The sequence below is a fragment of the Notamacropus eugenii genome, chromosome 1 (assembly GCF_028372415.1).
Source record: "Notamacropus eugenii isolate mMacEug1 chromosome 1, mMacEug1.pri_v2, whole genome shotgun sequence".
NCBI classification, from domain to species: domain Eukaryota; kingdom Metazoa; phylum Chordata; class Mammalia; order Diprotodontia; family Macropodidae; genus Notamacropus; species Notamacropus eugenii.
In genome coordinates this window covers 403,581,335-403,653,423 of record NC_092872.1, presented here as the reverse complement: position 1 = coordinate 403,653,423, position 72,089 = coordinate 403,581,335, and the positions used below count along the sequence as shown (strand labels likewise).

Below are 72,089 nucleotides of genomic sequence, written 5' to 3'. Positions count from 1 at the left end.
CTGATTCAGAATGAAGGGAACAGAACCAGGAACACAATTCATGTTACAACATCAATATTGTAAAAATGAATAATTCTGAAAGTGTTAACAACTCTGATCAAGTAAATGATCAACCCATATTCTAGAGGACTGATACAGAAGAACGATGCCCATCTTGGGACAGAGAGAAGATGAAGTTTTGGACTTTGCCAATATGGGAATTTTTTTGCTTGACTAAGCTTATATGATAGAGGATTTCTTTCTCCCTCCCTCTGTCCTCCTTTCTTCCCTCCCTCTTTCTTTCCCTCTTTTTTTCTTCCTTCTTTCCTATGTGTGAAAAGGAAGGGAAAGAAAAAAAAAACTTGATTATTTAAAAAATTATTTTAAGGAAAATTGAAATAATGTTTCATAATTAAAATAATCATGCTTATCCCTCATCCCACACCAAATGCAGAAAAAAGTACACCTTCCTCCTTTTTTCTGCATAGTGGGGAGAGATTTTGGATATAAAACATTGTGCACATCGCCAGATTTGGTTCATACATTGGTTAATTTTACTGAGTTGCTTTTTTCTCCTTCAATCTTTTAGTTGTTTTTTTTACAACAGGTAGTTCATTGGGTAGAGAAGGAGAGATACTTTCAGAAATAAGGGTGATAAAAAAACCAAATGATAATAATAGAAGTATAGAATAAAAAAAGACTTGCACATTAAGCTAAAAAGATGTGAATAGGTTATAATTACAATAAGAAAAGAGAAAGCAGAATCCAAGAACTTGAGAAGTCTGGTACAGTAACACTGGCTTAGAATCAGGACACTACAAGTTGAGTTGGCTCAATATGTATCAATAGTGTTATATGGCAGCCAGAAATGCTAATGCAATCTTGGCCTGCATTAAATAGAAACCATAGCTTCCAGGAAAAAGGAGGTGATAGTTTTAATACAATCTGCCCTGGTCAAACCATATTTGGAGAACTGTGTTCAGTTCTGGGCCCTCAGTTAAAGAGGGACTAAAAAACTAGAAATTGTCTGTAAGAGGGCAACCAGGAGAATGAATGGCTTTAAACTCATTCCATATGAGAAGTGGTTAAATAAACTGAGCATGGCTTGGCTAGAGAAGAGAAGATTCAGATGGGAGATAGTAACTGTCTTAAATATTTTAAAGGTTGTCATGTAGAAGAGAGAGTAGATTTATTATGGTTGGTCCCAGATGGTAGAACCAGGGGTAATGGGTGGAGGATGCAAAGAGGCAACTTTGGGCTTGATATCAGAAAAAAAAATCCTAACAATTAGAGTTACTGATATCCAGAATGCTCTTTCTTACGAGTGGGTGGATTTTCCCTCCTAGCAGGTCTTCAAGCAGAGGCTAGAGGACCATTTCTTTTGTTTCTTGCAGTACGATTCTTTTGGGATATCAGTTGAATGAGAGAACCATAAAGATTCCTTCAAATTCTGAAAATCCATGATTCTGTGATTCTGACCTGGGTTCTAGACTTGACCCTTCCATTTATTGTCTAGGTGACCTTGGATAAATCACTTAAATTCAGTGAAACTCTATTTCCTCATCAGCAAGACAGAGATAGTAAGAGAAGCTCCATAATACAGTGGAAGAGCCCTGGAGATCAAATGCTTTCAGTCTAATGGGCCAGAGGTGTTTTTTGATTTTAAGAGAAGAAATAAATAGGAGGGAAATGGGAATACACTAGGTAAAAACCAAAGAATATTTTTGTAATTGGATTGTGCCCAAATAAGAGTATACAAACATGAAGGTAGTGAGGATAGAAGATAGGAATCTAATGAGTCTTGGGTTGGTTGAACATTCACACACACATACACACACACACACACACACACACACTCACAAGGATTCTGGTGTAGAAATGTATAAAATTTAACAGGGAAATAGGTGGGGATAGGAAAGGAGAGAGGGGAGTTTTAGAAGGATGTTGGAGCTAGAGAAGGAATAATCCTTAGAAAAACTAAACTTCAAGCATATTTGCTTGTTATAAGTGAATACTTTTGTGGGGTGCTGGTGGGGTGGAAAATTGCTAAGTAGTGATTGTGATGCAAAAAAGAAGAAAAGCAAAAAAGAACATCAACAGATCATCTAAAAATATAGAGAACAGAGCAAAAAGAAGGGAACATAGATAAGTACAAGAAAGGTTTTTTTAAAAAATATTATTTTAAATTTAATATGCATTTAAAATGAGAAGTTCACAGTTTTATATACAATCATCTTTTTCTTTTCTTAGTACAGTGAAATGTTAATGCTATTAAGGTTATAATAAAAAATTGTTTTAAGAAAGACTGATGATTTTGGTATCTGAGGATCTAGATTTGAATCCTTGCTTTGCTACTGAGCTATGAGATTTCAGATAAGTCACTTAAGTTTCCTCAGCGTTAATTTTCTTTTGTGCAAAATGAAGAAACTGGACTCGATAATTTCTGTGATTCCTTCCAGCTCCAATCCTCTGTTCTTATAACTAATAATAATATGAGATATCATGTATACAGCACTTTAAATTCACAAAACAAGATTTACAAAGCAAAAAAAAAAAAGAGATATGTTATCTCATTAGATCCTCCTAACAATTCTTTGAAGTCAGTGCTGTTATGATCCCCAAACTGAGACAAAGAAGTTAAATGATTTGCTTGGGGTTATATAGCTAGCAAGTGTCTGAGACAGGATTCAAACTCACATCTTCCTGCTTGTAAGTCCAACACCTTATCTTCTACACCACCTAGCTACCTTACCTTATCACTCTTATTGTGAGGAGCAAAGAACGTAAAAGCACTTTGCCATATGCCACACACACACACACACACACACACACGTATAATGGAGCAGATCAGTATGAAATATACAGAAGCAAATTAGCACAATGCCCAGTGTTTCATAAACCTAAAGATTCCATCTTTTAAGAGGGTAAGGACTCAATATTCAATAATTTTTGTGGAGAAAATAGGAAGGCAATCTGGAAGAAAATAGGTATAGTCCAGCATCTTGCTCCATATGCCAAAATAAGCTGCTTATCTTCAAATGGAGACACAAAAGGTAACATTATAAAACAAATTAGAGGAACAAGGAAGAAATTACCTGTCTGATCTATGGCTTGAGAAGAGGTCATGATTAAGCAAGAAATAGAAAAGGTCACATGAGGCAAAATGGACAACTTGATTACATAGAATTAAAAAGTTTTCTCACAAGCAAAATCAATTCAGCTAAAAAGAAAAGAAAAGCAAGTTAAGAGAAAAAAAGTTTTTGCAGCAAGTTTCTCTGATAAATGTCTCATTTCTGAGATATGTGGGTGTTGGTTTAAATTTATAAAAATAAGAGCCATTTCTCAATTGATAAATGGTCAAAGGATATGAGCAGGCACTTTTCAGAGGAAGAAATTCAAGATATGCACAACCTCATGATAAAATCATCTAAATCACCAATAATTAGGGAAATACAAAGGAAAACAGTTCTGAGATTCCCTTTCATACCCATCAGTAGGTAAAGTTGACCAAAAATAAAAAATAAAAAAAGGAAAATGACAAATGCTGGAAGGTCTATAGAAAAGCAAGTATATAAAAGTACTATTGGTAGAACTATGATCTCAATTCATCATTCTGGAAGACAATTTGGTATTATGCCCCCAAAGTTATAAAAATGTACATCCCTTTAACTTTTTGATAATACTATAAATTCTACACTTCAAAGAGATAAAAAAGGAGGAAAAGTATCCCTATGAACAGGGCAGCTAGGTGGCAAGTAAATACAGTGCCAAGCTTAGAGGCAGGAAGACTTATTTCCCTGAGTTCAAATCTGACCTCAGACACTTACTAGAGCTGTGTAACCCTGGGCAAATCACTTAACTCTGTTTGCCTCAGTTTCCTCATCTGGAAAATGAGCTGGAGAAGGAAATGGAAAACTAGTCCAATATCTTTGCCAAGAAAACTCTAAATGGGATCATAAAGCGTCAGATGTGACTGAAATGACTGAACAAGAACAATGAAACAATATCTATAGCAGCTTTTGTGATGGCAAAGAACTAGAAATTGATGGGATGCCCATTAGTTGGGGAATGTCTAAACCAGTTATGGTATATGATTGTAATGAAATACTATTGTGGTATAAGAAACGATGAAGAGGATGGTTTCAGAAAAACCTGGGAACACTTTTTTGAACAGATACAGTGTAAAATGAGGAGAACCCAGAAAAACTTATACAATAACAATATTATTGTAAAGACAAATAACTTCAAAAGACATTTTAACGATGAAGATAATGACCAGCCATGATTCCAGACACCTAATGATTCAAAATGCAAATTAAGAGGCATTTCAAAAAGAAATGAGACATGGACAATGAGAGAGTTTGTGTTCCTTGGTTATATATGTTTGTAACGAGAGTTTTGATATTGTTGTTTTTTCTTTCTCATTGGGGAAGGAAAGTAGATTTTTTGTTGACTAAAAAACAAAAAGGCACCAGAAAACTCAAAAGTTACATTATAAACTATGAAGCAACACAAACCAGACTGGGATAAGAATAGGTCAACTAGTTCTCTTATAATTCAGAATGAATGACAATTTTCTTTTCTTTCTTTCTTTCTTTTTTGAGCATTGAAATTGACTGGTTAGTTTCTTCTCTCCTCATTTTCACTTTTCATGAACCATCTCTGTTCAGCCAAATGTAGCATTTCTGTCACCACTGAAACCTGGAAGAATGTGAAATGATGCCAGGGAGCTTGTTGGAGCATCTTGATGGAGCGAAGATTGGTTAGGTTTTTCTGTCACTGTACACACACTCACACAGATATACATACAGTACTGAGCCCTAGCAAAGGGTTGTTTTCAAGGACATAGAACTTACCTAAAGGGTGAGAAATGTTCTTTAAATTTGGCCAAAGTATTAAATTCAAGAGATTTTAGGCTAAGTGCATATCCAGAAACCAGTTTTTCAAAACCCCCATCAGTGCAGTCATAAGCCTTAAGAAAAACAAAGCCAACAAAACCAAAAGACACTTTTAAACTTATAATTTGTCTGTTGACGTACAACTTTCCTAGAAGACAACTGTCTCTTTTTCAAGTCCAACATAGGTCTGTTTGATTTACTATGAATGAATACTTTGTATACACAGTGTAGAAAGTCTCCAAGATATTAGGAAATGTTTTTTATCCTCAGGGAGCTTACTGTCAAGACTGGTATCAATACTTACATGTATGTGTAAACATGAGGCTTGGTAAGCCACAGAGGGACCTAAGAACCAGAAATATCTCCACTGATTCTGTGGCCAGGATTCCATCGTCCAAATGCCATTTGACTAGCCCATCTATATTTGTAATCCCTGAGTTTAGAAGGCCAGATCAAGTTTAACAAGTTGTTCTATCCACTCAAAAATCTGGAATCATTTTTTATCAAATCAGACAATCTTGAAGACTTTCCCTCATTGCCTTTTTCTTGGACCTTTTATTGTTTTTCACAGCATCCTCAGAAGGTTCTAGAATGCCTTCTTCCTATGTGCGCCCTCTTATTTGTGAAGTCTCATAGTTTGTGACAGCAAAACAGGCAGGTTTAGAGGTGCTTCGGTAGAACAGTCTGGTTTGATTTCCAACTTTTCTTCATAGCTTAGTGGGCAGTATAGACCTGACTACAAACTGTCAAGCTGTAGGCCTAGAATAATATAGTTGTACACCCTACACAAAGGTTTAAAATTATGCCTCATTATGTTTGAGAATGTTATCTCTTTGCTACTCTCTGGTGAAGGTTTTGAGCCCGTGTTGTGACACATGCCACATGAATCATTGCAAAATAAATGCTTATATATGCCAGGGAGAAAGGAATTTTCTGGTGTTAAATATATGTACATTTGTCAAAAAGAAGTATGTGAAAATGTCCTTTGTTGGTCCTCTCCCTCTATTTTGGGCATTAGGCGGCCCCTACCTTCCCTCCCCTAATTCCCAACTCTGGTAGTCATGCCAAACTGCATTTGGGAAAAGAAATGGATTCTGGCCAAACCATTTACATAATTCACAGTTGGTGTGAAGAATCTGAGAGAGAAGAGAAGGGTTGGGATGGCTGAAGCACTTGGAGCCAGGTGGAATATTTAGGGGCTCAAAGCATCATCATCTGCTTGTACTTCTTAGGCCCCATGATAATGGAGATAATAATCACATCACTGGGAATATAATAATTAATGGATTCTTATAAAATCAATTGAATTGATTCATCTAGGCCTTGTTAGTGTAATCTATTACCTATGCATCAAATTACAACAAATTGTTTTGGGGGCCAAATGGGGTTGTTTTGACTTTGAATAAGAACTTATTGGTCAGTATTACTAAGAGCGCAGCCCTACTTGCTTCTGATACAGGCTGGAAGGCTCCATATCTAAACTTCATACATATTGGGATGCTCAATTGCATGTGATTTCTTCTTTCTCACTTCCTTGGCTTGCATAAAAACCCAGTTAAGCTTATATGCTATCTTTTTTCTCTTTAAAAATAACAGTTTACTTGTAGAGCACTAATTTTAAAACTTGTGCAATGTTTTAAATGACATTTTTACCCTGCCATTCTCATTATACATGGGCTAATGCTTCTTACATAATACAACTCAGGGGCCTTTGAAAATAACTATTTCCAGCAAGAAGATGAAAACACACATTAACTTCTGGGATTCATTACATAATAAGGATAATGCACAACTTTAGTCTTTAATTTGATCTAGTCTCTTAAAAACTCAGGGAGATGGAGGACACATCTACACAGTACCAAAGTAATGGTTGGGTTGACCAACTCAGAGCATGTCAGTGGGGATGTTGTCACTGAATTGAATGGCTTAGCAAAGCCTAGCTAGATCAGTCCCCAAACTGATCCATTGATCCAGACAACTCAAAGGCTTATAGATTTAGAGTTGAAAACTACCTTAGATGTCATCTAGTCTAATCTTTCATTTTACAGATGAGGAAACTGAGGCTCAGACAGATTAAGTAATTTGCCTACTGTCCAAGCAGGTAGTTTGACTGCCATCATCCTTTGGTCCAAACTAAAATGACTGAATGATTGAATAGAATGCATTATTGACTTTTTTTTTGGTAACATATAGACATAGCTACAATCAGATTTTGTTTTTGTTGAAAAACAAAATCAGCCAAGTTGGTTATTCAGTTCAGGCAGCTGATCATGAAAACTCAAGGGAAATATAATATATGCACACACATACACACAAACACGATAGAGAGGCAGTGTGATATAATAGAACTCAAGTTCTGAATCAGGAAGAGCTAGGCTTAAGTTCTTTCCTTCAGCAGTGTCAAACTCAAATAGAAATGGGGCCATTAAACCTTACATAAAGAGTTCTGTGGGTAAGTATTGATTTAGAAAGGCATATTATATATGTTCCATTGTATTTTTGTTGATCTCATTCAATATTTCCCAATTACATTTTAATCTACTTTGGCTATACTCAGAAGGGCTGCCTTGGTCACCAAGTTGTGTGTTTGACGCCAGGAATTTCCTCTAACACATACTGGCCGTGGGCAAGTCACTTAACCTCTTGATGTCATAGCTAACTCTCTAAATTGCAGAGCAGATGCTGTCCTGTATTGGTAGAGGGAGTTTTCCTCTCCAGGGAATTCTTTATACCAATGAAATCACAAGTCTGATTTATGTGGTGTGTGTATGTGTATATGTGTGTGTGTGTGATAGTAATACAGACCCCAAGAGACCTGGTCATTAGACTGAATTTTTCACTTTTCACATGTCTGTGTTGGTCTTGTGTAAATACAGTCTAGGTAGCAGCTGTTTGGGGAAAATGTCCTGATCTTTACCTTGGTTCTGTAGCCAGAAAAGGTTATGAAGAAGCAACTTAAGAGGCCCTCAAGGGATAGCATAGTACTGCATGGTGTGATGACATCACTCCCACATAGCTCTTTGTGAAGCTACAGCTGCTTCAAGCAAAGATTTTGTCTGGAGCTGCCTTGGAGAGGTAAAAGCAAGGAATGACTGCTTAGCTGAATGAATGAATGAAGAATGACCAACTCTCACTATTGACTGATTGAGTGGCCCATGTGAGGACCAGCTGACATGGTGATCAAGCCTCCTCTAGCTGTCTACTACTAGAGATTGGAGACAAAGAGAGCCTTTTAAAAGAAGTTAATGTCCAAGAAGTTAAGACAACCAGTGTTCACATTTATTGCATGCTTTCATGTGCATCCATCATCTATTGGATACTCACAGCAACCCTATGAGACCCGCAGAGATCATGATTCTCAAATCTTTCTGAGGGATATTGAATGACAGCAAGTCTTCTTGCTTGAGAGAGGAATGATAATTTTCCCAACTGCCCGTTTTATAAACTTGAAGCAGAATCTGAAAACCCAGCTGTGTTTTTTCTATCTTACATCATCACTAGTCATAAAAATTCTGCAGTTGGGATTCTGCTGACAATTTGGTCAGTGATACTTGAGGCTGAATTAAATCTAATGGGAGGGATTCCAGAGCTTTATCTGCATCTGCTGAACTGATAGAAGCTCAAATTTCTGTTTGTCAATAAGATAAGCAGATAGACCTTGCCTCAGGCACCCAACATGTACACGTTTTGCCCCAGGAAAGAGAATTTTCAGTTAATCTCTTGATGATTTAGGTTTTTTTTGGGGGGGGGGGGAGTTTTATTGATTTTTTTTTTTTATACAGCAGTAATTTCCTATACGCACTCCTTCACTGAACATTCCCTAGTAACAAAGAAAAAACAATTTGGCAAAACTGACCAACAAAAGAACCATTTCTGACAAGTTTGGTCAATTTCTGCACCTGTCATCCCCTACCTCTCTACCAAGCAGAGGGAAGCATGTTTCAGCATCTGTTCATTGGGTTGGAGATTGTTGACCATGAAGTCTCTTACCCAATAATTTACTCGTTTTGAGCAAATACTCATTTTAAGCATCTGTGACCAGCTATGGGTTGGCATGGTGGAACATTGAAGAGAAGAGGAGTTGGTTAAGATTCCCTAAAAGAAAATGGTCTGAAAGCAGGTCGATATCAACTTAAACTACAATATGGGCACATCACCAAGTTTTAATTTTGGTAGAACCCAAACACCAGTTTTTGTTGAGACTTCAACAATTCTTGAAACCTCAAAGGGCCCGGCTTCCCTTGGTGTATGTCTGAAATATGTCAGGCAGGTGTTTCAAAAGTACTTAGGCTGCAGGGAAATAGACCCTGATGTAATCTGCCTAATTTGGCTCTTTGAATTACTTTCAAGAACACTTGCTGTTTGTAATGGAAACAGCTCTCGGACCACTTCAGACAGGACTTTGTAATGTGAGCTGGTAAAACTCTGCAGGTGCAGTGGGCAACTTTTTCATTTTTCATCTCACATTTGTTTACTTTAATGTGTGACTGAAAAAGTGACACAGAAGTGGTTTAACAAGTCATTTTTCATTTGAAAAATGTTTTCTTATTAAGAAAGTTAACATCTAGTACGCTGCAAAAGAACTACCAACTACAGGAAACCACATGTTGCCCGAGAGAATATGTTTCCTGAGACTTCAACTCCCCAAAGACAGTTGTTCAGGATTCTGCATACCTGAGGCCCTTTGGCGTAGGCATCAATTAGAAAATGGGAAACAGTGTTTTCCTTGCTAATTCTTGGCTACCGAATCAGGGTTACTGAAAGCTTTCTGTTTTTACCAGCATTAGGCAGCTTGAAAAATGTAAAATTGTGAATTAAACTTTGTTCAGCTTGGGGAAAAAAAATGTTCCCAGGATGCTATACCTGTCTTGGGGAATGACAGGGAGCCACGTCTCACCCTGTGTTTGTGTTTACATAGCACCCATCACTAGAGCCACGGGGAACTTTAGGGAGGGTAGGAGAAGCAAGATATTGGAGTGTTTGAGATAGAGGACAGGAGGAAAAAAGGAGAAAAATAAAGTGTCAAATGCTGAAGGAAAAGAAGAAATCCTAGAAGAAGGATTTCCTCTTCTTCTTACTGTGGAAATGGGGAGAATATTTGGTTGGGCTCATTCCTTCTCTCTGAATCTTTTACATACTCAGTGTGTATACCATAAGCATTCTTTGAAAGGTAATAATAGTAATAATAGTTAACACACAGGTAGTACTTGAAGCTTTGCAAAGTACTTTTCCCATATTATCTCATTTGATCCTTAGAGCAACCCTGGGAAGTAGGTGCTATGATTATCTCCGTTTTACAGATGAGGATACTGAGGCAAGCGGGGTTAAGTGACTTGCCCAGGGTCACACAGCTAGTCAGCAAAGATTGGATTGGAATTCAAATCTTCCTAATTTCAAGCCCACCATGCTATTCACTGTGCTACCTGACTGTCTGAAATAATGCTACTGATTTTCTATACATAGGACATTTGAGTTATTTCTTCAGTTTAGTCATAAAATGCTCTGACTGTAAAGGGATCTTAGACATTATCTAGTTCACTCCCCTTGTTTTGTGGATGAGAAAATGGGAGATCTGGCCCAAGGTCACAGAGCTAAGAGCAGGAATAATGATCAAATAGAAGGTATTATTTTCAAATCCATATGTAGATATGGAGACAAGCCATATATGGATGTGGTTACAAGCAAGCTGCAGCATATCTAGCATTCTAGCTTCCCCTCCTATAATTCCAAGTGGCTTTAAAGATGTCATCAAGGACATGTACAGATTAAAAATGAGATGGATCACTTTATCAATTAAGAACAATGACATAACTAATCAAAATACTGAGTACAGGGTATAGGGGATAGACTGCTGTGCTTACCATCAAGAAGGCCTGAAAGGATACTGAATAGTCAAGGTACTGTGGATAGGTGACAACTCCTCAGTTTCTTCCTGTGTATTTCATAGGTTCACTTTGTAGGATTTGTGGAAAGATATTGGACAAGAATCACACAAGATGAAAATCCATAGATGGCTTGAGATCTGTATTGATAGCAGCAGTGTCCAGGTTGAAGATATAATGTATATATATATACATATATATATATAATGCATAAATATATAATATAATGAAGATTCATATAATGTCAGCACTGGTATATAGCCTAAAAGTAAATCGGTTTTCTTAATCTATAAAATGAAACAGAAGAAAGGACTTGAGGGTCCTTTCTACCTCTGACAGTACATGATCTATGATCTATCATGAATTAAGAAGCAACGAGCTAATGGAAAGATCCTTGGGCTATTAGAAAAGAGAAACATGTTTGAATGGAAGCTCTATTAGGTCTGCCTTGCCTTTAATGACAGGAATGGGGGAAGAGGAGTGCAGCCCTAGATTATAGATTAAAACCCTCCCTTTCTCCTGGTGTCTTCCTCTCCTTTGCCTCAGGCACAGGATACACATTATTAGTGGTGACAGTCACAGAGGCAGATATTTAGATGCCTGGGGGAAAAATGTCAATTTTGGCTCCATCCATCCCTACCCTCAATTGTTCTTGTGACACTGAGATTTGAGCCAAATTAAATTCAGTGCATTTCACAATTTTGTTTAGCAAATTAATGGATAAAAGGGACAAACCAAACACAGATTTTAATTTGACACCATCCCAAATAATGGCTTGACATGAACCTTCCTGGCCTACAGGAAGAATACTTCCTGTGATATTCTTATTGTCCAGTTGGGCAGGAAAGGTTACCTGACTTCATCAAGGTTGGTCCTTATGAGGCCCCTTCCAAATCAGACCTGGGACTGGGGGGTTTACATTACAAGGTAGAAAGTCAGCCTCTAACAAAGCATTTCAGTAACACAATTGCAGCATTTACTTCACTCAAATAGAATGTTCAAGTAGTCATAAGCCATAGAATATAGAACTGGAAGGATCCCTTGGGGATCCTTCAATGCTTTCATTTTACAGCTAAGGAAACTGAGGTACAGAGAAGGAGAGCCCCAAATGGCACACTTTCCAACACAGGTGTTTGGACTCTGAGTTCAGTATTCTTTCTAGTTAACCATGCTGTTGGTGGTTAAATACCATTGCATTTAGACTATGAAATCTTTGTTAACTCATGATGTTTTCACCAGCCCAGACCCCATCTAACAACAACTAGAGTAAAATAGCAGAAGTGGCAAGACACTCAATGGCAAGGGTCTTCTTTTAAAATTTTATTCATATGAAGAACTTACTTTATATAACACTTGAAGGTTTACAGAATGATTTACTTAAACTATAGTCAGGCCCTTATTAGGGCAAATAAAGAATCCCTAAAGTAGTCTCATTATTTGAGTTTGCACTGCATATTTCCATTGGGCTGGAACCAAAAATCATATTTTACACAATTGAAACTTTGAATAGGGTGAATATGAATGCATTTGAGCACTTCAGTGAATTTACACAAATCAGGACCAAACTATATTTCATTTGATGGTCACAACAGTAACACCTGAAAGGTAGGTGCTATTATTATCCCTCCCCATTTTGCAGATGAGGAAACTGGGGCTCTGAGAAACTAAATGATTCAATTAGGCCATATATAGCTAGTTAGTGTGTGTGAGGTAGGGTTCCAATTCAGGTGTTTCTGACTAAGTTTTTCATTCTAAGTGCTCACTCTCCTATTAAAATGATCACTGGTTCACAATCTGATTTCTTCCTAAACCTAACCATCTTCAAATCCATTCTATCCCTAACCTAAGGGGCCCAGGATGAGAGAAGTCATTCTTACTTTTTGATCATTTATATGAAAATGAATGGTTCCATTCAATCCAATATTGAACTATTCGGGTGTTAGGCTTGGAACTGAAGGGATAAAGAGATAGATAACCCTGCCATCCTATTTTCAAGGCGTTATATAATTTAGTAAGGAAGGCCTACAAATAAGTCTTTTTAAAATTACTTAATACTTGACCTTAGGGGTTATTGGAGGTCTACTGGGAAATAAATACAGTGTGAAAGTAGAATGAATCAATATATTAAAAATACAACATTTTACAAGTTAAAAAATGCTTGGGAGGAACTTTCTTGAAATAAAGTGAGTTACAAATAGTTTTGCCGTTTAGAAAAGTTTACACATACCTTTTTTCATTTAATCCTTATGGAAAGACGGTGTTCACAGAAACTTTCCTGACTTGCTATATACTTCCAATGGAGTTGTGCCTGAACCTTGACCTTTTCTGTTCTGTTTGTTTAGTCCCATGCAAACTGAAGGTCCTGGTTAGTTCCTTAGTCCTCAACTCTTCAGTTGTTTTGAGGATGATTATTGACAGAGCTGAAAGAGAGCTTCTCAGTAGGCTTTAAAAGGAGAAAGAACTCCTGCTTTTGCTCTTTCTTTCCTTCTTTCAAGCTTGTCAAGATTCTGTGAGTTCTTCCTTAGTTTTCTGGTGGAGAGAGAAAGGGAATTTTCCTCATCCTCCCTCTCATCCTCCTCCCTCAATAGCTGCTATGTTGTTGTTCAGTCATTTCAGTTGTGTCCAGCTCTTGGTGACCCCATTTGGGGTTTTCTTGGCAGAGATACTGGAGTGATTTACTATTTCCTTCTCCAGCTCATTTTATATCTGAGGAAACTGAGGCAAAAGGGTTAAGTGACTTGCCCAGGGTCACACAGTTCGTAAGTATTTGAGGTCAGATTTGAACTCAGGAAGATAAATTTTCCTTACTCCAGCCTTAGTGCTCTATCCACTGTACCACCTAGCAGCTATATAAGCTACATTAACATGATACATGAGAACATTAACATGAGAAAATGGACTTGTCTATGTGATCCTAACACTATCTCAAGTCTGTAGCTGCGGCTTCTGCTTTGTATTTCTTTCTCTTAGTATAGATGACTAGACAATAATTTTAACATAGATGTTTCTGGCTTTGAGGCCACTTTGTGGGTTCAAGAGGTCCAGAGTCATTGAGCAGTTCAGAGGCTAGTTTCATAGCAGGAAGTATTTCCTTGGAGTTCTACTCTGGGGTGAAGAGGGGAAGAACTTGATGAATCAGAGATTATGAGAAAAACACATTACCTGTTGTCTTTTGGAGTCAGGCTCCCCCAAGACTGAACTTCTTGAGTTAAGAATTAGGGGTCTCTGTAGGAGAGGGAAACCTCTGGACTGCAGATGATACAAAACAGTCATATAAGGTAAGTAGGGCAGGCACCTCATTTTGTAGATAAGGAAACTGTGACTCAGAGGGGTGAAGTATCTTTCAGGTGGCAGAGAACAGTATTCTCTCCATGATACCAGGATGATTAATATATGGGCAACTAATTAGAAAGAGTTACATGAAAAGAGATGAATGTTTAAAAGATATACAACAATAATAATGCTCATATTTGTATAGCACTTAATGACAGCTATAATCAATAGATTACAGAATAATTGCTATGTACTTAGTCTCCCATATCACCCATTGGAGAGGGCATAGAAATATAATAAAAAACAGCTACTTTTTTTTCTAGGGTGAGTTAAGGAGGGTTGGACCTTGAATTTCACTTGTATAATGAACTACCTATTTAGAAACTCCTTAAACCAATGCAGATCAATAGCTGTTTGTTGGCTTAACTTGCTCTTCATTTTAAAGTCTTAGAGAATTATCTGAGGACACTGAGAAGATAAGTGACTTGTCCAAGATCAATCCAGCTCCTAGCATCAAAACTTTCCTCCAATCGGATCAGCTCTCTGTATGTGTGTCTATACAAAATATCTAAGAGGCTGGATTTGAATTCACCTCTTCCTGACTTCAAGACTTTATCTACTCTGGCTACTTTTATTTTATGAATGAGGAAACTGAGCCTCAGAGAAGTGGTAAGTTGCTAAGGGTCACACAACAAACAAATGGTAGAACCAGTCTTCGAATATAGTTATTCTGATGCCCAGTCCAGCAATCCTCCCACTATACTAAACCACACCACACCACACCACACCAAACTATATTTTACCAGCTCTAGGCATGACACTATCTCTACTCTCAAGGAGACAATAATTTAGTTGACAAATTAAGAATTAGATAAACAATAAGGAACAATGTAAAATAGCATATATACACACATTTATACATGTGAATATATGTTATGTATATGTATATAATATTGGCAAATTTTCTGGTACCAACTACTACTACTACTAAAGAAATTAGATGAATCACTCGTATTTAAGCAATTTGAAGCCATTAAATGTTGAGTATGAATTTGGAGTTGATATTAGAGAGGAAAGGATATGATTCTTCTTCTTTTTTTTTTTGCTTGTTCCATGATCTTGTAAGTGAAAAGATTTTGGAGATAGAAGGAACCTTAGAGACCATCTAGTCCAACACCCTACTTTTATGGATAAGGAAAATGGAATCTAGAGACTTCCCCAAAATCATACAGACAACGATAGAGTCAAGATTAAAATTATGTCTTCTGACTCCAAATCTAGAGTTAATCTTCACTACCCCACACTTTGTCTAGGTAGAGAGATACCAGGTTATACCCAGGGGATATGTGTATTTGGTTGGGTCCTGCAACATTTCATGCTTTCCAGAATCTTGTTGTTTAGAACATAGAAGACAGATAGAGCTGAGGAGCTGACAGGAGATAAGCATAGTGAATTGTAACTGATTAAAGAGAATCAGTTTCCACAGCTGATTTGAGTAGTCAGTCTGATTGGAGGGGAGCAGTTCCATTTAATCCTGTGATCTGCAAAACTATTCAGGTCTACTTTCAATAGATATTGAGGGTTTCTTTCCTTTAGAGCCAGAGAAAGTTGTAAAGGGCAACTGAGGCAAACATCTAAGGAATTTCCTCTCTCTTAAGCTGTAGATAGTATTAGAGGCTAAGGCAGCCCTTCCCCATCCAACTCACTAGCATAGGATGTAGGATGCTGATTCCCCAGTCAGCTCCCAGCCTCAAAGCTCTCCTCCAATCAGATCAGCTCCCTGCTAGAACTGTCCAGCCTGCCTGTCTGTAGTTAGCTAATCTCAGGTGTATTCAACTTCTATCATCTCTGCTGACATGTTTCACCTTCCTTAAGGTTTTCTTCTGGCTTATCTATCAGCTTCTCTGTTTCGTCTTCTATAAGCATCATCTCTTACTCATTTCTCTCATCAGCTTCTCAAGTGGCTTCTCAGGCTGAGGCTTCTCATTCATTCTCTTGCCCCAAATCAAGGTCTCTTCATGTGTAGTGATCCACCTGTATCTTAGGTGGAGAGATCCCTAAATCCACATTTCTGTCAGAATAATTTTTTTCCACTGTTCTCAAACAATTCTATGATTCAGAGTTTTTAAGCAATAAACTCCAAAGTTCTGAGCAACAGCAATAGTTGACATTTATACGGTGCTTTTTTTGAAGAGCAATTATAATATCACATTTGACCCTCACAACAATCCTCGGAAGTAGGCGCTATTATTGCTCCCATTTCACAGATGAAGAGACTAAGGCTAACAGAGGTTAAGTGATTTGCCCATGGTCATAGAACTAAGTGTCTGAGGCTAGACTTGAACCCGTCTTTCTAACTCCAATACTCTTCTCCCACCATCTGGTCACCATCTAGTCATAATCGAATTAGCTTCTCAGAAACAATGCCCCACAGCGATCTCTAACACCAGGTAGTACTTTGGCTTCTGTGTTGCTTTTTGACTCAGGTACTTCTATATGATCTTCAATACAATATTTGTCTTCAAGCTGAATTTTTTCTGCATGTCTCCAATAAATATCTTTCTTTTATCCCTTTTAGTAAATAAATATTTGCATAATAAGGGATCAGTATCTTACATGAGGAAAAATTAGTCTAGTCTGAATGGTATATATTGCTCTTCTCACATATGACTGCATAACTTATTTATTATTTTAAGTGCTTACTTAAATTCCCTGACAAATTTATATCATCATCTCTACTACAATCCCCTATGCCTCACTGTTGTGTAGGAGTAATCCTAGGTTGTACCAGTGGACCATAAACTCTGCTAGGGCCTAGCAAGCTGGAAAGGCTTTGAGTATAGGCCAACAACAGCCTTTGTTTGTATGAATCCAGGCAGCTTAGTTAAATACAGAGAGGGTCATCAGGGAGTATATTGTTTTGGCCATAGCAAGTCAAGGAGGAGAGGAATTATAATCTGCATGGCCAGAGGCTGGACTCATGTGATGGAATCACAGGTCTTTTGAAGCTTTGAAGAGTTATGCCTTTTTTCTCATACTAAATTATAAGCTCCTTGAAGGCAGGGGCTAGATATTATTCTTCTCTCTGGCCTCCACTTGTTTAACCTAGCAGCTTACATGCCACACACTCAAATAAATGTTAGTTCATTTGATAAATAATATAATTAGCATGCTAATTGTTTGGAGTTGAATGGGTATTTTCTAAAGTGTTTGAAAAGTCTCTGAGCAGAATGAACTCACTTGGGTTGGTCAAAGCCTTAGGTTGCCAGCTTCCATGGTATCCTGACCTTAACACCTATTTCTCTTCTGTTTCCACTGTAGGATAGACTGACCCTGGTGCCCTGGGGATCCTGGGAACCTGGTATATCTTGGTATACCTTGGACTGACAAGGCACCAGCCAGAGATGGATGGCAGCTGCTAGATTTTCCAACTGGACTATTTTTACTGATGAGGGTTTTTTTTCCTTGTTAAATAGTTGTTTATTGGAAAAAGTGGGCTGAGGAGAGGTCACTAGATTCACCAGAGAGCAACAATACCACACAGATTAGGACTGATGGGAGAGGTCAGCATAAAGCTCTGGGATCTCAGCTTCTTCCTGGACTGTGAAGGATGGCTTGGAGTGTTAAAGCATACCCAGGTGGAAGGCCTTGACTTAAGTTAGTAGGCATGGTTAGAGATAAAGTGAGACTCGCTAGCTGCATCTCCTGACTTTCCACTTGGAGTATACTTGCCTTGAGCAGCTTGGCTGTTAGCTGTGACCCGCTTAATATATTCCACTTGAGCAGCCTGGACGTTTTATTTCCACTTCTGGTCTTAAGGGCAGGTGCCTGCAAGGCTTGGCTGTAAGAAAAGATCAGAGCCATGGCTTATGCTAGGGGCAGGTGTTGATGGCATTGAGGTTAATGGAGGCATCCTCTTCACTCTGACCCCCAGAGAGGAAGGTGATACCAGCGACTTCAGGAGGCACAGTCCAGCAAAGGGCAGTTACAGTTGCCATTACGATCTCTTCATGTGACTACTTCTGGGTACAGGAATGGCCAAGTATGACCATGTTAAGCTTCAGCAAGATCCCTTCCAGATAGACGTGGTGGTCACTCAGAGCTTTGTAGACAGCAGCCAGGATGTCTCAGTGACATACTGACAACACTTCAGATCACGTTCTCTATCAGCGAGGATCTCTGACTCCATGATGGGGACAAAGCCATTCTGCTGGCAAATGCTATCATATTGGGCTAGCACACTGGCATTTTCCCTGATGGCAAGTGGGGAAGGTATATTATCCCCAATCTTTAGTACATAACACTGCTTGGCAAAGTCAGTTCCATCCTTCTTATACTGGGCACAGTGCTTACTTAGCCCATCCAGACCTTGGGTGGGAGTCTCACCATTGGTCCTTGCAGTACACCTTTGTCTACCTTGATGCCCACAATGCCACCCTTAGACTTTATGACTTTGGGGAAGGGATGACCATCATCAGTTTTCTGGTAGAGTGTCTCGTGGAAAAGTATAACACCTCCAATACAAGAGTTCACTCAATCATCTGCTGTCAAAAACAACTGCCTATAGAGGCGCCGATTTTCCTCTGTGTTCTCAGTTTCAATGGACTGCAGCCGCTTTGCAGTGCTACCGGTGGACTCATCTGCTGCCAAGATTCCCTTGCCTGGAGCAACAATTCAGTGAGCTATATCAGACAGTTCTTTCTTTTGCTTTGGTGTCAATGCTGGGTATTGGCAAGGCATGTTTTCTTTGGCTGTGCTGGTAGTTTCTGGCAGAAAGCAGACCGCTTATGGTTGAGAACCAAACTTCTGCCTACTGATGAGTTTTAAAAGATGATGTTGATACTGAATGTTCTATCCTTCCAGGGCTCTATCCTCCTGTTCTCCTTTTCCACTGTGCCTTCTGGAAGAATAATGATATATTAATAGCTAGCATTTATATAGCACCTTAAGGTTTGATCACATCTGATCCTCATCACAACCCTAGGAGGTAGATGCTATTTTTATCCCCATTTTACAAATGAGGAAACTGAGGCAGAAAGATGCTAAATGACTGAGGCTGGATTTGAACTCAGGTCTTCCTGATTCCAGGTCCACTGCTCTGTCCATTGTTTTTTACCTTCCTTCCATCACGGTTTGGTTTTTTTTTTTTTTAACCAAAACCAGCTTTTGACATCTTTCCCAAGACTAGCTGCTCTTCCCTTGCTCTCCTAGACACACAAGGCCAGAAGGAGGAGCTGCCCTTGCCCTCACTGGGGAATTGAACCCCAGGGCTGTTTTCAGACCTTTTCTGCCACCATAGCTCAGCAACCACTTCTCTGGCTTTAAAATTCAGTCCATTCTGCCCAAATCCTAGCAATTGTTATCAATGGACCTTTAGATCATTCATCTATCTATCTATCTATCTATCTATCTATCTATCTATCTATCTATCTATCTATCTATCTTCCTGCCTCACCATCTTCACCTCTGCCTACTTCGAACACTATGGCACCCCTGTCCCCAGTTCCCAACAAGAGTGAATTTCTCCCAGGGCCAAATTTTTAGTTATGGTTCATCCCAGGAAGATATATTCGATAGGCTAAGATTACATGGAGGTTGACTAGTACTGAAGATAGGTCTTTTTGAGTTACTCTATTGTCCTTAGCCTTGGGGTGAATCTTCTCAGCATCTATGTTTTCTTCAGGTAATTGCCTGGGGAGTGGGGTGGGGCTAGATAGTTCTTGGGCTGGGTGGAATCTCTGTATTATCTACATCACTCACAGTAAGCCCCTCATCAGTACTTAAGGTGGGTGGGAACCTCTGGGGCCTTTCGTGTGTGTTGGAGATTGGGAAGTGTATTGGAAAGGACTTTAGGAAAAGGAATTGCCTTTGTTCTTACATTAGTTACTTTTACTGTTCAAGTCATCTCTAGGAGGTATAAGCATCTTAAACATTCTTCAGTCAAGAATTTATTATTTACTCTGTCAGGCGCTGTACTAGGTGCTAATGATGCAAACAATAAAAAGAAAACAGTCCCCTGACTTCACAAGAAGCGAACAGCAGCTTTCTCCATATCTACACTTTTATTAATTTGGCCTCTCTGTTCCTCAATCTTCTCAAACCCCACAACCTTTGTCTCTTTAGTCTACTTCATCCAGACCCAGAAATAGGCATCTCTTAGACCTCTCTCCCAGCCCCTCCCCCTCCTCTAATGCCCCCTAAAACAACAACCTGATAGTCTGACCCAGGGGCCAGATTTCCTTCTCCTGGGTAGTTTAGGCATTGTCCCTGTGTTTTTACACTCTTAATTTGTTGATCATAGGTTGTGTAAAGGGCAGCCCCTGGCCCTAATATCACAGATTCTGACACAGTGGGATCTCACTGAATGCATGAGATGAAGGCAGGAAAACACCCAACAAAACAACCAGGTTCAGAACCAAAAACCAGAAAACAAACTCAGGATGGAGTTAAGGTTAGTAAAAAAGAGACTAAGACAACAAGAATAATAGCAAAATCCTCAAATATATTGGTTAAAAAGAAGAAAATAGAGAAAAACATCTATTAACATTAAAGACAGAGCATGACATGTCTTAATTGACTGCGATGCTGAGCTTATTTCTTAAATGCCTGAAACAAAGAAGGTTTTTTGACAATTAGAAGCCATGAGAGCCTCCAAATCCAGATGATTGTTCTTTCCTCACCACAGGGTTTAACAAGACAGAAGCCAAGTACTATCCTTCCCTCCAGGGCTTGTGTGTGACAGAAGCAGAAATCAACTCCCTTCTCTTTTGTCCCCTTCATCTCTGTGGATGTTTTCACTAGAAAAGATTTCATTAATGGAAAAAAAACCCAAACTCAAAATATACTGTTCCAGTTGCTGTAATGTTTGAAATGATCTTTTTTAGCAAATAACAATAGACTTCCACCACTAAAGGGAAATCTTCCTTGTAAACTAGTACCATTATCCCCCAAAAGCCTCAGTGGAAGAGATCATTTCTCCAGGATGCATGCCTAGAAGGATAACTCACATCTCAAAGCACTGTACTCAAAACCAGCCTCATAAATTAATAATAGCCAGAATTTACATATCACTTTGTGACTTGCAAAGTGCTTTATAAATATTATCTCTTGATACTCAATGACAACCCTGGAAAATAGGTTCTATTAATATTTTCATTTTTATAGATGAGAAAACTGAGCCATATAGAGGTTAAATGGCTTACTCATGGGTTGCACAGATACTAAGTGTTTGACACTGGATTTGAACTAATATCTTCCTGACACCAGGTTCAGTGCTCTATCTACTGCACCAACCAGATTGTAAATCCATCCGTCCATCCATCCATCCATCCATCCATCCATCCATCCATCCATCCATCCATCCATCCATCCATCCAGCTATCCAGCTATTCATCCATCTGTCCATCTGTCCATTTATGCGTCTATGTATCCATCTAGCTACAAAAACTTAAGGGTCTACTAAGTACCCGATGCTGCAGATACAAATACAATGAATAAGATCAAGGAGTTTACATTCTAACAGTTACTGTGATACCATTTTAAAGACGGGGGAACCAAGACTCAGAGGAGTGAGGTGACAAATTCAAGGTTAGGTGACTGGTAAATGTTGTAGCAGGGTTTCGAATGGAGTCTCCTGAATTCATGTTTAGGTCTCTTTTCTGACATACTATATCTGCAGGACTTTACCACTGAAACTCAGCCTTAGAGATGTACATTGCCAGGTACCAGGACTGTTTCACTCCCAAGCCCATCTCATATTTTAAAATGCTGATCAAAAGTAAGTATTTTTTACCACCTCTCGTTCTTGAGGCAACGTGGTGAGAACATTGGCCTTAGTATCAAGGCATCTGATTCTAGTCCTGGTAATGCAGCTGATTTGCTGTGTGACTTCAAGCTCATCACTTTATTTATTTGGCCTCATCTATAAAATGAAGGAGTTGAATAAGCTGGTGCCTTTCATGCTCGTAGGTAGAGAGATTCTTCATTTCAGGCAGTTGATTTTGTGTCTCAGAGTCCCATCTGTTTGAAAGAGATTGTCTCACTCTTTTCAAGGAGGAGGGACCACATGTGGAGGTGTGTTCCTCAGCACCCACATACCTATTCCAGCATCACTGAGAAGTTCAGATTAGACTGAACAAGGATCCAAGAAATCCAATGAGCAACTCTGTCAAGTGATTTCTGCAATTCCAGAACTGCAAAAACTCATCACCCCCATCCCCAACAAGTGCCAGGGCAGGGTAACCTCACAACTTGACCAGATTAAATCCAGGGACATATGTACCATGTGAGGCTTTGTAACTGGAGGCAACAAGAGTGGAAAACTCCTCTGACCTTGGAGGCTGCAGGGTTGCTAACCAGACCAACATGATGCCTTAGTGCTCAGACAGAGCTAGCTCAGGCCAAAGTGCTTTCAGGTCCCTCATACTCCATGCTGAGATATATGAGAGGCCTCTGAAAATCCTGCATATTGAACCATTTAAGATCCAAGGAGGAGATCAATTCAAGAACACAGTGGTACCAGAGTGAGATAAAGCATGTTCATCTATCCCACTCACAAATATAGCAGGGGCAGAGGCTGATTGTGGTGTAAAATCTCAATTAAGAAATGAGTCAGTCAAAGAAAACACCATCCAGCATAAAAAAAATATTGCAACTTCAAGCAGAGACTGAAAGAAAAAAATTCCCGCAAAGACGACATGAATACTTAGAAGAAATGAAATGAGATGAAACAAAGAAATAAAATCTGAGGAAAAATTGGAAGAATAAGTAGCTTGAAGAAACAATGGTAAATCTCACCCAAGAAATGGACACTGAAGATTATAATAGACCCAAAGGAAATCAATGACTGCATGAGACAGCAAGTCAAAAGAATGAAAAAAAAAATGAAAGAAAATATAGGATATCTGACATTAAAAAAAAAAAACCTGGAAAAAAGTCAAGAAGAGATAATTTAAGAATCATTGGATTACCTGAAAATCTTGATTGGAAAAAAAAAGTCTGGGTACTATATTTCAAGAAATTGTAAATGAAAACTGCCCAGATCCATTATGATCAGAGGGCAGTATAATGCTAGAAAGAATCCACTGATCACCTTCTGAAAGAAATCCCCAAAAGAAAAGTTCCAGGAATGTTATAGCCAAAATCCAGAGTTCCTACATTAAAGAAAAAAATGTAGAAACAAGCAGAATGAAGCAATTCAAATATCAAGGAACTACAGTCAAGGTAACATATAGACCTGGCAGTTTTTACTAAAAACTGGAGCTCTTGGAGATCTTAGAATTACAAAAGACAAAAGATATTGCTTTACAATGAAGAATAATTTGCCCTGCAAAGTTGAGTATGATCCAATAGGGGGAAAGATGGGATTTTAATGGAATAGAGGACTTTCAAGCATTTCTGATAAAAAAAGACCAGAACTGAGTAAGGACTTTGAAATAAAAATGTGAATCCTAAACAATTTATTTATTTACTTTTAAGATTTATTTAGACATTTGTAATATTTAACATTTATTTTTGTTATAATATTTATTAAACATTTATTTAAGCAGTTGGAAGGATCTATAGGACAATATAGTGTTAACATGTTATACCTAGGTGATATATAGATGTATAAATATGTGTGTGCATATATATACTTATATATACATTAATCTATAGTTAGCTATCTAATCCATCCATCTATCTCTTCTAAAGGTGAGAAAAAGAGGAGAAAAAAAGCATTCATATAGCACCTACTATAATCCAGGTACTGTGCTAAGTGCTTTTTGCAAATATTATCTCATTTAATGCTAGCAAGAACTTTGTGAGGTAGGTGCTATTATTATCTCCACTTTACAGTTGAGGAAACTGAGGTTAGGTTACTTGTCCAGGATCACACAGCTAGTAAGTATCTAAGAGTGGCATTGAACTTAAGTTTTCCTGACTCCAAGCCTAGCATTCTGTTCACTACCTTTATTTCTAATTTGATGTTCTATAGACAACTTGAACTCAATATGTCCTGATTAAAATTCATTATTTTTCTCTTCCCAAATGTTTACCGTTTCTCCTATATTCTTGTCAAAGTACCACTTCTAGTCATTCAAATTTGCAACATCAGTCATCAGCTCTTTCATCTCCCATGTCTAACAAGCTGTTCTTTGAGGTCAGGAAATGGTGCTTGTGTGTGTGTGTGTGTGTGTGTGTGTGTGTGTGTCTGTGTGTGTGTGTGTTTGCATCTCTGCCACCCAATACAATGCCCAATACAATAAATGCTGGTTGAATTGCTTTCTCATTCCCTCCTGTTTAGCCTATACTGAGCCTATACTTATAAATAAAGAAATAATATCTCTTCTTCTTGATACATGCTGGGGGTGGGAATTGCGGAGGGGAGAGCTCTATATTTAAACTGGAAATGACTTTTTCTCTTCCAGTGTTCCATGGTTGGAGTTCTGCCCTGATCTGCATTTCCTATAAGTTAGAAGGCAATCAAGGTTAACGAATCACCCATGGAGACAAGTGTTGTGCTTGGTTTTCAAATTATTTTATTTTTTGTTTTACTGCATAGCTCAAGTAACCAAGCTCCATCTTGTCCACCATGTCATATTGCATTACAGTCAGAAGTGTTTTCATCAGCTGTCCCTCCACATACTCCATTACAGCCTTATCCCCAGAACACTTAAAAGTGATTTGTGAGGGTTACACACTTTTCTTCTGACCCCAGATCCTTTAAGTGATAATCTAACCATTCTTCCAGGTCTTTCACCTGTTGTTCCAGGGCCCTTAATTCTTGCTCCAGTCTCTCCTGAAGGACGTCTAGACTCTCTCTCAACCACAGTCCCATAGGCTTGACTGGTTCCTTGAGTTGATTATCAAGTTTCTGAAAGACAGAATGTTAAAGGGTTTCCCAATCTCATTAATCTACAAATATCTTTGAGCCTCCCCCCATCCTTATCCAGTCATGGTACAATGATTGGTCTTGTCAACCTCAAATCTAATATACTTAAACACATATGGCAACCTCTCATCTTCCTCCCCAATCTAAATTTAGCAAAAGAGAGTGAGGAAACCCAGAGGAACCCACTACATTACCCAAATATTCTAGGAAGCTTTCTTGCGTTGGCTATGTAATGTGGTGCTCAAGACATTACCCAGAAGGACATTTTCTTTCAGCAATCTCATTTCAAAAACTTTCTTCACACAGAAAAGTGTGGGTAAGGGGGATAACGGTGTCTCCTAATGCCTATCTGGGACCTAAATACATGGTGTACTTTGTATGTTTAATCCATCTCTCAAACAAGATGAGGGGGGAGGGGAAGGGCAGCCTTGATACAAACTCTCTGTGAATTGTGATTCTGGATTGGTGGAAGAATACTAATGCCACCCTGCATAAAGGGATAAAGTTGTTTTGAGATCTTTGGGGAAGAAAAATTTTCTCCATTGATTCTTTGACAGAGGGCACTCATAGTTCTTGACTCTCCTGGGAACTGACTCAAGACATATAGAGAAGACAGAGGCTTTGGAAGGCAGCCATGTAGGCAAAACTGGCTCCATAATATGTCCCTTATTTCCTGTTTGCATCCCTAGGGAATTTCCCCTTGAGTGAGATCAGGGCCCCTCTCTTGGTTGATCCTAGATCTCATCTCAATCTTCTGTAAAGATATGTAAAGGGCTCCTTCAATCTTGGTGAATTTCTCGTATAGTATAATCTGTATAACTTCTGATTTTTGCTCACTATTTTTTTGGATAAACAGATTCACTCACTATTCTGTATTTGTGATGATCTTTTGTTTAACTAGAAGTTGGTGAGAAGGGACCAAGCTGTCAGTATAAGCTTGAAATATATTTCCTCTTTTTAAGGGAAAGCAACCAGGAAAGCTAATGGGTTTTTTTTTTGTTTTTTGAATTTTTTTTGCTTTTGAACCTAAAAATTGTGCCTGTAGACCAGAAATATTTTGCGACAGAAGGAAATAGATATCATTTTAGTCCTGTCCTCTCTTTCTCAGGGCAGCTGGGTGTCACAGTGGATAGAGTGCTGGGCCTAGAGTCAGGAAGATTCATCTTCATGAGTTCAAATCCCAGTTTCAGAAACTTGTGTCTGTGTGACCCTGGGCAAGTCACTTAATGCTCTTTGCTTCAGTTTCCTTATCTGTAAAAGGAGCTGGAGAAAGAAATGGCAAACCACTCTAGGATGTTTGCTCAGAAAATTCCAAATGAGATTACAAGAAATCAGATATAACAGAAACCCTTTCTCGCAGTGACGGACAGACTAGGTAACGTGTCTATAACCTACCTACCATTTTCATATTGAAAATTTAACAATTGGCTTTTGTGAGATGTTCTAACTGGCTCCAGCATACACGTTTGGAAATCTCAGATTATTCAAGCATAATAAATATTTTTCACTCTTTCATGTGTTTATTTTGTCTTTAAAAGGAGATTACAAATTCTTTAGAGGCAGGGACTATTTCTGTACTTCTTCATGTCACTATAGCAGTTAGCACAGGACCTTCCATATAGTTAATGCTCAATAAATACTTCATTCCATAGCAAAGACATGAAAGAGTGAGCAAGAAAGAGGTCTTAGAAAGGACAAAATTATTGGTAAAAATAGTTAGGCACTATATGATAGAGTGCTGCATGTGATGTGGATAATAAATAAGGAGGACATGAGTTGGAAAAGATAGAGATCATTTCATACTAAGGTTCACAGGGAAGGGTTTACGAAGGAGGTCATTTCTGAACGACTCTGAGCAAGTCATTTCATCTTTATATGCCTCAACACCTCCTCAGGCATTATCTTTTAAGTGTCATGATGGACCAGTAGGATCTGGATGGTGACAAAGGGAGAGGATAGATCAGTGGGGAAAATTGGAATGAATATGACATGTATGCGAATCCTTAAGGGTACAACTGCCAGGTCAGGGGAGACCTGTGTGAATGGTTTACTTCAAACGTAGTTTCTGGTTCTGTACCTGGGAAATGCCATGATTCTGATGGTAATGACATTCTTTGATCCCTTCTGAGGTCTCCCAGCTTTTTCCTGAAACCAAGATACAAACATAGAAATTCAATTTTACAAGAACGGGGCAATAAATGGTACATATGGTTCATATTTCTAAGGCCTCTCCCTCATCCCAGCCCCAAATCTGGAGGATAGAAAGGGGACAGAGAAGGAATGGTGACTGTGGCTTCTTCCCCAAATACATCTCCGGTTACCTGCTCCCTTGACTCCTCCGTAGGGATATTCAGGGAGCTCAAGCTATCTTACCTGATAACCACATGGCCACGTACAGGAACAAAACCAGCGCTATCAGTATGCTCTGCAGGTCAAGATAGAGAAAAGGGAAAAGGAAGGAGAGACAAGAGAAGTTAGAGTTTCCTGAGGATAGAGACCCATCTATTACTGCGGCATTACATATAAAACATAGTTAAGCATGGTACTTTCTAAGAGAATTTAAGAAGTGCCAAATTCATTAGTTCAAATTTATATAAAAGCAATAAATTTGAACAACTTAGTAAGTTTGATCAATATAATGACCCACCACAGGACTTAGGATGAAACCAACTTTCTGTCTCGACAGAGAACTGATGGACTCAGTACAAAGTTGAAGCAGATATTTTTTCTTTCCTTATTATTATGACTTTGGAACATGGCTAATGCAGAAGTTTGCTTTGCAAATGTATACATATTTGTAAAGGGTTTTGTTTTTCTTGCCTTTTCAATGGGTGAGGGAGGGGAAGAAGAGAGGGAGAGAATGTGGAGTTGAAAATAAAATAAAACTGAATAAAACAACTAATTCAAATCCACAAATATTTGTTGAACATTTATATATACAGGACTCTTTGCTAGGTTCTATAGTCTTCAAGGAATTTGTAATATCATTTTAAACATAAGATGAATTCATGAAATGGTGAAGAATACATTTTATGCTTAAATAATCTGAGATGTCCTTAAGTGTGTGCTGGAGCCAGCTTGAGACTCTCACAAAGAGCAGGTTGTTAAATTTTCAGCATGAGGATTTCAATCTTGGAAACTGACAAAAGCTAAAAATCAGGCATCCATTTGTGGTTTTGTTGATTGTTTCTAGACTTAAAAAGTGATGAGGAAATGTGGATCATGGGCATACATACATACATGCATATTTACATATATATATTTATATGTATATATCTTTATAGACACAATTATTAAGCATTTATCAGTAAACCCCAGGTAAGGGCTGGCAGACTCAATCTGTCACCTATGACACTTAAAAGATAATGCTTGAGGAGGTGTTGAGGCATATAAAGATTAAGTGACTTGCCTAGTCATTGAGCAAACAAGTCTCAGAGCCAGAATTTGAATCTAATTTGAACTGAGGTCTTCCTGACTCCAGGATTTCCTGCACTTTGTTCACCATACCATAAGGCCCTTCCTTCTTTGACAGATTTCCACCAATCAGCTGATCTATCAACAAATATTTTATTAATTGCCTCCTATTGGCAGACACTATGCTAGACCCTTGAAGATATAAATACAAAGAATGAAATAATCCTGACTCACAAGGAATTTATGTTCTAATGAGACACCAGATACAAATATCTATCTATCTATCTATCTATCTATCTATCTATCTATCTATCTATCTATCTATCTACACATACATATATAGCATGCATATATGTATGTGTATATGTATGTATACATACACACCTGCAAACACAGAACATAAATATAAAGCGAATAAATGCAAATATCTTTGTTGTGTCATTTTAATCATGTCTGACTCTTTGTGACTATATTTGGGGTTTTCTTGGTAAAGACACTGGAGTGTTTGCCATTTCCTTCTCCAGCTCATTTTACAGATGAGGAAACTGAGGCCAACAGGGTTAAGTGACTTGTTCAGGGTCACACAGCTAGTAAGTGTCCAAGGCAAGAATTCAACACATGAAGATAAGTCTTCCTGATTCCAAGCCCAGCATTCTATCCACTGTGTCACCTATATTTACAGAGCAGTTAAATAAAAGGTGGATTTTCAGGGAGACCGTTGGTATTTGGGAAAATTGAGAAAGGTTTCATGTAGAAGATGGTACCTTAGTTACATCATAAAGGAAGGGAGGATCTTTAGGAGGTAGATGTAAGAATGCAGTGAATTGTAGGCATGTGGAATGGTCAGTGCAAAGGCAAGGAGACAGGAGATGGAAAGGGGAAATGTGAGGAAGAGAGAGAAGACCAGTCTGTCCATTTGTCTGGATCACAGAGTATAGGAGGGACAGTAATGTCCATGATGCTGGAAAGAGAAATTGGAATCAGCTTGCATAGAGCTTTAAAAGCAGGAACTTATATATTATCTTACAAGCAACAGGCAGCCACTAGAGTTGATTGAGCAGAAGAGTCATTTGGTCAGCTTTATGCTTAAGAAAAATTACATTGACAACAGTGTGTGGGATGGACTGGAGTGGTAACAGATTTGAAACAGAGAGGCCAATTAGAAAGATGTTGTAATAATCTAGGCGTGAGGTCATGAGGGCCTGAAATGAGAGTGGTGGCTGTGTAAGTGGAGAGAAGGGATTGGACTCAAATGCTGTGAAGGTAGAAATGGCAAGATTGGGCAACTGATTAGACATTGGGATGAAGGAGAGTATAGAGTCAAGGTTAATGGTCAAGGCTTATGAGAGACTAGAAGGGTATTTTGAAAAGAAAGAGAGAAGTTTGGAATAAGAGAGTTCAGTTTTGGACATGTTGAGTTTGAGATGGCTCTGGGGTTTGAAATGTCCAGTAGATAGCTAGTGATGTGAGTCTAAATTTCAGGGGAGACAATAGGGCTGGGTACATAGATCTATGAGTCATCTACATATCCACAGGCGATGATGAAGTCACAGAGAATATAGAGAAAGAAGAGAAAAGGATCCAGGATGGAACTGTGGGGAACACTTACAATTAGGGGACATGACATGGATAGTGATTCAATAAAGAAGACTGAGGAGTGGTCAGACATGGAGGCAGCAATCTAGGAGAGAGTGAAAAAGAGGAAAGCATGTCTGTGAAGGAGAGGAGAGTCAAAACTGTCAAATGCAGCAGATAGATTGAGAAGGATAAGGCTATGAAAAGACCATCAGATTAATCAATTAAGAGACAACTGTTAGTAAATTTGGAGAGAGTAGTTTCAGTTGAGTGATGAAGTTCTAATGGAATGAGAAGTGGGTAAGGCATCAGTGTTATATACTAGAAAGAGTATTGGAACTAATTGTTAGATCATGTTAACATAATAAAATTGTGCTTCTTAGTTTATAGACTTAGTGCTATGTTAATTGAACAATGACATACAAAAACTTTAAAGTACTAGACAATATGGTAATAAAATTCATTTAGAGGAACAAAAGGTCCAGAATTTTAAGAGAAATGATTTTTTAAAAGTAGTAATGAAGGTAGTATAATGCTACAAAATCTCAAAGTGCATTATAAAGCAGTAATCATAAAAAACCCTTTTGAGCACGGATTTAAAAATAAAAATATTTATCAGTGGAATACACAGAAAGAGGCATTCAAAGGTAAAAGTCCAATATTTGATTATATTTCCAATATTTGATTAACTAAAGAACGTAGAATAGTGAAGCAAAGACTCTATATTTGGTAGCATGTCTGGGAAACTTGAAAGCAGCTTGGAAGAAATTAGGTTTAGACCAAGCATTTTGCAACATATATGCTCTAAATAGATAAGAAACCTGAATATAAAAGGTCACATTAAAAAACAATTGGAGGAAGACAGAAGGAGGTATTTCTTTAACTTATGACTACCAAACATGGTAAAGGGGTGATCAAAAAGATAGATCTTTTGATTACTGTATACAAAATTAAAAAAAAAAACTTTTTGTATGAACAAAATGCATATAGAGTAATGAGAAACTGCAGTGGAAAAATTGTTTCATGACATGTCTTTAATAAAGGTCTGCTACCAATAAACTCAGGAAATAACAAATATATAACAAGAGCCATTTCCCAACAGATAATTGGTCAAAGGATTAATCAATTGACAGAAATTTATTAAACCCCTGCTACGAGCCAGGCACTGGGAATAGAAAGGTCAAAAACAAAATAATCCCTACTCTCATCAAAGAGTTTTACATTCTATTTGAACAATTTTCAAAAGCTGAAAAATAAATTGTCAGTGACCACATGAAAAAAGGCTCCAAATCACTAATAAGAGAAATGTGTATTAAAACAATGAGGTTTTATATCATTCTCAGAAAATTGGTGAAGATGACAAAAATCTGAAAAATTCATTGTTTCAGAGGCTATGGGAAAACATACATACACCAATGCACTGTAGGTAGAGCTATGAATAGATAGCAACCACTAGTAAAATAATTTGGAACGATGCAAGGGAAACACTGAATTATTCATGCCCTTTAATCCTACTACTGGGTGTGTATCCTAAGGTGATTAAATACAGGAAGAAATATTCAAAATCATCTATCTATCTATTTATCTATCTATCTATCTATCTATCTATCTATCTATCTATCTATCATCTATGTGTCTGTCTATCATCTATCTGTCTTAGCAGCAAAGAACTAGAAACAAATTAGATACCTGTCAATTGAAGAATGAATGAAAAAACTGTGGTATTTGAAGGTAATGGAATACTATTGTGCAGTAAGGAAGAACACATTCAGAGAATTCAGAGAAGCATAGGAGGATTTGCATCAACTGATACAAAACTGATATAAATACATTTTTTTCACAAAGTGAAAAAATTAGAACCAAGAAGATATTTGCAATGATAATAATGTAAATGAAAAAAGATTCTTTTAAAAGAAAGACAAAACATAATAAATTTAAAACTAATGATTCATGATCATGGAGAACAAATTATGAAGCATATCTCCTTCCCTTTGATGGGGAATTAGTAGATTCTGGGGCAGAAAGTGGCATATATAGGTTATGTGGTCTCTGCATTGACATTATTTTTGCTTAATTGTTTTTCTTTGTCAAAAAAGAGGCAATTTGGGGGGATTAGGACTGGGGTAGAGAGCAGAGTATGACTGATATAAAAACAAAAGACATTAATAAAATTTTATTTTTAAAAATAATGCTGAAATCAGAATCAGAGGACTGAGTTTAGACTCCTGGACCTGCTACTTATTAGCTCTAGAGTCTATACTCAATACGTGTTAGGTTAGTCACTCCCCATTTTCTGGGCCTCAGTTTCTCCATCTGTAAAATGAAGTGATTTGACCGAAAGACCTTTCAGGTCCCTCCCAGCTCTGAATCCTAGTGTTCCATATTACCACAATTCTAGTCTTGGTTCTTCCACTTACAACATGTGTAATAATTGCCACCAACTACTCTGCTTGAGTTTCAACCTGTCCAACATTAATTATCTCCCAGGAGAAATTCATTACCGTAATTTTATCATCATGTAGATTGATTTAAGCTTTGATGCTCAATGTCTCATCACCTGCCTCTTCCCTTGTATTGGACAGTTGGAGGGCAGAACAATACATTCTTCCCAAAGCTTCATTTTATAGAGGGCTCAGAATTGTCCAGCTAACTTATCATCATGTCCCACCTCTTCCCACAGCAAACTGAGGCAAACAGAGTGAAGTGACTTGTCTGGGGTCACATAGCCAGTAAGGCTCTGAGGCCAGATTTGAACTCAAGAAGATGAATCTCCCTGATTCCAGGCTGAGCTCTGTACCACCTCAGAGACTAGTTAAACACAATAAATGATCAAGAACTGAACAGAATAAATATATAAGTATCAAAACATGGCACAGATATGGGCTAATCCATATGGGCTAATCTCACCTGTTTTTTGTCTCTAAAAGCATTGACAATTCTTCCAGATGAGTCTGCGTTTCTTCTCCAGACAATGCCTTCATGTCCAACCTGCATAGTCTAGATGAAGATACTGAGAAGTCAAATGAGTTCAACTAGACTTCCTGCCAGCTCCATCTCACTGACTATGTTCCCTCTCAAGACTGCTTTAAAGCATCCCTTTATTCAGGAATCTCACACCATCACACTGATGTCATAAAAGGTGATGACTTTAGGCTAGGCTATAACCAAGTGGGCAGAGCAAATGAGGCCTCTAGAAAACCCAGTCTTGTCTATGTGACTACAGAAGTCAGAAATAAGGAGAGCCTTAGATACGACTAGGAAGTAGGAACATTTGGTTCGTGAGGGTTCCTTTCCCAATTCCCTGCTCATGAATTCCTCCCCTAACTCCCTTCCCCACACTGCTGCAACCTTGTCAGAATATGCTTTCAATGACAGTGTCTCATACTCATCTAATCACCTCCCTCCCTCCCAATACAGTTTACTTTTTCATTATTTCTTTAAATCAGTTCTTGCTAGGTGAGTAATAGCTAATTACTGTTAATATGTTTGTCATCTGAAGGGCTATAACATTTATTTTTATCATGGCAGAATAAGGATCTCTTAGGTTGTTGTGTGAACAAAAACTAGTTTAAGATTTGATAAATCTGATTTTCTTGTTGCCCTTTAAACATGTTGATTCATTTTGTTCTTATATCATAGTCATTTATTCTGATTGTATCCCTTGGAGTATACCCCTCACTCTCTCCTTTCTTCCACTTGGCATATTTTGTCCCCAGCCAGTGAGCTTTTCATTGTAAGAAATAAAAATGGGCAAAGCCAATCCACAGAGCTAATGACAGGGAATACAAATTAAAAAAATCTGACAGTATTTGCAAACCACAGTCCCGTATTTCTTTAACAAAAAGGGGAAGTAGATTTTCTTATCATTTCTCTGAGGCTACGATAAGTCATCACAATTATACAGTGGTTGTTCAATTGTTTTCAGTTGAGTCTGACTCTTCATAACCCCAGTTAGCAAAGATACTGGAGTGGTTTGTCATTTCCTTCTCTAGCTCACTTACCAGATGAGGAAACTGAGACAAATCAGGTGATTTGACTTGCCCAGGATCACACAGGTAGTAAGTGTCTGAGGCTGACTTTGAGCTCATGTAGATGAGTCTTCCCACCTCCAGACCCAGCCCTATGGTGCTGCCCTAATTATAAAGTATTTGCCCTCATTTTTCTTTTGCTTTACATTATTAGACATGATGCATATTGTTTTACTGGTTTCCCTTATTTCACTCTATTTCAGTTCATGAGAGTCTTTCTATGTTTCTCTGAATTCTTCCTACTTGTTGCTTCTTGTGCCATAATACAATTCTATTACGTTAATCATTTTGAGTATCCATTTCTTTTTCCTGGTTCTTTGCTAACATGAAAATGCTGCCATGAATATTTTGGAATATGGGGAGGCTTTCTGTCAATATTTGGTATTCTTGAGGGGGATCTCTGAATCAAAAGATATGAATAACTTAGTTAAGTTTTCTTGCATAATTATAAATTATTTCCCAAAGTGGTTAGATTGCTTTACTGTTCCACTGCTATTTTATTTTAAAGTATTTATTTAATGTTTAATTTAATATATTTTAAAATTTAATTTCTAATTTAATATATTGGCATAATTAATATAGTAATTTAATTAAATATATGATTTAATATTAATATAAATGGAATATTTATAGTATTCCACTAGCGATTTTATCTTCTCATAACCCCTGAAACATTTACTATTTAAATTTTTTTTTATCTTTGTCAATTTTCTGAATGAGGTAAAACTTCATTTTTTGAATAGAAAATGGGTGCTTATCTTAGTAGTGATTTGGAACAATCTTTCATATCCTTTGAGAACTGTTTGATCATATCCTTTGAACATTTGTCTTTTGGGGAATAGTTTTAGTCATATGTATTTTGTTAGGTTTTTTGTATATCTAAGAAATTAGACTATTTTCAGATTTCCTTGATCTCAAGACTTTTTTACTCAATTGACAGTTTCTTTTCTTAATTCTAGCTACATTGGTTAATCTCTAACCATTTGCATTCATTTTATGAAACAAAAAAATGTATTTAAAATATATGAACTTGGAGAAGATAAATAGGAATCAGTATGCTCATAAACTCAGATTGTGCCTGTGTCCTCTGAAGAACTCTCTGATCATAATGGTTGGACTGAAGAGATCTTTGTTCATAAGTCATCATTAATGTCCTTCACCAAGAGATCTCTGATAATAAGTCATCATATACATACCTTACCACACACATCTTTTAGCCATTTGACATCAGGGATGGGGTGAGTCACCTTTACCAGTAGATAGGAAAAATACATATATTTGTGGATGCTTTCTCTTTTATTTCTCTATGAACTAGCTATTTAATTCTCCAACTTGATAAACTTCTTCACACTAAAGTAGAAACAACTGATAGCTACTAAGGAACCTGGGAGATGAAGATCTACCATTTCAGAGCCCTGACCTAAGGCTTGTCACTATTTTCCTACATGCCCTGGGCAGGTCTTTAATGATGAGCATAGACAGGGTCAAAAGATGGATGGGTTTTCATGAGGTCCCACTCCACGTAAACACTATGATTAAGAAGGCTAGCTCATGTTCAAGCCTGGGGCATCAGAAAACAGTCCCTTATAACAGTTTAATCAGCAGTAAAGTAAGCCTGCCCTGCCTGCCCTGTCTTCTCAAGTTTGCTGGGCTTATTGCAATGTACATCCTATGTATTTGCTTTGGGAGTAAACATGAACTATGCCAATGACTCAAGCTATTCAGCACCAATTTATCCTCTTAATGGCTGGGACTCGTAGTGGTTTAGTACATCATCAGTTCTATGCTATGATAAGATCTGACTCTGCCCTTTCTCTCTAGGTATTTCTGGAACTTTCAAGTTGAGATAGTCAGCAGCTCCATCCAGGCCCCCAATGAAACTCATTTTCAGCTACCTAGAAGCTACGTTGATTTTGCTCAAGTGAAGACATTTCAGTTTTATGTAATTAAAATTGTCTGTTTTGACTTTCAGAGTCTCTATCTGGTTTGGTTAAAAATTGTGCATAGCTACAAAAAAATTACCTCCAGGAAGGTCTTTTCACAAGAGTCATTTGAAGATGTAATGAATAAAATGTTCTAGAAACACTTTTAATAATCAATTTTTCTTAATTATGGCTAGCAGATAATTAACAAAATAATGGTCATTGGCTTTCTTTTATAATCAATGACAAATCATGGAGGCCTCTCAATGCTTAACAGTTAATGACAGAATGAATATTCTAATGAGAGGTGGGTCTATTCTCATCAGAGGCTGTGTACCTGACTCTGATCATGTCACTCATGGACAAAGAGAGACTTATCTCAAGCTACCACTCCCACCTCTGTGCAACTTATATAAAAGGATCTATCCTCCACCCAGTCAATGAACAATGAACATTAGTGGGGTAAGAATTATACCTAGATAAATGGTCTGGGTGGAGTGACTTCTTTGACCTGGGTCAGAAATACCTGTGAGAGGCTGGACTTTGAATGAAGAAATTGAAAGAAAAAAAAACACCTGGCTTCTCTCTGCCCCCCTCCCTTATTGTTTATTAATAAGAGAAATAATAATTTCTCTCGAAGAGGAAATCTGTATATAGGGACTTCTATGAGAGATAACAATATGGTAAATATTTATTAAGCACCTAGTATGTGCCACACGTGGTACTAGGTACTATGAATACAGAGACAAGAATGAACCAGTCCTTGAAGAACTTACATTCTACTAGAATCATAAAATGTTCAATGTGGAAGCCACGTTGAAGATGATTTAGGCTAACCTCATTTTGCAGAGCAGTAACCAGAAGGCCAGAGAGACCCAAAGACTTGCCCAAGGTTCTAGTGATAGAGCTAAGATTGGGTTGAAGCACTCTCAGGACAATGCTCTTCCACTTCTCTGAAATTAAGGAACAACTTCTCATCAGCTCAAAGACACTCCCAAAAGCCGTTTGCGACCATAGATAAAGGCCTTTCCCATGTTCAAAGCACTGAGCTGATTAGATGGACTTTTTCCTAGTGGAAACATTTCAAATGTCAATTACATTTGCATGGTGATTGCAATTAAGGTAATTGTAGCGCATCAATTGTAATGAATTACAGTCATGGAAAAGAATATGACTAAAAACATTTTCTGGGAAGCCAAATGGATTCCTTCAGGAAACTTTTCTGAATAATAGCAGACAGCTATGTGACCCTCTGTCATTCGCTTTGATACAAGTTTCCTCGAGACTCAGCAACAAGGAGTCAGAAGAGAAAAAAGATTGAGGGTCTTCGCAGGGTAGAAGGCATTAGAGGCTAAAGACAGGGCACCACTAGTGGGCCAGTGGGGTAACTTTGTTTTTCAGGCATTTAATCATGTTTGACCCTATGATTCTGAATAAGGTTTTCTTGGCAAAAATTGTGTAGTGGTTTGCCATTTCCTTCTCCACTGGTAAGCAGAGGTTAAGTGACTTGCACAGGGTCTCACAACTAGTGAATGTCTGAGGCTGGATTTGAACTCTGGGCCCAGCACTCTATCCGCTAAGCCACCTAGTTAGTTGTCTCCAGGGGCAACTTAATAGCACAGCTCTACACTAGAGATCCCAATCATAGATTTGGAGCTGGACAGGATGTTATAGGTCATCTAGTTAAATCTTTTTATTTTATAGATGAGAAAACTGTATTTTAGAAATGTCAGTTGACACATCCAAAGTCTCAGATTTAGTGAGTGACAGAGCGAAGGCCAGGGTCAGGACTGGAACACAAGTCCTCTGTCTGATTTTACATTTGGAATTCTTTTCATCTATCCACACTGGCTATGTTCCCATGTTTCACACCACAGTGGCAACATATACTGTTGAATCTGTTTTGCATCCCCAGCTCCCCTCCTCTTGAGATCTATCATTGAAAAATACCCAGAGATAACTTAAGCCTTGTCCAGAGGAAATGAGAAGTAGTGATGATGCTTATGCCAGACTTATGTTAGGTCTCTTATCTCTCAGGTTCCTGAGTTGACATTAGTTGTTTACATTATAGTGTGACTAAATTTCATTGATCATAGAATTATTTTGTCTTTGTTTTGTTGTTCAGTCATTTCAGTTGGGTCCTACTCTTTGTGACCCCATTTAGGGTTTTCTTGGCAAAGATATTGGGGTGGTTTGTCATTTCCTTCTCCAGCTCATTTTACAGATGAGGAAATTGAGGCAAATGGGGTTAAGTGACTTGCCCAGAGTCACACAGCTTGTACTTATCTCAGGTTGGATTTGAATTCAGGCAGATGAGGCTTCCTGGTTTCAGGCCTGGCACTCTATCCACTGCACCTCCTAGCTGCCCCTCATTTCAAAAGTCATAGAATTATAAGAATCTTACAATTGTAAAGATTTTAGAGGCCATCTAAATGCATTACCCAATACAGAAATTTCCTCTACTACATTCCCAAGAAAAGGTCCTTCAGTCTCCATTTCAACACCTTAAGTGACAAGGAGCTTACTACCTCATAAGTCAGCCCTTTCATTGATGAGTAGCTTCAATTATTATGATATTAAAAAATAAGTTTTTGTGTTCAGATAACAATTATTTCTGGAAATTCTTCCTCCCTCTTCCTCCATTAAACTCTTTTTGGGACCACCACCACCACCAGCACCACCAGCATCACCACCACCACCACTACCACCACCACCACCACCACCATCACCACCATCACCACCATCACCACCACCAGCACCACCATCATCATCATCATAATTTGGAAAGCTTTGATTATCTTAAAAGCACTGCCTAATTGTACAATCATGGAATCTTAGAGTTGAGAGAGACCTCAGAGGTCATCTAATTTAACCCTTTCTCTGAAGTATGATTCTTCTATATAGCATCCTTTTTAAAAAAAAATATTTATTTTAACATTCATTTAAAAACATTAAATTCCCTCCCTCTCACTCCTCCCCAATCCATTGAGAAGGCAAGAAATATGATATCAATTATAAATGTGAAATCATGTAAAACATATTTCCATATTAGCCATATTGCAAAAAGGAAAAATAAAGTGAAAAAGTTATGCTTTAATCTGCAGACTCCATCAGTTCTTTTTTATTTTAAAATATTTTAAATATTTTTTCCTAAAATTTTTTTTTAATTTTGAGTCCCAAATTCCCTCCCTCCTCTACCCTCTCATTGAGAAGGCAAGCAATTTGATATAGATTATACATATGCATTCACGCAAAACATTTTCACATTAGTGATGTGAAAGAAAACACAGACCAAAAAAACCCCAAGACCCAAGAAAATTAAAGAATATTAAAAAAAGTTTTGATCTACATTCAGATTCTAACTCTAGAGGTGGATACCATTTTTTCATGATTTTTAGAATTGTCTTGGATCATTGCATTGATCAGAATAGCTAAGAATTCACAATTATAGTATAAAATTGCTGTAGTGTGTATAGTATTCTCTTGTTCTGCTCACTTCGCTTTGCATCAGGTCATTTAAGTCTTGCCAGGTTTTTCTGAAAGCATCCTGTGGTCATATATAACACAATAATGTTCCATCACAATCGTACCACAGCTTGTTCAATCATTTCCCGGTTGATGGTCATCCTCTCAATTTCCAAATCTTTGCTACAAAAAGAGCTGCTATAAACATTTTTGTATATATAGGTCCTTTTCTTTCTTTCTTTCCTTTTTTTAATCTCTTCAGGATGCAGACATAATAGTGCTATTGCTGGATCAAAGGGTCATAGTCTTCTAGCCATTTGGATATAGTTCCAAATTACTCTTCAGAATGGTTGCATTAGTTCACATCACCACCAACAGTGCTTTAGTGTCCGAATTTTTCCATATCCCCACCAACATTTGTCAATTTCCTTGTGTGTTATATTAACCAATCTGAAACATGTGATGTGGTACCTCAGAGTTGTTGTACTTCGCATTTAACCAATAATGATTTAGATTAATAGTGATTTAGAGCATCTTTTCATTTGACTATAAATAGCTTTGATTTCTTCATCTGAAAACTGTTCATATCCTTTGACCATTTATCAATCGGGGAATGACTCATATTCTTATCAGTTTGATTCATTCTCTATATATTTGAGAAATGAGGCCTTTATGTGAGAAACTTAGGTAAAAATTTCCCCCTAAGTTTCCTGTTTTCCTTCTGATCTTGGCTGCATTGGTTTTATTTGTGCAAAACCTTTTAAATTTAATTGTAATCAAAATTACCAGTTTTATGTGCCATACTGTTCTCTATCTCTTGCTCAGTCATAACTTTTTCCCTTATTCATAAGTCTGACAGGTAAAATATTCTATGCTACCCTAATTTGCTTATAATATCCACACCACATACCCATTTTGGTTTATACTTAGTTTATGCCAAACTGCTTTCTAGTTTTTTTTAGAAATTTTTGTCAAATAATGATTCCTTGTCCCAAAATCTTGGATCTTCGGGTATGTCAGACACTAGATTACTATGGTCATTTACTATGTATTGTGTACTTAATCTATTCTACTGATCCATCCCTCTATTTCTTAGCCAGTTCCAAATTGTTTTGATGATTACTGCTTTGTAATACAATTTGAGATCTGATATTGCTAAGACACCTTCACATTTTTTAAAAATTAATTCCCTTGATATTCTCAATCTTTTGTTTTTCCAAATGAATTTTGTTATGATTTTTTCTACCTTTATAAAATAAAATTTTGGTAACTTGATTGGAATGGCACTGGATAAATAAATTAATTTAGGTATAATCATCATTTTTATTATACTGTTTTGGCCTATCCATGAGCAATTAATATTTCTCTAATTGTTTAGTTATATATTTGCATGAAAAGTGTTTTGTAATTGTATTCATATAGTTCCTGGGTTTGTCTTGGCAGGTAGGATCCCAATTATTTTATACTGTCTACAGTTACTTTAAATGGAATTTCTCTTTCTATCTCTTGCTGCTGGGTTTTGTTAGTAATACATAGAAATACCGATGATTTATGTGGGTTTATTTTATATCCTGCAATTTTGCTAAAGTTGTTAATTATTTCAGGTAGTTTTTTAGTTGATCCTCTGGGATTCTGTAAGTATAACATCATATCTTCTGCAAAGAGTGATAGCCTCTTATTGCCTACCCTAATTTCTTCAATTTCTTTTTCTGTTTTTGTTGTTATAGCTAACTTTTTTTAGCACAATATTGAATAATATTGGTGATAATGGGCACCCCTGACCTTATTAATGGGAAGGCTTCTAGGTTATCCCCATTACACATAATGTTTGTTAATGATAGTTTTAGATAGATACTGTTTATTATTTTAGGGAAAGCTCCACTGATTTCTGTGCTTTCTAGTGTTTTTAATAGAAATGAGTGTTGTATTTTGTAGGAAGTTTTTTTGTATTTATTGAGATATGATTTTCATTGTTTTTAAAAAGTTGACATAGTCAATTATGCTCATGATTTCCTTGATATTGAACCAGCCCATGCATACATTCCTGATATAATTCCCATCTGATTATAGTGCATGATCTTTGTGTTATATTATTGTGTTCTCCTTGATAGTATTTTAATTTTTTTTTGCATCAATATTCATTAGGAATATTGGTCTGTAGTTTCCTTTCTCAGTTTTTCCTCTTTCCTTTGATTTTCAGGATTTCTAATTTAATGTTTAATTGAACATTTAAAATTTTTTTCCTCTTCTAGGTTTTAAAATTTGTATTTGCACAATCAAATCTTATTTTTTTATTTTACACACTCAGTTCATTAATATATTCTTTCTCTATTTTATTGACTTAGAAGTATAAAATTTCCCCTAAGTGTTTCTTTGGCTGAATCCCACAAATTTGGTATGTTTTCTCATTGTTGTCATTCCTCTTAATGAAATTCTTTATTGTTTCTCTAATTTATTCTTTGACGCACTCATTCTTTAGGATTTGATTATTTAGTTTTCAATTAATTTTTAACCTATCTTTTCACAGCTTTTTATTGAATGTAATTTTTTATTGTATTATGCCAGGCCTAGAGGCCTGTGGGCTACCCGAGTCTTCTTACCTCACCTCCCGAGGTCTTCGGCTGGCCAAGCCGGATGCTCGTATGAGAGAAAGGACGTTCCAGAGTCGAACAAGGGTTGAGCTTTATTCAGGGTTCTGGTTACAAGTGCAGGGAATTCTTCCTTAGGAGGGAGAGAGAAAGATCTCCCAAGGAGGCAAAGATCTTACAATAAGAGACTGGAAGTAGAAGTATAAGTGGGGAGAGAGGGGGAGGGGAGAGAGGAGAGAGGAAAAGCGGAGCCTTGTGTCCTCACACGTGGCCCCTCCACCCAAGAGAGCTTTCAGGCTTTCCTGATCCTACTTAAGCTCTCCAGCCACATAGTTTGCATCTAAATACCGTGCTGTTAGGTGTGCCCAGATCCGGGACAATCTCGAGGGCGGGGAGAGCTCTCTCCCATCACGTTTCTCACGGGAAGAGGCGGAAATACACGAGATAGCTCGGTTCACCTCAATTCCCAGTCGTTTCCTGGGGGGTCTTGTGAGAACTCTAAGATTTAGAAGTTCCCACCTTTACCCGCCCAAGACTGTCCACATGGAATTGAGCTTCCATCCCCAGCAGTATTATGGTCTAAAAAAAGATGCATTTAATATTTCTGCTTTTCTGTGTTCACTTGTGAGGTTTTTATACCCAATACACAGTGGATTTTTTTTTACAGGTTTACAGGTTTTATTCTGGAGGCCCAGACAGGATTGGGGGCAGCTGCCCTTGGCCAGGACTGGGTGCAAAGGGGGTGGACTGAGCTCTGACCTCACCAGTATAAGAAGTTGACCTGGATGTTGGTGACAATCTCAGCCTCCTACTTGTCCCCATTATTCAGAAGCTTATTTTTGTTGTAAAGCAACTCCTCATGGGTGTCTATGGAGAATTAAAAATTGGGGCCCTTCATGATGGCATCCATGGGGCAGGCTGCCTGCAGAAGTCACAGTAGATGCACTTGGTCTTGTCGATCGTAGCAGGTTGTCCTGTGGCTGCCATCTGCCCTGGGCTTAGCCTCGATGGTGATGGCCTGGGCTGGGCAGTTGGCCTCACAGGTGATATACCACTCCTCCTCTGAAGGGTAGCGCCTCAAGGCATGCTCTCCATGGAAGCAAGGGCTCAGAAGGCTCTTCTCAGAGGGATAATTGATGGACTTGGGCTCCCAGAACAGGGAATTCAGAGTCATCCCCAAGCCTCAGAAGGGATCTGTCTACAGCAGGGTTTGGGCTGTATGGTCAGTCACAGACTTCATGTCCATGGTGGGTTCCTTCACATTCAGGTACTTGAAGGAGAAGGCAGAGGAGGGACTGCTGTGTAGACCTCTGGTCAGGCCTAGTCCTGTGCCTGCCACCTGGGAAAGGACAGAGCCATGTTAGGGCCCCTCATGTGGAGGAAGCTTCTCCACTGCTGAACCTCTACAGGCTGAATTTTTGTGAAGGTTCTGTGTACAGCTAGGAAAAAGGTATGCTCCTTTCTATTCCCATTCAATTTTCTCCAAAAGTCTATCATATCTAGCTTTTCTAAAATTACGTTCACCTCCTTAACTTGTTTCTTCTATTTTGTCATTCTTTTGTTTCTTGATGTCTCATAGAGTCATTAGTTTCCATTTGTCCAATTCTAATTTTTCAAGAAATTATTTTCTTCCATGAGCTTTTGTACCTCTTTTTGCATTTGGCCAATTCTGCTTTTTAAGTAATTCTTCTCTTCAATGGATTTCTGTGCCTCCTTTATACTATTTGACCAATTCTTTTTTTTTTGAAGGTGTTGTTGTCTTCAGTATTTTTTTGTGACTCTTTTACCTTGCCAAGTTGTTGACTCTCTTTTCATAATTTTCTTGCATCATTCTCATTTCTCTCTTCAATGTTTCCTCTACCTCTTTTATCTGATTTTTAAAATCATTTTTGAGCTCTTCTAGGAATTCTTGTTAGGCTTCTATCCAATTCATATTTCTTCTTTGAAGTTGCACTTATAGCTGTTTTGACATTGACGCCTTCTTCTGAGTTTGTGTCTTCTTCCCTGTCACAACAGAAGCTTTTAATGGTCATGTTCTTTCTTTGTTGTTTGCTCATTTTTTTCAGACTGCTTAAAAAAAATTTTAACTTAATGTTAAAGTTGGGCTCTACTCCCAGGGTAGAGGGGTGGGGAGGAATCTGTCTCAAGCTTCAGGTTTTTGTGCTGCTGTTTTCAGAGCTAGTTTTGGGAGCAGGGAGGTATATAAGTTTTTGGTGCTTCCAAGTTGGTATGATCCAAGGAGATGTGTGGTCACTGCTCTGCTGCCTTGTGCTCTGGTCTTTACCCAGGAACAATGATCTTTCCCCTACAATTTCAAGTGCTAACACTGCTCTTGGCCCTGGAACTGGGACCAGGTCCCTTGCTTTCCTGTAACCACAAGTTATAACTTTCCTATCTACTTTGAAACCAATGCCCCTGCTTTCCTGTGAATGCCTACAAGCACTTTTCACCCTGGAAGTGTGACCAGGGCCCCTTCACCCCTGTGGCCACAAGTGCTAGTGCACTAGTACTACTTCTCTTCACCCTGGAGCTACAGCCTAGAACTATATATGGATAATGTAATAAGGTCTCACACCCAGTACTAGCAAAGGATCTCTGTAATATCTTTCTGACCAGCTTTCCCAACCCCCTTACCATCTCTCAGATGAGAGTTCCTGAAGCTGTTGCTATCGCTATCAGATGTCTCCCAAGCCTGGTTCTGGTGTTGCTATCACATGTGCTGTGCTCTGGGCTGACTTCCACCTTGGTATTACAGATGTCTCTTAATGATTCCTAAGTTGTCTTGAGTTGGAAGAATGTTTCACACTACAGAGGTCATTTTGTTTTCTCTGCCACTTCAGAATTCATTCTGAGGTGTTATTTTAAAGTTTTTTGGGAGAGTTTAGCTGAGCTGCTGTCTGAACTCTACCATCTTGGACCCTTTCTACAACATTTTTGAACAGTGGTTCTCTAACCTCTCCACTCAAACATCTTGAGTGGCTGGAAAACTATTTCCCAAGTCAGTCCATTCCATTTTTCAACAGCTCTAATTGTCAGGCAGTTCTTCCTTATTTAGAGCCAAAATGTCTCACTCTGAACCTTCTACTCATTGGTCTATTTCTTTGGATCAAATCTCTAGATCTGGAAGGAATATTTGAGGTTATCTCTAATCCTCTCATTTTAGAGATGAAGACACTGAGGCCCAGAGACTTTAATTGACTTGCCCTAGTCACAGTAAATGGCAAAACTGGGATTTGAACTTGGGTCCCTTGACTCTAAACCCAACTGTCTTTCCATTATTCAACCCTCTGAAGTCACACTAAATAAGTCTAATCTCTTTTCCATATGAGAGCCCTTCAGATATTTGACAACAATGATCTTGTATCCCCACTGGACCTTCTCTTTTTGAGCCTGAACCACTCTAGTTTCTGTAACTGATTTTCATATTAGGTGATTTTGTGACACTGCTCTTTTTGCCTCAGTTGCAATACCTCCTAGTGAGCCACTCACCTTCCTCTAAATATACTTCCATTTGTCAACTTTCCTCCCAAAATGTGGTATTCAGAACTGTACATAATACCTTAGATGTGGTCAAACCAGGGCAGAGCATGGTGAAGCTTTTGCTTCTTTGTTCTATATGCTATGCTTCCATTAATGTGATGTAAGATCACATTTGTTCCTTTGGCTGCCATATGGCCCTGCTGACATGTTGTATTGGCATTCCACTAAGACTCTGAAGTCTCTTGTACTTTTGTAGTTTTTTTCACCCTGAGCTGAGAGATTTACATTCATTCTTATGTGATTTCGTCTTGTTCATTTTTGCACATCATTTTAGTCTTTTGAGATCCTCATGGGCCCTTGATCCTTTTATATCTATTATATTTTTATCCAAATTCCTGATGTAAAATAAAATTGCTGAATAAAATTGAAGACTGAGCTTTAAGAGCATATTACCAAAGATCTATCTTCATGTTGGCAGCGATCTGTCTATCAGCACTCATTGAGAGACGCCATTTTACCACCTGCAAATGCACCTAACCTGCCTCATCAACCAGCCGCCATTTTTCCACCTTGGGGAACTCAAATTTTCGATGATAGCATGATAGAGGAGATGTATTCTTTGCCTTTTTTGGCACGTTTAAATCATAGAATGCAGTCCACCGTCTACTCTGCTCATGAATAAAAGCTCTGGTTGTAAAGAGAGGAGTCACTCATTGCTGCACTCCCTTTACTGGAAGCCCAGTTCTGTGGAACAAAAGGACCAAAGCTGTCAGGAAGCACCATCACTAAAACATGCACCTGTGGTGTGTTTATGTGACCCCAGGCATGTTTGAGACAACTATGTGGATTCAGCACTTGCCCTGGGCTGGGGGCCAATGCTCTGCAGGCTTAGTTTGTGCTGTGATAGATCTTCATTTTGAGCCATAGTAGTTTCACCTGCTAAGTTGTCTTTAATACTGAAATAAAAGATAGGTTAGAGCCTAACATGAAATCTATTTCCTCATCTGAAAAATGGGGACAATAATAGCATTAATATATTATATTAATATGTTAGTAATAGTAATAATACCTCACTGAGGTGTTATGAGCACCAAAGAATATATGCCACTTAATAAACTTTAAAATATATTAGCCATTATTATTAATACTATTATTCTTGTTTTTAATATGATTATCCCTGACTATTGTGCTGAATAATTAATCCTGAGCTAAGGATAGTCTTAAAAATGAACCCAGGGTTTTTTCCTTTCTTCTTTCTTCTTACCCCTTTCTCTTCTACAATGAGTTTATTTATCTCAGATGTCCAGGTCCCTCATGCTATCTCTTCCTACTTTCTTCCATCAAAACTTACCCTTAGAATCTCTATTTAATAGGCATAAGAAACCTTAATTAGTTAGCTAGGTGGCACTATACTGTGGATAAAGTGCCAGGCCTGAAATCAGAAAGACTCATCTTCCTGAGTTCAAATCTGACCTCAGTTACTTCCTACTAGTGTGACCCTGGGCAAGTCACTTAACCCTGTTTGTGTCAGTTTCCTCATCTGTAAAATGAACTGGAGAAAGAAATGGCAAATCATTCCAACATCTTTGCTAAGAAAACCCCAGATGTGGTCATCAAGAGTGACTGAAACCAATGAACAACAAAAATAACCTTAATTATATTACCCTTCCCAGGACAATATGACTTTTCATAAGAATCTCTTAGTTCAAGCTAAAGAAATGAATTTCCACTATCCAAGCAACACTTTGAAGACTCCTCCCATGGAGGAAGAGAGGGGAAGGACATCATATACAGGCTAAATAGCATGAACAAGACACACAGAAGGAAAAGAGGCCACTGGTCTTAGAAATTCAGTTCTGCCTGCCCAGTCCTTCATTCTCCTAAGGATCATTAAAGTCAGAGGACCTTAGAGCTCCATCTAATTCATTTTACAAAGATGGAAACTGAGTTCTGGAGTGGGATTATCATTGGATCATAACTTTAGATCTAGAAGGAGCCTAATAGATCATCTAGTCAAAACAGATGAAGACATTGAGACTGAGAGAGATTTTGTTCGAAGTTATGCTGGCAAAAAAAAAAAATAGCAGAGACTACTCAAATGCATAGCCTCTCCTTCCAAATCTAGTGTTCTCTACTATAGATCATATACAGGTAGTGAGTAACAGGCAGAATTCCAACTCAGATGATAGGGAGCTGGGGGATCTGGCACATAGTGACTGTGGGACCCTGAACAAGTTCATTTAATCTCAGTGCTCTAAGCATCTCTCTAAGGTGCATAACAGCTGGTAATCTGTACTGGTAAAAGGCAAGACAGGGAAATCTGCGGCCTCAAGGCCACATGTGGCCCTCAAGTTCCTCCAGTGCAGCCCTTTGACTGAATCCAAACTACACAGAACAAATCCCCTTAATAAAAGGATTTGTTCTGCAAAACTTGGAGTCAGTCAAAAGGCCGCACCCAAGGATCTAGAAGCCACATGTGGCCTCGAGACTGCAAGTTCCCCACCCCTGGTAAAAGGAATTTCCCCAAAGGGAGTTCCCTAGTCTAATGCCATCACAGATCCGGGGGGGGAAATGATCCACATATATAGACTTACCATCCACCTTGTACACATGAAGGTCACACCAAAAATATCCTTCTGTGTGTGCCATTAAAGCAAAGGGCCAAAGAATTAAGTGACCCGTGGATTGCAAAAAAAAAAAATGTTAAATTTATGAGCCGTACTGCTGCCTGGATAGCACATTTCATACCAGCGCTTGTGGTACAGGTCTTTAATATACTCCTAGACTTATGGTGCCTAGACACCCAACTCCTTTCTTTCGGAGTGCCAAATGGTCTCCTGGCTATTGTTCTGGGCAGCTCTTGTTAAGCATTTAGGCTAATTTATTTCAGTTGGAAATTTTCAGGACCAGACATAAGTATTATTACTCAGTCCTTCAGAGGAGGAATAAAAGGTAAATTGATATTTGGAAAAATGAAAAATATGTGGAGAATATTTTTGGCCTCAAGACCAAAAAAGAAAAAGAAAAAACCCAACCCAAACCCTGGGAAAAAAAAATAACCCCAAACCTTCTCACCTACCCATACACTTTGTTCTGGCCAGCCTCAAGCACGTTGATTCCAGAATGTCTGAGCATGAATGAATCATGACATGGTCCTGGGAATTCTGTAGCCACAGGAGTTATTCTATACATGGCATCAGACACCACCTGCAGATGCGGGGAGTGGAAAACTTTGCAGTTTCTAAAGCTCACCTCATCATGCCACGACGTACAATTAGCCATGTGTGTGTGTTTAACAGTTCCCTGGGGGGAGAGGAACCCCGGCCCATGTTGTCGAATTCACATTTCTTGTTGTTGGTGCCGAGGCTCTCGTGGAAAACTAATATGCTAACTAGTTTTTTTAAGAAGTTATAGCCCCTGAAATTTGTTTGTAGAAGCAAAGAGTGATGCCGACGGGGTTCGGTCCGATGGCTTTTTTTTCCCTGCCATTATTAAAATGCACCCCAAACACCTGTAACCTCCCTAATACCCTGAGACCAGAGGTCTCTCTCCCTCCCCCCTCCCCACTTCGCTGTTTCATACTCGGACGTGTCTGCATAAAATCTGTGACTTCACTATTCCTGGAAATCCGACATAAAACACTGTACCTTTGGCAGAAAGCTAAGTTGCTGTAAATGTAGGAATAAGGAGATGTGTCTATCTACACTGGCCAAGAAAAGCTGTATTGAGAAACGAGTGTGAAATTGGAGCACTGTCTACACTCCCCTTATGCTTCCCTTAAAGAAATGAGATTTATCTGGAAATTGGCCCAGAGTTCTCTGAAGATAAAGCAATGGGTTGGGATGGCTTTTGGATCTAGTAGTCTGCATGTACTTGTCAAAACAATAGGTCCATCTAAAGGAGGAAATGAGTTAAATTGTTTTATTTAGCGTTGTGTAGACTAAAATCAATCCAAGTGTTTACCCAAGTTTTTCCTTTGGATTGATGTTTCAAAGACCCATCTCCCATGACCAAGTCTCTCTTTTGACTGTGTAGGCCATCAGAGTGTTAGGGCTGGTGTTACAAGCCATAATATTCTTCTTAGGTCACTGGTCTCTCATTCCCTGATGAAATCATAATGGGGCAGGCCTCGATCTATCCACTTGTCAGTTTCTCCAAACATTACTATTCAGTCTTTTCAATAGTGGCCAACTCCTTGTGACCCTGTTTGGGGTTTTCTTGGCAAAGATACTGGAGTGATTGGCTATTTCCTTCTCCAGTTTATTTTCCAGTTGAGGAAACTGAGGCAAACAGGGTTAAGTGACTTGCCCAGAGTGAAAAAGCTAGTAAGTGTCTGAGGTCAGATTTGAGCTCAGGATGATGAGTCTTCCTGACTTTAGGCCTGGCAGTCTATTCACTGCTCCACCTAGCTGCCCCAAACATTAGTACGCTAGAGAAAAACAGATTTCAGGTTTCAAACTTCCTGGCTAGCATCCACTCAAAGTGGACTGATGATTTATATTCTGTTGTGCTGAAAGATCTTGACAGTTTTGATTAAAAAAAATTAACTGAGTTAAGTTCATTAGAACAGTGAATATAGTTGGCTCATGGAAACCTTTCCTTGGGGTTTTAGCTATTTGGGGATTTCTGGAAATTACCAAGTTAGGGTGATAGTTTTATGTCAAATGCTTTTATATTTTGTATATCTTTATGTTATGTTATTTTTTTTAATAAAGAGCACCATGATGTTTCCTTGCTTTAACTTAGACCATCTTGAGGTTAAGTGGATATTCAGTCATTGATATGGGCTCAACAGAACCTGGGAGTAGGTTGTAATGAGAGGTTATAAGACTATGCATGGCAATTGAGCTACTTGAAATGAATCGATGGGGAACAGTGCATGATGTAAGCTCATTAGCACTGGCTTTTCATTAGCTCTGGGAAATAAAGGATTATTTATTATGATGATGATTATTGCCAATACAATTTCTACAGCACCAACTACAAATAATGTAAAAGGCTAGGTTCTATGTGAGAAACTAAGAAATATAAGGCTTGGTTATTGTCTTTAAGGAGTTATCAATCTAGTTGAGGACATGGAACACGGATTTGAACAATTGAGGCAGGAGGCTAGGTAACTATTTCCCAGGGATATTTGAGAGGCAATTTGCATGTCAGATAAGTGGTTAGACTAGATCAGTGGGGAATCTGTGGCCTCCAAGTCACATGTGACCCTTTGCAAAGGGCTTAGAGGGCCACACGTGACCTGAAGCCCACAGGTTCCCCATCCCTGGACTAACTGATTTCTCTAGTCCTTTCAGTTTTGGGAGGAGAACCCTTCAAGACCCAACTAAAATCTCACTCCTCCCATGAAGCCTTTCTCCACAGCTTTCTTTCAATTTATATTCTCTCTCCTTTGATGGCCCTTGATAACACTGTCTATAATACATAACTGAGCCACTAATCATACTGCTTGGTATTTGTTCTCTAATTATATCATTCCATGTATGTTTTTTCTTGTCTTTTCAATAAAATTGAAAACTTACTGTGGGCAGGGATTATGTTTGAAAAATATTTAGTACCTCATAAAATGTCTTGAAAAATGCTAGGCAACTCAATGAGGCTCAGTAAATGTTTGTGGAGTTGAACTGAATGAATGAAAGTACGGATGCTGTTTTTTTTTTTATTTGAAGTATTAAGTCCATCAGAGGTAGGGGATTAGATTTGATAGTCTATTAAGGTTCTTTTTAGCCCCATGATCTATGCTATATAGCTGAAATATGGAAGAGAACAGTAGTTGAGGGTTTTGATTTTTTCTTCTCTGTGTCCTTGAAGAGAGATTGCCACTAGTATTAAAAATATTGGTTTATAATTTCAGTGAGAATGGCTGCAGATGGTTATCTACCATAGTAAAATAGACAGCTTTCCAGTTGTTCACATTAGCTAGTATTTGGCTTCTTGGGAAACCACTCGTCTGGACTGCTTGCCAGAGAAGAGAGAATCTCACAAGTTCAGAGATGATTCTAAAGGGTCCCACAAATATTTAGAGCACTTTGGATCAGAGATTAGGAAAGACATACATATACACATATATTTTAAAAGTCTTTAGTACTTCCTGGCTGGCTAAAGTCAGGCTAGTCTTTCCTGTGGTGTTTCAGTATTTCTGCTGCCTCATTGAACTGAAAATGAGCTTTTATTTTACGAGACTTTTCTTTCATGAAACAAAAACAATAATTAAAGAGAAAAACCTTTTATAAACACCAGTCTGATAGTCCTAGTTTGCTTAACTTTTTCCAACCTTAAGGAAAGTTGGAACTGGATTGAACTTCTGAAAGAAGGCTCTAAAAGTATTTTCTTTTCAATTCATTCAAAGTGTCTGCCACCCTGCACCCTCCCTACACCCCCACCCTTTCCCGAATTCTGATTTTTCCAGTGCTCCACCATATCCTGGAGACTAACAATGTGGAATGTTTTCATTATGTTTCACCACAATTGTAGGGACATGCAAATCACTTTGGATCAAATCCCTAACCAAATGTGAACAGACTCTATAGTGAAAGATAGTTTGATTATCTGAGCTAAATTGATGGGTTAATACAGACCAATACTTGTTAGTAAGAGGTGACTGATTAGTTAGAGGCTAGTTTATTCCAAATAGTTAAACCACAAAAACTGGAACTGAATGCTGTGTAATTTTGATGACCAAGCTTGGCCTTGGCGAAGAGTTATGAAAACATATCTACCCTCAGAGGTGGGGGACTGCGGATGTGGAATGTTGCATATGTGGTAATATTTCCTTGATGTGTTTTATTTTGTTGAACTGCTTTTTTTGCTTAAATTTTCTTTTAAAATCTTTATTGTAAAGGATGGCTAGGTGGCTATAGGAAGAGAGAGTGATGTATTTGTATATAAACCTCATATAAAAACAAAAGAACTATGAAATTAAGATTTTATTTTAAAAAAAGGCAAAATGGTCAATCCATTTGATGTACATAGATATAGAAGTTATAGGTATCCCCTGCCTTGGGAAGGTTGAGTTAATCCTTGCTGAGTGTGTGTGTGTGTGTGTGTGTGTGTGTGTGTGTGTGTTTAGCTCAGGACCCAGAAAGAAAGCCTGGAGATTTGTATGAGCATGACTTAGACAAGTCTGGAAACCAGCCAGGAAGTCTGGGAGAAAGCTCCATCTTACACATTTTACGTGAGACAGCCAGCTGTAAATCTCATAGGATATTCTCCTTCCTAACAGGAGCAGGTGGGTTTTATGGTTACTAGGTTAGACTTTTAATAGAGAAAGTGTTTTTAGGGCCCATCAAATAGGTTAGTGTTATCTATATAGATAAGTGAATCTTGGGAGCACAGAGGAACAAACACATGTTCCTTTTCCTCTCCCCTTTTCACCTCCCCAGGAATCGGGATCACACATTCAGAACTGAAAAGAACTTCAAAGGTCATTTAGTCCAACCGATGTAATCTTAAATTTGAGGAAACTGAGGCTTATAGACTTTACCTGCTCATAGATTAGGAGGAGTAAAGATGCTCTCTGAAGACAAATCCAGTGCTCTTTCCTTCAGACTGCATTTCTAGAGAAAGGAGGGCAGTATGTGTGTTTGTATGTAAGAAGAGTATTTCTCTTGACCAATTTTAACTGCCTTCTAATATAAACGAGACGAGTTTTATACCCCTGAACTAGTTTATTGTACTAGGAAAGTTTGGGATTTGGAAGCCAAAGCTCAGAGAGAGCAGTTCTCAAAACTGAAACATAATAAGTTGATCTTCCCTGCCACTAATCTCTGTGTGTCATTTCAAGTTGGCCCTTTCTTATCCCTTTTCAGATTCTTATTATTTCTGAGTTCTCTCCTTCTTCCCCCTCCTCTCCCAAATCCAAATATACTTGAAGAAAGAACTTGAAACTAAAGACTTTAACAGTCAATGAGTTGATTTATTGTGATATTATTGTGCAAGACAGTGTCCTAGTTGCATTTTGGGGGAAATAAAGATGAATATGATATTGCTAGACTGTAAGTGCTTCAAGGGCAGGGGCTTATTTAAGGATCTTATTTATTTTTATCAAAACCATAAAGATAGTGGTACAACAAGGGCATTGCTCTAGGGCACTGAATTTTAGAGGGAGTATATAGCACTGTCTTCCATCAGCAGAGAGAAGCTAAGCACCTGGTTAGCACAAAATCATTAGGTAAAATAGAAAACAACCAACTCTTCTTTGCCCAGTGGTCCAAGTGAGCTGCTGCCTATGCCATTTTCATTCTACTCCCTCTTGTTGGCATCCTAGATATCCATGGGTCATTTTCTTTCCCACAGTTGAATTTGCATTTGAGGAGGTCTTTTCATGAAACTATCTTTTATGCTGCCTGAGTATCTGCTTTATGGTGCTTTTGCCGGGTAAGGGACTTTCTTGTTATGGCTCTGCCTTGGATCTCTTTCAGCTTCCACAAACGCCCTACTCTGATGTCTCTTCATACTTGGGGTGTGTGTGTGTGTGTGTGTGTGTGTGTGTGTGTGTGTGTGTGTGTGTGTGTGTGTGTGTGTATGTGTGTGTGTATGTATGTGTGTGTGTGTGTGTGTGTGTGTGTGTGTGTGACCATAACCTCTTGAAGTCTATGACAGAAAAGCTTTGGCAGGTTTGACCAAAGTGGGAAAGCTTTGAGACTCATCTTGGTGACAGGTTGTATTTGCCATTTGAGGACTAGTTTAGTTAATTAAGAAGAGTACTGTTGGATCGTAGGTTTAGAATTAGAAGGAAGTCTTTAGAATTCATTTAGTTTAACAGTCTGATTTCATAGATGAGGAAGCTGAGACCTGGAGACACTGTTACTTGACAATAGTACTAAGCAACACAGTGGGAATTTGAACCCCAAACCCTCTGACTCCAAATCCAGCACTCTTTCCACTGGACAATGCTTCCTACCTTAGCAAAGGGTTCATCACCAGACAGTTGTTGATGATGAGCTTCTCTCTCTCTCTCTCTCTCCCTCTTCCTCTCTCTCTCTCTTTCTCTCTCTCTCTCTCTCTCTCTCACCATAAACAGATAAAAATACAAAATGGTGCTCAGTTCTGTACAACTCTCTTCTATAGGTAGTTATGTGGTAGAGCAGATAGATTGCTGGGTCAAGAGTCAGGAAGACCTGAGTTCAAATTCAGTTTTGGATAGCTGTGTATCCTTCAGTAAGTTGCTGATGGACTATTTGGGGTGTATGAGGTATTCAGGAAGCACTAGCACCTCTGCTCTGGTGGTTTGCTGAGCCCTTTTCAGGGATACTCATCCACCTTCACTGTTTATTTACACCCAGCTCTCACCTGTGACTCCAAAAAGCTCTAGCATGCACAGTGGTCATACCCCAGTAAAACCATCTTGGAAGCTGGGCTAAACCAAATTGAGGGTAATCAATGGGCCTCAGATACCTTGTTGAGTTAGAGGGATCTCTACTGCAAGCATGTGAAGACTTGACTTCCCTGAAGGAATGGGCAGATGAGAACAATTTGTTCCAATGGCCCTGAAGATGCCTGAAACAGGCACTGTGGAGGGCTTAGAGCTTGGTCAGACATCAAAGATACCAAGGGCACCCACTGTATACTGAGCCATTGCTAGTTGTCCTGACTTTTGTCTCGTCCCTGGACTTTAATGACTCTGGAAGACAGAGTGAGGCTGACCACTTTGTGCAACTCTGCCTCACTCAAATCCAATTCACAAGCAAATCAAGACACCACTCCTGAAGTCATTGGTCTTCTTCCAAAACAAAGAGAGAACAACAATGACAACAAGATGGATTGTCTGCCTCAGTTTCATCAATTGTAACATGATGATAATAATGGTACCTACCTCTCAGGATTGTTAAGAGGATGAGTTGAGATAATATTTGTAAAGTGTTTAGCACAGTGCCTGGCACATAGTAAGAAATGCTAGCTATGATTTATTACGATTTCCTTCCTGATGGTGACTTAGTGAAATAAAAAACAGGCAGCGAGAGCTAAGAATCATACCATTTGTAAACATTAATTTAATAGTTAGTGCTATTAATTTGTGACCTTTGTCCGGTGGTCAGTGAGTGATTATTATCATTGGAACTGAGTTGCATCCATAATTTTTTTTAAAATTGAGAATCTCAATCTATGTTCAACTTCTCATAATCGAAATCAGAAGACTGGAATGGGATGTGACTGGAATAGAAGGTGGGATGGTCATTTAGAGTAACAGGTCATTTAAAGCAGAGGTGTCAAACACATGGCGACCCGTAACACTCCCGAGTGTGGCCCAAACCAGATTAAAATGTACTTACTATAAGATTTCCATGGGTTAATGTATTAATAAAAAAGAAACACACAAACACATGTGGTTTTTCTAAGTCAATATGTGGCCCATAAGGATTTAATGGCTCCCATTTCTTTTTGAGTGTGATACTACTGATCTAGAGTGAAGGCTGTAGGCAGCTAGGTAGTGCAGTGGTTAGAGTGGTAGGCCTGGAATTAAAAAGACAAATTCAAATACAGTTTCAGGTGCTTACTAGTTGTGTGACCCTAGGCAAGTCAATTAGCCTCTTTCTTCCTTAGTTTCCTTATCTGTAACATGGAGATAATAATAGTACAGTTGTTGTGAAGACAAAATGAGATATTTGTAATGCACTTTGCAAACCTTCAAGTGCTGTATAAATGCTGGTTATTTATTAAGGATAACAGATACACAGCCATGGTGTTGCCTCAGTCTCAATGACAACAAATTAATGAAAAAAATAGAAGAAAGCTGTGTTTATGGAAAGACGTGGATAAGAATAAGGATATGAAGGTCTGAACAGTAAGTTGCATTGATGGAATTCCCTTACTAATGAGATCATGGATGCATCAGTATTCCAAAGAAGAGAAAACATGGAATACAGCTTCTTAGCCTCCTTTGACTTCTGTGCATCTTGATTTTTTTTTTCCTCTGTGAAATGAGGGGGTTGAATTAGCTGATTTCTGCCATCTCTTTCTGCATCATTTTCAGATCCTACCTCCCTCTCTGAATTTCCCTCTAGTTTTTAACAATGTGAAATACACATAATGCTAATTCAATGAATGAATGAAAACAATGTCCTTTGCCCTCATGGAAATGATAATATAATTGGCGAAATTGTTGTTTTTCTTTCATTCTGGAAGAGGACCATAATGTCAGGAAGATGATGTCATGACTTGCAAATGAACTGGATTTAAATGAGGGAGGGTTGTGCAAAGTTACCAGTCTCACTTTCTCCTCTAGAGCTATCTGGGTCCAGTGGCAAGCTATAGATTCAGGAAGACTGGGGATGGGCCTCAGTTGGAGAAATTAAAATATAGTTGGAGTATACATTTTAAAATGTGCAGTACAAATGCTGAATAGGTAGGACAAAAAATAAGTTATAAGCCTCAAGCAAGTTGGGGCTTGAGGTGGTATAGAAAAGGGAAAGGGAATTCTAGGCAAGGGAAAATATACTAGCAAAGGTGTAGAGTCTGGAGGGAGCATGGTTTTCCAGAAGGCTAGGAAAAAGTTGAAATTATCCACTGAATGATCTAGCACAGATGTCACGGAGTTGTTGGAAATGCAAGTGTAGAGAGGAACAAAGAGTGAGGACACAGAAAAAACAAAACAAAACAAAACTAAGATGGTATGTTAACAGAATTACAAAATGTCAGAATTAGAAGGGCCTTTAGAGTTCAACTAGTCCAGCCCATATCTGAATAGGAGGCCCTGCTCCAACATTCCTGACAAGTAGTCCCCCGTCCAGCCTTACTGGAGATAAAAGCATGGGAAAGAGTGCTGGGTTTCTAGTCAGAAGACATGGGTTTGAATCATCACTACCTATGATTTGGGACAGGTCACTTAACACCTCTGGGCCTTATTTTCCTTCTCTGTAAAATAAGAAGGTTGCAGTATGTGGAGAAGACCCTTTACTTCCAGCTCTAAGTCTGTGATGCTAAAAATCTCCAGTGATTGGGATTCCACTGCTTCTTGGGGTAGCTTCTTTCATTTTTGGACAGCTCTGAATAGATTGGGTGAGAAATTGGATAATAGTTATTATATGGCATTTTAAAGCTACAAAGTGCTTTCCTATTGCTTTTCCTCATAAACAAGGAACTTGATCTGAGAGAATATTGGTTCAATATGGCAAATATTTCTTAGTTCTGGTTTTGTTCCAATTAAATTATTTGAGAAAACACAGGATGTAGCTTAGCTCCTATCTGACCTGGTTTTGCCGGGTATTTTAAAACAAAACAAAACAAAACTTTAATTCCATAAAAAAATAATATTTAGACCCCATTTTTAGTTCATCTGTTAGTGAGGCTTACTCTGATTTTTGTTTCCTAGTTTATTTCTGTCCAAGTTGGGAGGCAGGATGGAAGGGTGACAAGAGAATACAATTTGGAGTCAGAGGAACTGGGTTTGAATTCTCATTCTGCCACTTCTTCACTATGTGACCATGGGTAAACCATATTACATCTCTGGGCCTTAAGATGCTCATCTGAAAAGGTGTGGATTGAACTAGATGGCATCTCTAAATCTATGATCCTATAAGATCCAGTTACAAATTTGCTGCTTTATTTCTTATGCCTAAGAAAGAAGCCGTCTATGGTGAATGTTTGTTGTTGTTCAGTCATATCTGACTCTTTGTGAACCCATTTGGGGTTTTCTTGGCAAAGATGCTTGGAGTGGTTTGCCATCTCCTTCTTCAGCTCATTTTACAGATGTAGAAACTGAGGCAAAAAGGGTTAAGTGACTTGCCCGAGATCATACAGCTAGTAAGGGACTGAGCCGAGATTTGAACTCAGGAAGATGAATCTTCCTGACTTTAGGCCCAGCACTCTATCCTTCTGCCCCACTTACTTGCCCCTCCATGGTGAATACGTATTGTAAATTGCTATTTCCCCAGTGTCTTGAGAGCTAAATTTGAACCAAACATTTCATCCCCTAGTACTATATAATTGTAACCTCTCATCCAGTCCAAGTGGAACCTGTTCTCAAGGTCTAAGGAGTCAGATGGTGCTGTCTGGACTTGGTTAGATTTCTTTCCCTTCTCCAGCTTTCTACTGCCCAGATGAGAAAGACTGGAGAATTCTCCCCCTGAGAATCCCATGCTGATATGAAAAGGCCGGGTGATCAATTTAGAACCCCGAGGGGAAAGGAAATGATCTGTTATCTGCTTGAGTGACAGCAAAGGGAGCATTTGATATGGGTCCCAAAATGGGACCATGAGGCAAGGGAGCATATTGTTTTAAGTCTGTCTCGAGACCAAAGCAGCTGGTGTATGTTCAGATAAGCATCTGCACTCTTGGAAGCTGATTCCTACTGAATCAAACCCCTGAACTGTCTGAGGTCCACCCATCACTAATTTTCATATGAATTATATTAAGAGTCTGATGGTAAAGTATGTCTTGGTTTAAAAATAGAATAATAAAACAATAAATCAGGAAGAAAAAGCAAACTGAAAAAATGTAGAAAACAGATGAAAAGAAAAAAGGGAAAAAGCGAACTACATAAAAATACCATACATGCCAGGCACTTCAGATGTGATTTCCTGTGGCCTGCACTTTCAAAAGCCTGGTGTTCCAACATGCTCTATATCTGAAGGCCAAAAGCCGAAAGAATAAACCCTTGTTTAAACTTGGAGTGAAAGGGCGACATCTGACCTGTTCATGATCTAGGCCTATACTGAGGGAGGACATGTCAGATGATTTTCCATTTGAGGGCACTTTGCCCCATGGCTCTGCCCCTTCTCCACCCTCCCGGTGCCCACACGGTGCTGACACACTTCCTGTTATGGACGGCAGGACACACAGTGGGACCACTCCTGGGCTCTGGGGCCCTTGCTCACATGTGGGTTGAAGAGACTTCAAAAGCAAGTTCTGGCACCCAGAAAGATGATTTAAAAGTGAGTTTGGGTGGTTCCCAAGAAGACCTGCTCCAAGTAAGTAGAAAGAAAACATACATTATCTCATGTTAAAGAGCCTGCTCCTTTTAAGATGCTGCCAAATATTTATGAAATACTAACTTATTGCTGAAAAGCCCTGACAAACGCAATAACCGCTGGCAAACCCAAGAGGACATAAACATGATGTAAGGATACCAATCCTGAATTGGCCCAGATTGCATGACAAATCTGTAATTCTAATCGACCAGAATCTAAAATATATGCCCCAAGAATATACTGTCTGCATTACAGATGCACTTGTCTGATATTAGATTAGGCAAAGCAAAGGCAAAATAAACATTTTAAAGAATCTGTAGATTTGGGAGGAGGGGCGTGGGGGAGTGGGGGAAGGGAGGGTGTGTGGAAAAAATAACATTTCAGTTACAAGAAAAAAAATCATCAAATCAAGACATGGCTGATCCAGCCTGTGAAATTGTTTGGTTCAGACTTTTTCCTTGTGCTGAGAAGTTTCTTGAATAATAATGAAAATCATCAAAACTCTGAAGGGGATGTTGTGGCAGGAGTTTTCATTGTGCCTCTGTCCACCAATAATGCTTTCTTCAAACCCTAGGGAACCTGACAAATATGGTGTTGAGCCTGAATGGTGTCCCAAGATGGGTTTGTGATTACATTTATAAACCGTTGAAATGTCTTTCATTTAAAAGTCAGAGAATTGGCAGGGTGTATTTTCTAAACATGTGCTTTTTCTTCTTCTTTTTCTTTTTCTTCTTCTTTTTTTTTTCCAGCAAGCAGCTCAGAGGCCAGCTGGTCTTTGTTAGTAATCTTTAGCACACCCACAAGCAAGCATGTGACTGGTTTGATGATATGCTATTAAGAAAATGTGATTTGTTAATACCATATTGTGGGCCTCAACAGGTCCATTCTTCCATCCAGGCCTTTGGAATGAGGATTGTGCGTGATGGATGCTTCATTAGGCTGCCGTTGAGACTGGGATATTGACGAGAGCATGTTTGGACCACAGTGATTGAGGTTTCCTTTTCTAAAGCTAAGAATGCACTTGGCCTTCCAGGGAATTGTCTTAACACACTCAGGTCCCTACAAGGGGACACTTAAAGTGTACTCATTTCTGTTTTGGAATAACAAACAAATTAGATTCAGGGACCATCCAGTGGGACCAGCTGAAAGCAGACATGCTCTTGCCTGTCCTGCGACTCTTGCCTATTATCTAGTTACTTCTACATCTCCTCTAGAGCAGCTAGGTGATGCAGTGGATAGAGTACTGGGTTTGTAATTAGAAAGATTCATCTTCCTGAGTTCAAATATACCTGACACTTACTAGCTGTGTGACTCTGGTCAAGTCACTTAACTCTGCTTGTCTCAGTTTCCTCATGTATAAAATGAGCTGGAAAAGGAAATGGCAAATTACTCCAGTATCTTTACCAAGAAAAGCCCAAATGGGGTCATGCAGAGTAAGACACAACTGAACTACAACAAAACTAACTTCTCTCCCAGGAATATTGTGATGGAGACTTGGTGGGAATGGGAGAGGTGCAGACATAAATACATTTTACCCAGCATTACCAAATATTCCAGTGATTTTTTTTGACCTTGGAAGGAAATACCTTCTGGGAGAGCAGCCACATGGCTAAGATGGGGAGATACTTCATGGAAAGAGAGAGGGAGGGAGGACTATAAACCACTATTTCCACCTTACCTTCACTTGCAGAACCCTAGGGAACGGGGCACTAGGTGCTGTTTCTGCAATAGAAAACAGGCAGCAAAGGAAGCTAAGACCTCATGGTATGGTGGAGCATGAGTGGAGACAGAAAGAAAGATGAGAGACGGTGTGACCAAAGCACATTGGACTGGTGAGACAACTGTAGTCTAATCCACAGATGTTTCTTCTCCTTCCCTCCTTGGAGTCCTCCCCAGGAAAAACCTGAAGCTTCCCTTTGCCTTCCTCATCACTTTTATTTTCCCCTTGGGTGGGAGGGAGGAGGTAAAGAAATGCAGCACCCCATCTAGGTGAAACCATTTTGGTCTGCAAGGGGAAGCCTGCACCTTTAAATTCCTATTTGTGTTTCTATGTGACCTCAAAGTTGCTCTTAAATTGTATGGCCATTTACGATGATTTCACCCCAAACTTATAAGTAGGTAGTTGAGTACTGAGAAAGAGGAAATTAACCCTAAAGGGGGAGTAGATTTTCCTTATGTCAGACTGAGTTGAGGAGAGACAATTAGAGAGAGAACTGCAATTTTTGCAATCTTTTCGATAACCTTACCCCAAACTGCCTTTGAAGCCAGAGTGAGATTTAGTAAAGAGATGAGTCGCTAGGGATAAGAATTAGAGGTTGTTGTATTCGGGTAGCTGCATACATATCCTGTATATAGTTCACAGCCAATTCTCTACCTGACAACACCATACAGCATCTTTCTATTCTGGAATCATTCTTTGTTTCCATATTCTACTGTTGTTTATGGCGCTTATATAATAGTCCCTGCACAAAAATATATCTGTATCTGTTTGCTAAACGTATCTGAACTTAGATATCTATCCCTTGAGTTAAGCATTCTCCTTTCCAAATATCTTTTTTTTTTTGGAATGTATATAGCTTACTTCCCAGGGTCCTTTGAGCTCTGGGCTTACATGGATCAGGTCCAATCTTGGTAATTAACCCAAAAAAAGTTTTCTTTCTTTTTTTGTTTGACTTGTATGCCACAACACTGAATTTCTTCTGAGAACTCATCTATTATTGCTTGTCTATGTCTCCAAAAAAATGTTGGTAGCAGGATCTTCAACTCTTTAGAGGAACTCATGATAACACGTGCAACTATTTAGTCTTAAACTGCCTTTATTTGCTCTATAAAAATATGCAAAATGCAAAAGACTCACAAGAACAAAAAATAACAAATGCAGAAAACACATTAAAGGATGTGCAGTAGCCCATACATAATCAACACAGTTCTTCTTCCTCTCTGGTGGATCCAATTTTCCCATGAGACTCTACAAAATCCACTTCCCTTCTCCCCTAAGACTTATAATTCTCTTCTGTCATTTGGAGTCTCCCCAGGAAGGAAAACATATGTTGTTACTGCTAGATAGGGAATATCCTGACATTACCATGAGTACCTCTTACATTCCACAGAGCCTTTCTGAGGATTCTGCCTTTCCCATATGAGAAATACTTTTTAGGGTTGCAAGCCTCTATACACCCATCTATCTAAGTAACTTATGGTATAAAGGGAGATCTCAGTTTAACCCTCCTCCCTTCCCTTTCCCTCCTACCCCTTCATGACTTTACTTCCTCAGTCCCGCTTGATCTGTGAGGGGTCCACATGGGTTACCCTCTTCTCTCTCCAAGAGGCACACATTTCAGGAAATTCCCTTCTCTGGATAGAAACCCAGATCCTCTGGAGCTTGTTTATGAGATAGCACTCAAGGTTAGTTCTGTGCAAGAAATTCCCCTCCTTTGGCTGGAAGGTCAGATTGTAGAGCTCTTGAACTTGAGGTCCCCAGAGAGGCAACCGTCATAAACTCCTCCAGAAAACTGAGGCACAGGAGCTCACATTGTCCAGGCCACATAGTTAAATATATCTGTCTCTTCCACGAGGCGGGTATGTACTTCCAACAGAAGCTCAGGACGCTCCACCACAGCTACTGCTCTCAGGTCTCCAGGGTCTTCAGCCTACACTCAGAAAAAGGAAGAAAGAATGGCAAAGGTGGCCAGGAGCTTTCTTCTTGGGTTGTGTGGGCCAGTACATGGTTGACTCTGTGGTAAGGAAGCTATTAAGGGTGCATGGTGACAGGGACCCCCCTCTTTCAGTCTGTTGCACTCTCAGGGCTTTTCTAGAATTGCCTCACCTGAGTCTGCCTGGGAGGGCTTCCTGACCTCTCTGAGAAACCATTCCAATTCTCCAGGTACTCTCTTCCATCACCTAAAGTGAGACCCGTGACTTTGCACAGCCTTCCCTCACTTAAATCCAATTCACTTGCATGTCGTGGCATTGACTCCCTGATGTCATGGTCCTCTTGGAGAACGAATGTTGAAGAGCCACAGCAAAGCCCCAGCTGTTGCCTTACACCAACCCCTCCCTTTTCTCCCTTCCCCCTCTTTCCAGCTATATACTCCTACCTGGTATCCTGGGTCCCAGAGCCTGAGACAATGCCACTCTCAGGCTAAAACACTGGGAGTAATTATCACCTTCTTGAACCCAAAGCTCAGTAATTAATATATCCATAATTCTGAACCTGAAGTAGCCATTGTTTCCAACCCCTTCTCGGTCCCTCCCTCCACTCCCATTTTATGCATTTGTTCATTCATTCATTTATTTTATTTATTTGGTTATTTACTCATTTGTCCTAATTTTTTTCAACCCACCTTCACAAATATCTCTTTCTAAAGGTACCATTGCTTTCACGGTGCTTTCTGGAAGAGGTAACAAATTCACTTTCATCTTAAACTTTTTCTTTTTGGTAGTTCTTCTCTCTTCTTAAACTCAATGAGATCTGATGCTCCTGACAACACACAAGACTTCTCTGAGCACCCTTTCCAGAGCTGGATGCACTTGCCCTCATACCCCTCAATTCACTAGTAGTTGGAATACTCCTCACTCCCCATTGCCATTTCCTGGCTTTCCTTTGACCACTACCAATCAATCTATCAATCAAATACCTATTGGATGCCAGGCACTGTGCCAAGCACTGGATATACAAAAAGAAGCACAAGACAGCTCCTGCCCTCAAGGAGCTTACAATCTAAGGAGGGAGGCAACATGCAAACAAGTATGTTCAAAGCAAGTTATATACAGAATAAGTAGGAAATGACTAACAGAGAGAAGGTTACCAATTATCTCTCACCAAGATGAGCAATTATTATGATTAGAAAAATTGGTGAAGACTACCTGTAGAAGGTGGAATTTTAAGAAGCCAGGAAACCCAGCAGAAAGAGATAAGAAAGGAGAGCATTCCAAGCATGGGTGAGAGCCAGAGAGAATGCCTGGAACCCAGACCCCGAGTGTCTTATTTGTGGAATAGCAAAGAGGCCAGAATCACTGGGTCAAAGAGTACATGTAGGAGAGTAAGGGGAAAGAAGACTAGAAAGAAAGGGGGGGGCACTGAATGACAAACAAAAGATTTTGTATTTACTCCTGCAGGTCATGGGTAGTCACAGTTTATTGAATAAGGGGATGACATAACTATCACTCAGTATCCTCTCCTTCTTGGAGGTTCATTGTGTGCATGTGTGTGTGTATTCTTTCTCTCTTTCTATACACACACATATAAATATGTACATACACACACGAACATATATACACACATGTAGACACATGTGTACATACATATAAATATGTGTGTGCACATGCGTGTTTGTACACATCTGTTAACTCTCTGACCTCCAAGATATCTCCCTTCTATTCTCAATGAATTTAGTGTCTGGCTCACAGTCTTACCTCAATCCCTCTTTTCCTCCTAGGGGACTTCAATATACATAGAGATGCCCCCTCAAACATCCTACCTTTCTAGTTCCTCAGCGTACTTATTTCCCATAACTCACTTCTCCACTTCATCTCAGCTAAATGCAGAGATAATCATGCTCATGATAGCCATTGCCTACAAATGCACCTCTACCATGTTCACGAACTCTGAAATTCCTTCATCTGATCACAGTTTGTCATCCCCTCTACCTCTCCCTCTGCCTTACAAGGCCCAAGCCTGTTCTTTTTCCTTATCCTGACTTCTAGTCCCTTAGACCTTTTCTAGATTGTAACCCCTGCTCTGTCTACCTTCTCCTCCCTTCCTTATCTTGGTGAACTAATTCAAGTCTACACTGTCCTTTTCTTTTGATTCTCTTGATCCCTAATCCCTAACTAATCTTGCCCTGGCAAACTTCAGTCTTGGATCATTCCTCTGCTGGATCTTCTGCTGTGCTTCCACACCAAGATGGAGAAACTGTGCTGATTGGGTCCACTTCCACTTTAATATCAACTAATGCACTTAGTGCAGCAAGACAATCCTGTTATACCTCACTAACCGACTCATTATTGCACTCATCACAGCAGACTTTTCCATCCCTCCTCAAACCTTTGTCTCTCTCAACCTCCACCTTCTCAGCTGAGAATTTTGCATCTTATTTCACTGAAAATATTGAAGCCATTTGCAAAAACTCCCTCTTTTCTCTTCATCCTCATCTGATGTCATTCAGATGACTTCTGCCATTTTCTTCTCCTTTACTCCTCACATGAAAAGATGGTCCTTCTTGCTGCCATAGCAAACCCTCCTCCCTGCACAAGTGATCCGTTCCATCTTGCATTCTCCAACAGTTTGCCCCCTCTATCATCCCTTCTTTCTTATTTTCAACCTTTCTCTGTTCACTAACTGCTTCTCTACTGCCTGTTACAAGCATTCCCATGTCCCCACCAGTCTCAAAAATCCTCACTTGATCCATCTATCCCTATTAGCTATTAACCTATATCTCTTCTTCCCTTTGTTGCTAAACTCCTGGAGAAGGTGGTCTGCAGTCTATGCCTTCACTACCTTACTTCTCACTCTTTTCTTAACCTTTTACGTTCTGGCATCAGACTTCATCATTCAGCTAAAACTGCTTTGTCAAACCTGGAAAGACTTACATGAACCAATGTTGAGTGAAGTGAGAAGAATCAGTAACAGCAATATTGTGAGATGATCAACTCTGGATAACTTAGCTCTTCTCAGCAACACAATGATCCAAGACAATTCCAAAAGACTAAATGGAAAATACTATCCACATCCAGTGAAAGAATTGTGGAGTCTGAATATAGATCAAAGCACACAATTTTCACCTTTTTAATGGTTTTTCCCTTTTGTTCTGTTTCTTCTTTCACAACATGACTGGTGTGAAAATCTGTTTTACATGATTGAACATGTATAACCTATATCAGATTGCTTGCCATCTTGAGGAGGGAGGAGGAGAGAAAGAAGAAAAATTTAGAAATCAAAATATTAGAAATAATGAACGTTGAAAACTATCTTTACATGTCATTTGAAAAAATAAAATACTATTTACAAAAATAAAAACAAAAACTAACCCAACCTTGTGTTAACCAAGGTGATCAGTTATCTCTTAATCCCTGAATCAAATGTCTTTTTCTCAGTCCTCATCCTTGGCTTTGATATTCTCAGTCACCTCCTTCTTCTTGATTCTTTCTTCCTTCTAGGTTTCCATGACACTTCTATAGCCTTATTCTCCTCCTGCATGTATGACTGCTCAGTCTTTTTCACTGGATCTTTGTCCAGGTCATGCCCGTTAACAGTGTGTGCCTCCCCTGTGTGCCACCCTGGGCCCTCTTCTCTTCTTGTTCTATACTATTTCATTTGGTGATCTCACCAGCATCCATGAATTAAATCATCTCTTTGCAGATGATTCTTTGATTTATTTGTCTAGCTCTGCCTTCTATCCTGACCAACAGTCTTTCTAAGCTAGATGGGCTTATTGGAAAGATTCCCCAATCAACCTACTGCACCAAAAATGTCATGGGAGGGCTCACTGCCCATCAAATGGGTAAGGGCACTCCCTTGATCAACCTCCTTATATGTAACTAATGCAGAACGGGTAATATGTTAAGCTACTGAGTCATTAATTAGTTCACTGGATCAGTTTACTTCTCACAGTTATCTGGAAGTGTGCCACTGAAGGAATGGGAAATGGGGAGGAGGAGAGTAAGAGTAGGAGGTTCAGAGGGGGAAATCTGAGCAACTAGAAACAGAAGGAGGGTACTAGAGAGAAAAAATTGTTGAGAAAGAGGATCGCGGCACAGGTCAAGGAAGTCAGAGCACTTAAGATCACCTTTGTCCACTTCACGAGAGGGTGACAGGTAATGAAAACCAATCTGGATTCAAACCTGATTACAATAATAAGCTGCTAAAAATAAAACAGAACAAAACAAAAATAAAAATGAGTAAGCAAAGAAAGAAAATGGTCACAGATAGCTTCTATGGGAAGCTATCCAGGTTCATATTCTGGAGGAAGATGGTGAGAAAAGTCACTCCTACCCCAAAAGGCAACATCAGACGCTCACAAGCACAAAAGGAGTTCTTGGAAGAATGTAAAAAGGACTTCCAAATCTAATAAGAGAGATCAAGGAAAAATTAGGGAAAAAAAAAATCAAAGCAACTCAATCTAAACATTTGTTAATGGAATCCCAACAGTGCTCTTGGTGTAAAAACTAGGAGTTTTGTAAACCTCAAGTGGTGCTGGTTTGGATCTGGCCCACCATAGGGCAGATGGTTAGCATTTAGCCAAAATTCATTGGTGGATGATGCAAAACGAATTGGGAGGAAAGAAGGGGGAGAGAGGGTCTCTGCTCTAGCATAACTGGTTCTTGTTAATACTTCCATGACAGCATGGAGGCTGTGTGACTCTGGGCAAATAATTTAACCTGTCTCAACTTCAGTTTTTTTTCTCTGTAAGATACAGATAACAATCGTACCCACCTCCCACGGCTGTTATGAGGATCAAATGTGATAATATTTGTGAAACACTTTGCAAACTTTGAAATACTATTCAAATACTAGTTATTATTAGGGATTCCTGCCTTACAAATGCATTTCAAAAATTGCAAGGCCACAGAAATTCAAAATGACTTGCAAAATGAATCCTATTCTTAGGGTCCCCAAATCTCCTATTGCTCTCCATGGCATTAGAGTCAGAGAACACAAATAAATGAACAAATCTAGAATCTCATGAAAACTAAATGAAAGCTAATTGGGGGAGACAGACTCTCCAACTGACCAATTCTCATTCACATTGTTCTACCTAGAAGGTAGTATGGCCCAATGGGAAGAGGATTGTTCTAGACATTTCAATTCTGCCTCAATTCCCACTTCTCATGATAAAGCACTTGTGAAGTGATGATATAAGCCAATGGGAAACTAAGTTTTCATTCCAGGATTTGACTCATATGTAATTTTACAGCAATATGTCCACTAGGCAGTTGAGCAGGTTGCATTATCCTATGACTAAAATGAGTAGGAAGCCTATTCTAAATAAATTAACGCTTGTCCAAGAGTCTTCAATGCATAAGCCCTCAGTGTAAGAACTAGGCATGGCTACAGGGCAGTTCATTATCCCTATGAATTTAAGCACAGCACTTGGGCCACTATGCAACCAAGGAAGTATAAATATTAGGAGATATCTGGAGATCTGTGGCAAGGAGAGAAAAGGTAAGTAGATCTACTTAAATAATTGGAATTCTAGTCTTGAATTGGCTTCCACCAAGGCATGGGAGACTTGTGCCAACTACCAATTAAAAGCAGTGGAGCAGATTGCATCATCCTCTCACCTAAAAAGGTGGGAAGCCTGTTCTTAATAAATTAACCCTTGCCCAGAGGTCCTCAGTGTTTAAGCCCTCAGTGTAAGAAGTAGACATGAATCCTGGGCAGTTTGCCATAGCATTTAGCCAGATGGGTTAGATAAGAGGGCCTCCAAAGTGAAGATAAATGGACAGAGGACCTGGCTTTGGTTAAGTATGGAAAGCAAGGAGAATTTTTCAGTGAACTGTGGAGAGCATGCTGTTCTTGTTCTTTGTCATTAGTAAATAACTCCTATGTTTGAACAAAGTACAAGCTGGTTTCCACCCTCACTGAAAAAGTAGAAGGGTTAGATAAATCCATCTCGGCTGTCCAGGTTATCAGGTTGAATGAAGCAGGTTGAATGAAGGGCTTCTTCAATTAATCAGTATGCTAGGTAATGGAAGAAATGCTACAGGAAAGAAATATGAGAGAATATGAAGAAATAGAGAAGAATTCTGACATGTTATAAGGAAGATGAGGAGTGGAATAATGTGACCCACAAAAGGAAAGGGAGAAAGATTGCTGAATCTTTTGAACTAAGTGGTAATTGAGAGGGTTTTCCTAGAAGAAAGGTGCAGGGAGCTGGACCATCTCAGGAGGAAGCATTTTCTTGGGTTCCCATAAATAATGAGGTAGATTCACAGATGCCATCGTAAGAAAGGTCAGAATCATCAGAGGAAGAAGAGACAAGCAGTGATGGTTGATGATTCCCTATTGAGGTATATCCAGGCAATTATTTGTCAACCAAACATAAACAATAAAGACGTCTGCTGTGTTCCTGGGACAGTAATCAAATACATGATGGAAAGGCTTGCAAGACGTTTCTAACCTGACACTCTAGTGAGTCACGTGGAGGTGGGGAGGGAGAACGATATTACAGGAAAGAACCTAGGACTTTGGAGGTCTGAGCAAAAATCTTTATAGTGCAAACAATATTTTATTACCATTGTTAATTGAAGGTAGGAAATTCAGAAGTAAAAGCTGGATTTGTAAGTGAATAACTATGTAAAAAGAAAATATCTAAGAACATGATTTGGACATCTGATTCACAGTTTAAAATATGGGATGATGGGCATTTGAAAAGTGATGGAATATGTCCAACAAGGGACAGTAAACTATATATTTACAGATTTCTTCAAGACAGCTTTAAAGTGTAATGGGAAAGGAAGGGAAAAAGTTGTCCATATAAATTTATCACACTTGGCACCATAGAGAATAGTACACAGGATATAGCCAAACATAATAACAGAACAGACCAGTAGTAGCTCACAAGAGACAATATCCATCAATAGAACAAGCAATAAAATCTAAGATGTTAGATGTCTATAGGCAAAGGCACAAATACTTCAGTGGATAGATGATCCCACAGGATCATAGATTTAGAATTGGAGGAGACCACAGAGGACATTTACTCCAACCTTTTTATTTTGCAGATTAGGAAACTGAGGCCCACTGGGGTTAAGTAAATTTTCCAATGCTGCACAAGTAACGATAAAAGTAAGATGGAATCCAGGTACTTTAACTCCATACCCAGTGCTCTCTCCACTCTAACACCCTCTAATTTTGCGGATTGCAATCTTTCTATGTTTTTTCAGTCTTCATTATTCTCACGTATTTCTCTTATAAATCTTTGATAGGGTCAATCTGATTGCTTGAGACCTTCTTTTAGGTTGTGTAGCATCACGTGGCTGCCAACATAACACTTAGGCTATCTATATGTCATCTTTTTCTCTCTTGCTGCATAACCGGTCCATTTTCTTTTTTGATCGTACGTTTCTTGGAGGATAACTTTTATGCCACTTTCTACACACAAATTGTGGTTGACAATATACAGCAGCCTACATGACACCCACTCTTCATCTTTCTGTTTCCCATTGAACTGTGAGCAAGTTTGATTCTTCAGATTATGGTATTTCTTGACTTACAGGCATATTGCATCATCAGAAGAATGTTGTTAAAAAGTTGTTTTCTGGGAGTGTATTAGACAGCAGCATGGGATCGTTCAAAGTGCTATGAGGTTTCCCAAATGCATTCCAGACTACTATTTTTAATTCTGGGCCCAGGCTATTGTCCAACAGCAGTATCTATCTAAGAAAGATGGATGGATGGAATAACTCAATGGATTCTGTGTATCATTGTCTTGGAAATAAATATTCTTCATCCATTTGGCTTATGTCTTTTGAGTGTTCATGATGTTCTTTCAGGAGGCCCTGTAGCATTCTGGAATTTGACTACAACATTATCAACAAATAGGAATATGGGGAATCTCTCTACTCCTCCACCCTATGGTTCAAACCCCCTCTGCCTCTTCTTCCTCTTTTCCTTCTTTACTCCTGTCTCAGAGGAACATGTAAGCTTTGTTGCCAACTAATTTCTGTTTCTAGGCCCTTTATCATGTCCCTTTCCTTCTCCTCCAGGAACTGGATGTATTGGTAGTATTCTAGAGCAGCAGTTTTTAACTTGTATTTCAATAAAATTTGTTTTCATTTTAATCCTGTGTGTTTTATTTTGTGCAGTTAAAAACATTGTTTTGAGAAAGGATCCACTGATTTCACCAGACTGCCAAAGGGTCTAGTACAAAAACCCTTAAGAATCCCTGTTCTAGAGCATTCCATTAATCTGAGAGGCAACATGTTTCCTGACATACAATGCTTCTTTGATCCAAGGCATATATACGTATATGGTTTGTATACAAAATATATGTATACATGGACATATACAAGTGTTTATACTATACACGCTCATATATCTGCATCACATGTGTCTACCTGTATTTGTATACGTACATGAAAAATATATGTATGAATGCATATATACCTACATAGTGATTTCCAGAGCCAGAATTTGAACCCAGGTCTCTTGACAAGTCCAACCCACTTTACATGTTACTCTTGTTGCTTCAAGAGGAGAAGAATATTTTACACCTACTTGCTTTGTGCTCCTGGCTGGGTCATCTAAGCTCTCAGTTATCTAGACAACCTTCTGGGACTATAAATTGCACAAAAGGTTTCTACCTAAATTGGTAGAGGGAGTTTCCTTACCTGGGAGTCCCTAATACCAGTGAAATCACAGGTCCGGTCTCTATCTCTATCCTGATTTTTGTGAGTATTTACAAATAGAAATAGTGATCACTAAAAGCTAACATGGCTTCGTCAAGAACAGATCATACCAGACAAACTTCATTTCCCTTTTTGTGACAGCTGAAGACTTAGTATACTTAGATTTCAGCATAGTCTTTTACAAAATATCTCAAGCTATTCTCATGGGCTAGAATGAGAGGACAGCCATGTGGATTCCACACTTGCTTGAAGGACCAGTTCCAAAGGGGAGTCAGTTACTGATGGATCAAAACCAAAGAAGAGGGAGGTCTTTGGTGTAGTGCCTGAGGAACCTAGGCCAATCCTTCCTGGGAGGTTATCAGGGCCTTAGATAACATTATGAAAGGCATGCTTATCAAACTTACTCACGTCAGGAAGCTAGAAGGAAAAGTTAATCCTTAGACAACAGAGC

General features: G+C 38.8%; 1 protein-coding gene and 2 pseudogenes across 1 annotated transcript; all 3 read right to left on the bottom strand.

The window, feature by feature from the left end:
- Positions 1-17,443: 17,443 nt before the first annotated feature.
- Positions 17,444-18,918, bottom strand: LOC140526181 (fructose-bisphosphate aldolase A pseudogene; annotated as a pseudogene).
- A 5,611-nt stretch (positions 18,919-24,529) lies between these two features.
- Positions 24,530-32,968, bottom strand: SMIM23 (small integral membrane protein 23). Its single transcript, XM_072642178.1, has 4 exons — positions 32,802-32,968; positions 27,279-27,330; positions 26,983-27,050; positions 24,530-24,887 (listed from the first exon to the last, which is right to left on the bottom strand). The coding sequence occupies exons 1-4, from the start codon at positions 32,886-32,888 to the stop codon at positions 24,687-24,689; spliced, it is 408 nt and encodes a 135-aa protein (XP_072498279.1). The 5' UTR covers positions 32,889-32,968; the 3' UTR covers positions 24,530-24,686.
- A 9,689-nt stretch (positions 32,969-42,657) lies between these two features.
- Positions 42,658-43,271, bottom strand: LOC140517981 (NADH dehydrogenase [ubiquinone] iron-sulfur protein 8, mitochondrial pseudogene; annotated as a pseudogene).
- Positions 43,272-72,089: the final 28,818 nt, after the last annotated feature.

Coding starts and splice junctions, on each gene's coding strand:
- SMIM23 (XM_072642178.1), bottom strand. CDS start 32,888: ATGCAGGTTGGACATGAAGGCATTGTCTGGAGAAGAAACGCAGACTCA. Junction 27,051..27,278: donor CGTGGCCATGTGGTTATCAG/GTAAGATAGCTT, acceptor TCTTGGTTTCAG/GAAAAAGCTGGGAGACCTCA. Junction 24,888..26,982: donor AGAATCATGGCATTTCCCAG/GTACAGAACCAG, acceptor TCTGTCTTTCAG/AAACTTGATAATCAACTCAA.